Source organism: Thermothelomyces heterothallicus (assembly GCF_042370625.1).
Source record: "Thermothelomyces heterothallicus CBS 202.75 unplaced genomic scaffold P884_scaffold_39, whole genome shotgun sequence".
Lineage (NCBI taxonomy): Eukaryota > Fungi > Ascomycota > Sordariomycetes > Sordariales > Chaetomiaceae > Thermothelomyces > Thermothelomyces heterothallicus.
In genome coordinates this window covers 129,521-200,860 of record NW_027192600.1, presented here as the reverse complement: position 1 = coordinate 200,860, position 71,340 = coordinate 129,521, and the positions used below count along the sequence as shown (strand labels likewise).

The 71,340-nt window shown below is 42.9% G+C and overlaps 7 protein-coding genes across 7 annotated transcripts in view; 4 read left to right on the top strand and 3 right to left on the bottom strand.

Moving 5' to 3' along the window:
* The first annotated feature begins 49,059 nt into the window (after positions 1–49,059).
* On the top strand, positions 49,060–50,215 carry P884DRAFT_252017 (uncharacterized protein). Its single transcript, XM_069440714.1, has 3 exons — positions 49,060–49,119; positions 49,204–49,560; positions 49,648–50,215. Exons 1-3 carry the CDS (start codon positions 49,081–49,083, stop codon positions 50,140–50,142), a joined length of 891 nt encoding a protein of 296 aa, XP_069293624.1. The 5' UTR covers positions 49,060–49,080; the 3' UTR covers positions 50,143–50,215.
* Positions 50,216–52,748: 2,533 nt separating this feature from the next.
* Positions 52,749–55,519, top strand: P884DRAFT_295167 (uncharacterized protein; the record flags this gene model as incomplete). Its single annotated transcript, XM_069444316.1, has 5 exons — positions 52,749–53,452; positions 53,511–53,894; positions 54,036–55,084; positions 55,150–55,203; positions 55,435–55,519. Exons 1-5 carry the CDS (start codon positions 52,931–52,933, stop codon positions 55,517–55,519), a joined length of 2,094 nt encoding a protein of 697 aa, XP_069293623.1. The 5' UTR covers positions 52,749–52,930.
* A 739-nt stretch (positions 55,520–56,258) lies between these two features.
* Positions 56,259–58,406, bottom strand: P884DRAFT_273279 (uncharacterized protein; the record flags this gene model as incomplete). Its single annotated transcript, XM_069442578.1, has 2 exons — positions 56,259–58,287; positions 58,372–58,406. 2 exons carry the CDS (start codon positions 58,404–58,406, stop codon positions 56,259–56,261), a joined length of 2,064 nt encoding a protein of 687 aa, XP_069293622.1.
* Positions 58,407–59,924: 1,518 nt separating this feature from the next.
* On the top strand, positions 59,925–64,767 carry P884DRAFT_303502 (peptidase C13 family-domain-containing protein; the record flags this gene model as incomplete). Its single annotated transcript, XM_069445036.1, has 6 exons — positions 59,925–60,466; positions 60,522–61,107; positions 61,984–63,018; positions 63,079–63,327; positions 63,386–63,566; positions 63,659–64,767. 6 exons carry the CDS (start codon positions 59,925–59,927, stop codon positions 64,765–64,767), a joined length of 3,702 nt encoding a protein of 1,233 aa, XP_069293621.1.
* A 539-nt stretch (positions 64,768–65,306) lies between these two features.
* P884DRAFT_211994 (mitochondrial carrier domain-containing protein) lies at positions 65,307–66,663 on the bottom strand (the record flags this gene model as incomplete). The annotated part of the gene is made up of 2 exons (XM_069439124.1): positions 65,307–65,977; positions 66,276–66,663. 2 exons carry the CDS (start codon positions 66,661–66,663, stop codon positions 65,307–65,309), a joined length of 1,059 nt encoding a protein of 352 aa, XP_069293620.1.
* Positions 66,664–68,383: 1,720 nt separating this feature from the next.
* P884DRAFT_92318 (cation efflux family-domain-containing protein) lies at positions 68,384–70,309 on the bottom strand. Its single transcript, XM_069446177.1, has 2 exons — positions 69,673–70,309; positions 68,384–69,603 (listed from the first exon to the last, which is right to left on the bottom strand). The coding sequence occupies exons 1-2, from the start codon at positions 70,212–70,214 to the stop codon at positions 68,511–68,513; spliced, it is 1,635 nt and encodes a 544-aa protein (XP_069293619.1). The 5' UTR covers positions 70,215–70,309; the 3' UTR covers positions 68,384–68,510.
* Positions 70,310–71,024: 715 nt separating this feature from the next.
* P884DRAFT_251998 (glycosyltransferase family 33 protein) overlaps positions 71,025–71,340 on the top strand; it is a gene marked incomplete at its 3' end in the record, with an annotated part of 1,594 nt that continues 1,278 nt past the window's right edge. The window contains exon 1 of the mRNA XM_069440713.1: positions 71,025–71,340. This exon is cut by the window's right edge and continues 25 nt beyond it. Coding sequence (XP_069293618.1) covers positions 71,131–71,340 — 210 coding nt within the window. The 5' untranslated portion in view covers positions 71,025–71,130.

Sequence of the window (71,340 nt, the reverse complement as noted above, 5' to 3'; positions counted from 1 at the left end):
ATAATACTAAGGATTTCTTATCTATCTCTTATTGATATACTTACTAAAATTTTAACGTTTCGTCTTACTAGATAGGATATCTCGATATAAGTATATTAGACAGTAGAGACTAAAATCGAGGACGCTAGCTATCTAGCTAGATAGAGAGGGCTTAGGAAACTTGTATCGGAAGTTAGAAGAGGCTTATAAGAAGTATAGACATTTACTATACAAAAATCCGTAGCTAGGAAAGTTTATCCTATAGATACGGCTATTAGCGATAGCTCTATATTTAATAGTAACCCTAATTAGAGGGAGCGATGTCTAGAAGAGGCTACCAGGAAAATAAAATTTAAATTGGAGTAGGATAGCCTTGTTATACTATGGTTTTCGGACCTAAAGCCTAGAACTAGGCTAATAGACGAGCGTCTTAAGAAAATTCTCACGGCTATAGATAGTCTTCTATCTAACCAGGAGAAGAAACTCTTTATATATATCCTATAGAACTAGGAAGTAGCTCTAGTATAGGATTTCACTAAATATAGACAGATTTACCCTAATATTATTCTTCTATAGGTTATCTAGACTATTCCCTATATAGTATAGTAATCAAAGAGTATTCGTATCCCGAAGCTATTAATACCAAAGGTTATTAACCTCCTAAAGTAGAGAATTTAGTATAGGATTATTAAGCCTAGCTATAGGAGCTACTAAAATAACTAGTTTCTAGTACTTAAGAAGGATAGTAGTCTTAGGCTAATTAATAACGCCTAGAAGGCTAACGCTATAACTATATAGGACGTATTTATACTATTAGCTATAGAGGAATTTAATAAGGACTTTAAGGGTTATAAGATTATCTCCCTCTTAGACCTCTTCTCTAGATATGACTAGGTTAGCCTAGACAAGCAAAGTAGGGACCTTACTACCTTCTAGACGCCTATTAGCTTCTTTAGGATATATACTCTCCCTATAGGCGGAACGAACTTAGTAGCCTAATTTTAAAGAGCGATGACTAGGATCTTCTAGAACCTAATTCTAGATATTTATCGTGTTTACCTTGATAATATCTATATAAAAGGCCTATAGTTAGATTATAGAAGGGAAGAAGTTACCCCTAGGTTATAGAAGTTTATAGTTAAGTACCTTTAGAATATAGATATAGTTCTCCTAAATACTAAACTTACTAGAGTTACTATTATAGCTAGAAAGTCCTAGTAGTACTAATCGTAAGCGGTTTTACTTAGCTACCTCTATATACCTAAAGGGTACCTTCCTAATAATACTAAAATTGTAAAAATCCTAGAGTAGACTTCCTATTTAGATTTAAAGGATATCTATACCTTCCTAGGGATCATTAACTATTACTAGATCTAGGTAGAGCAATTTACTACTATTATATAGCCACTTTATAACCTAATAAAGAAGAATGCCTATTAGGAATAGGGTATCACGGGCCTAGGCTCTACCTAGGCTAATCGATAACAGGCTATACCCGGTTTCGGACCAGACCTATATACGTTCGTAGGGCATTCGTAAGGCATACACTTAGGACCTAGTTAGGCTCCAACCTAACACCTAACTAGGCCCTAACCAGAGCATATATACACCCCTTATATTAGGAAACAGAACTCCTTTTAGTACCTATACTTACTTTCTCCTCTTTCTTCCCTTAAGGTAGTTAAATAAAACATTATACGCTTATCTATAGTTACTATAAGGCTAGTATATTATATTTTAACTACCTTTAGTTAATAGTAACCCTCCTAAGTAAACGACCGACGATTTAGTTATAGTAGAATCTAGAGTATATATACCTTTAAGCTTAGTAGAGTTATAGGAACTCGTCTACTCCCTCTAAGTGGCAGTAATATAGTAGAACGCTATAATCGACTCCCTTTAGGCGTCTTAGACTTAACCTATACTAACCCCTGACTTAGTTAGGATGTCCCTAGAGAGATAATAGCCTTAAAGGAAGCGTCTCCTAACTAGAGAACCTTTCGATAGTAAGAAGGAACTTTTTATAGCCTAGAAGAGTATAATAGAATATATCCTTATAGTAGATAGAGACTTCATTAGTTTTAACTATAACTAATAGGTTTTTATCTAGGGAAATTTAATATAATAGGTCTAGACTCGGGTTATAGTATACTATGAATCTATAGGCCTAAAGACTAGATATAACCTAGCCTAGTTCCTCTAATACCTTAAGAGTGTCTTTTCTAACCCCTATAAGAAGATAGTCACCCTATCGGAGCTTGAGTTCCTATAATAGAGAGATAATAAGCCATTCTCTACCTTTATTATTCGGTTCAAGGCAAAACTCTTAAAGATAGGCGGTCTTCTCTAGAACGATAAGATATACCTAATTAAACTATAGTAATATCTCTCTCTAAGACTTAAGTATATAGCTATTAGATAAGGAATTCCCTAAGATAACTATATAGTAGTAGTAGAGAGATACTATAAAATCGCGATAGACCTTAAGGCTCTCTACCTAGGCGATAGATATTAGTAGATATAAAGATAATAGGTAACCTCTAAGCTATAGAGAGAGAAGGATATCAATAGGGATATACTAATAATAGGTATTAACTTAGTACAAACTAACCTATAGAAGAAGGGTCCTAATAAGGACTAACTAAGGGGATATAGAGGAGACATCCTATAGTTAAAATAGGTTAGCTAGGAGGTATATATAGTATAATAGGTAGCTAGAGCGTATATCTAGTATAGATAGAGGGGCTACTTTATTACTAAGTATAAATATACCCTTATTAGAAGACTAGTATAATAGGACTAGCTAAGGGCCGATATTTATTCCCTAGAGGCTAAGGAAGAAAGAGAGGATAATAACTAGTCTGATAAGGAAGATAGGGAGTAGGGAAAAGAATAGCCCCTAAGTAAAGTCTTATAAGGGGGCTAGAAGACTATAACCATTATAAAAGCAAGTTTATAGAGATTAGTAAGAGAATAGATAGACCCCCTTTTCTTATTCTAGTCTTCCTTAACTCTACTAGCTTTATAAATGTTTAGGTAGATAGTAGATATTCTAGCTATAGTATTATTAGCGAAAGGGTATATTAGAAGCTTAGACTTAAGTGAATTAATCTATTAACCCCCTATACCTTTAGTATTATAATAGGGGTATATTTTAACTAGAAGATTACTCGAATAGTCTACATTATAATAGATATCAATAGATAGGAGAGTTAGGCTATATTCTATATAGTCTCTAGACTAGTATAGGATATTATATTAGGTCTTCTATAGATATAATATTAGGAGGTTAAACTAGATATAAGTACTAGTATCCTAGAGATTAGGGTATAACTAGGACTATTTATCTAGGAAGTCTCTTTATAGATTAGAAAGATAGGAATCTCCTAAATTATAGGTATAGTTTTTATAGGCTTAGTCTAGAGAGTATAGAAAAGGAAGACCTCTAATACCTTCCTAGTTATAAGTATCCGGGAAATAATAACTATCTTAGAATCAAGGTATAAACTCGATAGGGGTATAATAGAAAGAGGGAATAACCGCTTAGAACTAGAGGCAACCCTATTAGAGGAGCTTTATAACTTTACTAACCTCTTTAATAAGGAGAAGGCTAGCAGATTACCCCTATATTATAGCGCTACCGACCACTATATCAAGTTAAAAGAGGGTCCTAATAGGAAGATTCCTAAACTCTCCTAGGGACCCCTTTATAATATACTATAAGATTATCTATTAGAGGTCTAGAAATAGGTCATTAATCTGCTAGATAAGGGATAGATTCGAGTAAGTTCCTCTTCGGCCGCTGCTCCTATCCTCTTAGTAAAGAAGGCAGATAGGGGATAGAGATTCTATATAGACTACTAAGCCCTAAATAAGATTATAAAGTAGGATTAATACCTACTTCTACTGATCAAGGAGACTCTTTGCTTCTTAACTAAGGCTTAGTAGTTTATAAAGCTAGATATTAGGGTAGCCTTTTACTATATCTAGATTATAGAGGGAGATAAGCATTTGATAGTATTTTAAACCTGGTTTAGACTCTTCGAGTAGCTAGTCTACCCTTTTAGATTAGTAGGTATACCTATAACTTTCTAGTAATATATTAACAACGCTCTTAGCCTAATGCTCGGAGACTTTGTAACGGTATACCTTAATAATATCTTAGTATATATAGTAGGTAGTAGAAAGGACTATATAAAACGAGTTAAAGAAGTCCTCTAGAGGCTATAGGTAATAGGGTTAGCTCTTAACCTTAAGAAGTATATATTTGCTATAAAAGAAGTTAAATACCTTGGCTATATTATTAAGGCTAGTGCCTAAGTCTGTCCTAACCTCGAGAAGCTCGTTACTATCCGCGATTAGGAGGTACTATAGAAAGTTTAGAAAGTATAGAGCTTCTTAGGATTTGCTAACTTCTATTATAACTTTATCTCTAACTTCTCTAAGATAACTACGCCCTTAATATGGTTAACCTATAAGAATACCCCGTTTCGGTAAGGAAGGGAGGAGTAGGAGGCCTTTAAAGCCCTTAAGACAGCCTTTATATCGGAGCCTATCCTAGTATAATAGGACCCCAAGAGGGAGATAGTTCTTAAGGTAGACTATTCTAGGATAGCCCTTAGTAGATACCTTTCTTAATAGGGAGAAGATAGGGTTCTATATCTTATAGCCTATTATTCTATAAAGTTAACCCTAGCTAAAAGGAATTATACGATCTATAATAAGGAATTACTTATAATTATCTCCTACTTAAAGGCTTAATTAGTAGAACTTTATAGTATTTCGACCCCTTTCTAAATCCTAACCGACTATAAGAATCTCGAATACTTTACCTAGCCCTACCTAATTAGTAAATGATAAGCCTAATAGGCTAAGATACTCTTTTACTTTAACTTTAAGCTCTACTATCGCCCTAGATTATAGGCGTCCTATCTAGATACCCTCTCCTATTATAAGTAAGATTTCCCTAAAGATATATAACGTATTATATAACTCTTTCCTACTATCTAACTAGATATCTTATGACGAACCCAACTCAGACTTCTTCTAAAAGGGTTCAGACGAAGGTAAGTAACACGGGACAAGTATACAGGTCGTCTAAGGGATTCGGTAAAGCCAAAGGGTTCACAACAACAGAGTTATCTCTTATAGTAGTACGATGCTATTAGGAGTACTGTGATTGTAAGTTACTATCACTAGTAAACTCTAGAGTCCACCGTAACGAGTGACTATCTATATATATATATAACCCTGGTGATCATTCCTAATCACGGTAATCGTAAGTGATCGTATGGTGGTAATCACCCTAATCACTGGTAAGCGTAGTAATTATAGCGCTTCTCATGTTATAATTAGTCCTTCCGTTCCTTCGGCTTGATTAGTCTATCTATGCCGGTGGCCTAGGCGGCATCTATATATATATTTCCGTGATACAATGCCCCTCCTTCAAGGCTTTCGACCCGAAAGCCCTCTTTAGGCCGTTTTAAATAGCGCTAACATCCCTCGCGATCCTTATACGTGTTTTTCTCCTTAGCTCCTTATTATCCTTTGTACTATCAATCATACCGTCTAACGTATATAGGTCCTAAGCGTCTATTCGTCGTAAGCGTCTAGCTTAGTTTAGTTCCGATCATAGGTTCGTAATAATAGTATATTCCTATTATATAGAGTATAACCAAGTATATAAAATGATTGAAAAATCTCGTCGCTATAAGGCTTATATATATCAGGGTTGTGCTTATAATAGTTCTAGTATTCTAGTTTCTTCTTATAGGTTCTCGTTCCCTTATAAAGGTATATTACTAATCGTAGTATAATAGATCATATCATACGTAAGCAACGTCATTTAAAGGCTAAAGAGAAAGAGGCCAAAGCCTTACTACGAGAATACTAATATAAAGCTTCTAAGGCGTTAGCCTGTTTAACTTAGGTTTATAAGTAACGAGAGTTTTTGGTAGAGAAGGGGGCAGATATAGTTATATAGGGTTTATTAAATCTAGACAAATTAGAGGTAGTAGAGTAGTAGGAATCGGAGGCCATTCTAGACATACAGCTTAATGGTAATATCAACGTTATTAACTAGGGCGCTATCTTCGATTCTATCCTAGGTTTACCTTTAGCCGATCCGGGTTCTACCGATAGAACTATTCGAGTTTCTTAGGGTAGTTCAAGTTCTTAACTAGTTCCTATAAGTTATCTTCTAGTCCAAAATCAAGCCATTTGACTAGATACTATAGTTCCCTATTGATGATACGTAAATCTAGGATTTCTTCGACGTCCTATTCTTCCTCTTTGTCCTCTACTTCGATGTTTATAGCGATCTTGGCGTTTTTCGGTGCTAGTTCGAGAAGTGAAATATAAAAAACATCCGTCTATAGTCGTATAGATAACGGTAACGATAATCAGTAGTTAGATATCGAAATTTGTTCTTTGATAACGAAGGGTCCGACCTTCTTAAAGTCTAGCTTCGTGTTTGGTCGTTTGGTTCGCAGGTTTCGTATAATTAGATAGACTTTATCTCCTCTCTTTAGGTAAGGTCCCTTGAGCCTGTGTTTATTATAGTAGTTCTTTATTCTAGTTCTAATAAACTCGAGTTCCTTTTTAAGCTTCTTATATAGTACGTATATCTATTCTACTTTAACTACTGCTCTTGGCATTATAACCTCTAATCCTTGCCTAAGGTCTACTTTATATCTATAGTTCGCGAAGAACGGTATAACTTTAGTCATTTCTATTAGTATTATATTATAAGCGAGTTATACTATTGGTAATAGTATAACCTAATCGTTTTACTAGTAATTAATATAAGAGTAGAGGTATTACTTGATAACTTGGTTTAGTTATTCCGTTTGTCTGTTAGTCTATAGGTAATATACTATTAATAGTTTGCTATTAATGCCTAATCGTTATATTAACGCTTACTAGAACTTCGATACGAACTTAGTATCTCTATCGGTAATCCATTCTTATAGCCAAGCATATATTAATATAACTTACCGATAGATTACGTCTGCTAGCTATTTAGCTATCTAGGACTCCTTATAGGAAAAGAAGTATACCTATTTAGTCAGGCGATCTATTATAATAAGAATACTATTATAGATTATTCCTATAGCCGTGTCCTTAGATTCTAGTAGTTTTATAATAAAGTCTATTGTAACTAAACTCTATAGTTTATCAGCTATTAGCAGTAGCTAAAGTAGCCTATATAGCTTATATTATACTATCTTGCTTCGATTACAGATATCGTAGCTCTATATAACTTCCTTAACTTATACCATTAACTATAGAAAGTCGTAGTATTTCTTAACTTATACGATAATCTTCGTAACCCCTTTATATCCTCTAAGTTTCGACTTGTAAAGTTCTTAAATCATTCGTAGCTACTAATCCTTATCATAGATATATACTTTACCTCGGTACCAGAGTTTTCCATCTTTTTCTTCTACTCCGCTAGGTACCACTAGTCTAGGTACTACTTAATACTATACCTCGTTAATCCTTTCTTCTCGAAAGATTATATAACATTCTAGGAATAAGTCGAGTAGATCATTGTCTATAGGTATCTACATTTCATGGTATAGCGTTCTATCTATTTATTCCTTAAATAATGGTGGCGTTATTTCCGTTTATCCTTTCGTGTGATCTGTTCGTCGACTTAAGGTATCCGCTTGTATATTCTCTTTACCCTTCTTATAGTAGATCTCAAAGTTAAATTCCGTAAGGAATTCTACCTATCGTATTTGTCGTCTGTTAAGCTCTTTTGTTATTGTAAAGTACCGTAAATTCTTGTGATCTATATATATTTATACTAGTTCGATCGTACTACTAAGGTATAGTCGCTACTCCTTAAAAGCTTCGACAATCGCAAGTAGTTCCTTATTATAGATTAGATAATTAAGACGTGGTCTATCGAGCTTCTTTGAAAAGAAGGCTATAGGATATAGCTTCCCTTATTCGTCTCGTTATCCTAACTGTCCTCTAATAGCGTAGTCTAAAGCATCCGTTTCTACCTCAAATGGCTTCTTAGGGTCTAGTAGTACTAGTATTAGATCCTTAGTAATGGCGTCACGAATCTATATAAATGCTTGCTTATGTCGCTCTTCCCATTAGAACTTAGCGTTCTTCTTAGTAAGTTTGTACAATAGTCGTACGATCGCTCTAAAGTTTCTAATAAACATCCGGTAGAAGTTTACAAACCCGATGAAACTTCGTACTTCTGTAACTAACGTCGGTCGTAGCTAGTTCTTAAGGGCTTTAACCTTTAAAGGTTCTATCCGGATTTGTCCTAGGGATATCTCGTATCCCAAAAACACCGTCTTCTTAACGTAGAATTCGCTCTTTTCCTTATTAACTAATAGCTTATATACATATAATATGTCTAGTACTACTCTTATATACTTCTAGTATTCGTTTATCATCTTAGAGAAGATAAGTATATCGTCGAGATAATATACCGTAAATTTGTCAAGAAAGGGATAGATAGCTTAATCAATTAGGGCTTAGAACGTTACTAGTACATTTATAAGTCTAAATAATATAACAAGGTACTTATAATAGCTATAGGGTATCCTAAAGGCCGTTTTCTACTTATCGCCTTCTTTAATCTATATATAGTTATAGGCTGATAGTAAGTCAAGACGCGTAAAATATTAGGCTCCTATTAACTAATCTTAGAGCTATAAGATTAGTAGTAATAGGTATCAATTTTTCATAGTTTATTCGTTAAGTTACTAATAATTAACATATAACCATAGCTTTCTGTCTTTCTTAGGTATAAATAGGATTAGGTAGCCTACTAGTAATATCGATAGGTAGATATATCCTCTTCAAAGGTTCTCCTCTAGATACCGCTTAAGTTCTTCGTTCTACGTCTAGCTTATATAGTAGATCTTAAAGAACTTTAGTTATACTCCTTCCTTAAGCTTGATCTTGTAATCCTATAGGCCATGTTCTAGTAATCCTTTTAGATATTTTAGTTCGAATGCTAGGTATCCTTCGTATTCCTTCGGTACTTCCCTAGTCTTATCTCGTTTCTTGGTTTTCTAATAGTATACAAATTTGGTTCCGTCTATAGCAATACTAGCAATTTCTCCTATCTCGATCTACTATTCTAGTTATAGTGTTCCGCATACGTCAACGGAGAGAACAGCTATTAGTGGTTCGGCTTGTTCCTCCTATCGTAGTATCGATATCGTTATACCGCTTCTTCTAGAGTCCATAGTAGTCTACCTGCCACTACCCGTCTCTTGCGGTAGATCTATAGGACATGTCTTTCCCTAGACATCGTCCTTTCGCGATCTTTACGCGCTCCCTATTACGCTAGTCGAATACGACTCCGTCTAGGGTCGTAGGTAGCTACCATTCTTCTAGCTAATGTCCGGGTTATAATCTTTATACTATAGTAATCCTAATATTATATCTTTGTTATTACCTATGTCTATAATATTAAATATAATTACTATAGTCTTTCCTACTATAGTAATATCGATTAGTTTAGTCTCTCTATATACCTATTACATTAGAAATGGCCCTTTAACTATACTATACTTCCGCTTTATTCTCTAGGGTATCTATAACTAATTTATAAGCATCGGCGAAATCAGGTTTATCTCTGCTCTACTATCTACTAATACAAGCATTTCGTACTATTTCTATTACGCCGTTATCTATAGTCGCTTATCTTACTATCATTATCTAGAGATTATAGCGATTTCCTATATTTCTGCCAAGAGGTCTCGATATAATAGTCTCTTATACCAGTTCCTCCTATACTACACTACTACTCGCCGCTATATAGGCGTTAATAGTTTTCGGGCCCCTCAAAAGGCCCTAACCCGTTTCCCAGATTAGTATTAATCTCTTCGATTGTTCGGCTAATAGCGGCTTCGTCAACTATACTCATTTCTATAAGCCATTAAGTGCTTATAGCTTCCTACTATTAGGTCTATTCTACTTTCTATCGTACGCGCTATAGCTTTATCTAAAGTTCCCAAATTCGCGATTTCTTTTTGTCTACGTGATAAAGACAATCGTTACTTTAGTATAAGTCCTACGTGTCTCGTCCTATTCCGTAGTGCCTAGGCCAGGCTCGTCTTAGAACTACCGTAATGCCTTCTAGGCTTCGGGCTTCGATCTTCTAGAGTAATTCGGCCGCTCTATTTCCTATATCATAGACCTATTCTATAGGGTATAAACTTCCGTCCCTATTTTCCTATCAGGTCGGCTAGTAATTATTTTCAAATTTATTATAGAAGTGGTATCGGCATTTATATACTATATACTAGAACTAGGGCACTTATATATATACCTTGTATCGAGGGTATAGTTATATAGCGTCGCCTAGAAGATATTAGAATTCTTTTCCGAATCCTTCCTACTATATATAGACCGTAGGTACTCTAATACTAAGATAGAAATGTTTCTTCTAATAGCTTTCTTACGTACGTTCGTCTTTTCTACGGTTTACGTATATAAACTAGTGCTTAGGGTTCTGTATATTATAGCTAAGTTATTAATTGTCAAAGTGCTTAGTATAACTATTAGGTCTATCGTACATTATAGGCTATTCCCCTTTGATAGTCTCTATAATACGTCGGAGTTCCCTTATCTTATTCCTAAGCTCTTTGCTCTACTAAGTAAATCAAGTTAGGCATTTATCTTGTTTATATAACTCTGTATTAAGCCGGAAAACTTCGTTACAGTACCATTCGATCTGTTCCTAAAGGAATAGGATGTTCGGTCTAGGTCGGTCGACTCCTTAGGTATTGGTTATCTACGATCTATCCTACCTCTACATAACTATAAAACCCTACTACCTTAAGGCTAGGAGAATCGAAATTGGTAGTATATACTCTCCTACTATATCCTATTTGGTAATACCTATTTCTAGGTCTATAGTGACCAGTTTGGAGTATAGCATCTATTCGTCTTTACTATTATTATTATATTCGAAACTATCTATATCACTATCCCTATCTTCGTAGCTTATAGCTACTACTTCGGTAATATCCTTAGTAGTTTTGTCGATAACTATAATTTCCTTTCTAGGGACTAGTTTCTAGTCTTTTTTCAGGCTTTAATATTCTTACTTATAATGTCCTTTCTTTCCGTAGTTATAGTAGGTAGTATTAGACTTATCTTTAGATATCTTCTTCTTATCCTACTTCTATACTATATCTATATCTATAGCTCTAAGATACGTCCTATACAAGGTACTAGTATATACTCGCTTTTTCTTATTATTAGCCCTAACTATAGTTTTATTTATTCGACCTCGTTTCTACTATTCCCATATATAGAGCCGATCGTCAATTCTAATAACCTATATAATATATTCGTCTAGAGTTTTAGGCCGGTCGTACTTATATAACTTGTCTTTGACCTTTTCCTTTAAGCTATTATAGAATAGTTATATTAACACCTTGTTATTAAGCTAAGACTTAAGTATATCCTATCTAAACTATATAGTATAGGAGGTTACTAACTTAGTCTATTAGAGATTAGTAAGCCTTTCTTATATATAAATCTTCTCGTCTTTATCGCTAAAAACCTTCCAAAGCTCTTCTTTAAAACGGTCATAGGATCAAAAGACTACCTATATAAATACGTCTTAGTCGTCCTTGTCTTCCTTAGTAAGATAATCGTTCTATATAGGTTCGAACTATCTAAGTACCTTACCCTCTAATCTCGTAGCTATATAGAAGACTTTAGCTTTATTATCCGGAAACTTGTCGTTATTAAGCTAGAAGTAGGATCGGAGGTTTATTAGGAACCCTACGAGATCCTCCTTAGTTCCTCCATATTTGCCAGGTAGTTCGATCTTAATATGGCTCGCTTTAGTAGTCTCGAGCGCCTTGATTTTAGCGTAGGCCTTGTTAACTAGTTTCTATAAGTACTTTTCGCCGTTCTTAAGTTCCTTGATTCGAGCTTAAGCAGCCTTATCTCTCTAGTCTAACTCCTGGATTTGCTACTAGAGTTAACCAAGCTAGGCAAGTAGCTGTTCGGCCGTAACGCTAGTAACCATATCGATGTCGAGGTCGAAGTCACCTCCATTCTGAACCATAACAGAACAAAGGGAGTGATAGCAACGTATGACAAACCTAACTTAGACTTCTTCTAAAAGGGTTTAGACGAAGGTAAGTGATGTAGGACAAGTATATAGGTCGTCTAAGGGATTTGGTAAAGCTAAAGGGTTTATAATAATAGAGTTGTCTCTTATAGTAGTATGATACTATTAGGAGTACTATGATTATAAGTTACTATTACTAGTAAACTCTAGAGTCTATTGTAACGAGTGACTATCTATATATATATATAACCTTGGTGATTATTCCTGATTACGGTGATTGTAAGTGATTGTATGGTGGTGATCACCCTGATCACTGGTGAGCGTAGTGATTATAGCGCTTCTTATATTGTGATTGGTCCTTCCGTTCCTTTGGCTTGATTAGTCTATCTGTGCTAGTAGCCTAGGCGGTATCTATATATATATTTCTGTGATATATCTCTACTACCTTAGAGTTATTAAAAGTGTCTAACCTACCTAAGGGGAGTAGTATTTTTATAGATAGTTTGCTTATATCCCTCTAGGACAAGGGGGTTCTTAAGGATAAATACTATATATATTGACTCTAGGCTATCTAAGATAGGGCCTAGAAGTTCCCTAAAGAGGCAAATATAATATAAACCTAGATTATAGACTACTCCCTAAGCGTATAAGGTACTCTTTAGTTTTAGGGGAGACTCTAGCTCCCTATATACGAACTACTTACTACTATTATCTTCTAACGAGTTTATAACTCTCCTATATTAGGTTACCTAGGGAGGAATAGGTTATTTAAGATACTTTAATAAGATTATTATTAGGATTTTATATCCTCCGATATAAAGCGGTTTATAAGGAACTATTATATATACTAAAGGGCTAAGGTATTATAGTAATTATAATAAGGACTCCTCTAACCCTTACCTATTACTAACCACTTCTAGAAACAGATTTCTATCGACTTTATAATTAACCTCCTAGCGTAAGAGAAGAACTTACCCTATTACCTTATAGTGATTACCGATCGGCTATCGAAATATGTCTAGCTCGAGGCTATATCTTCGATAGGGGCTAAAGCGTATATACTTTGGTTCCGGGATATATAGTAATGGTTCTATAGGTTTCTAATATAGATTATTACCGACTACGGCTTAGACTAGCTTAGCTAATTCTAGACTTCTCTCTATAAGATTGTTAGGATCAAATAGTTACTATTAATAGCCTATTACCCCTAGATAGATAGAGGTATAGAACGTATAAACCAGGAGGTATAGACTATCCTATAGACTATTATTTCCTTTGCCTAATATAACTAGCCCGAATATCTTCTAATATATTAGTTTATAATTAATAACCGTAACTTAACAGTAACCAGAACAAGTATAAGTTACCTCCTCTATAGCTATAATATAAGTCTTATCTAGTTCGCTAACCTCCTAGATGCTCCTGCTTTAACCCTATAGGGGAGGGCTATTAACTTCCTATACTACCTAAAAGAAGGCAGAGAGTAGACCTAGGCTACTATTGTATATATATAGTAACGCTAGTAAGAAAACGCTAATCGATCTTAATATCCGGCTAAAAGGTTTAAGGTAGGGGATAAAGTATAGTTATCCCTATATAACATTAAAACTAACCGCCTAAGTTAGAAACTCGATTAGGTTAACACTAAATATAGAGTAATAGTAGTACCCACACCGCTAACTATTACTTTAGATATCCCCTAGGGCCTATACCCTACCTTCTATGTTAATCTAGTTAAGTATACTATATCTAACCTACTCCCCTTATAATATATATTAGATACTTACCCTGGCCTAGTATTAGAACTTTCATAGGATAGATTACTATAAGAAGAATACAAAGTAGAAGCAATTCTTATAGCTAGTAATATAAGGGGGAGGGGAAACCGCTATGATATATTAGTAAAGTAGAAGGGATATAACACCCTAACTTAGGAACTACTAGAAAACTTAGAGAATACTAAAGCGCTCGACACTTTCGAATAGGTATAGGGGGATATATACCTAAATAATAGGCCAGTTATAACAAGAAAATGTAGAGGAATATATAAACGAATAATCTAAAATTTCCATATATATAGGCAAACCTAGAGCAGATAGGCGGTAGCCGTATTATAGATACGCCGACCGAGCTAATTATAAAACAAATATATAATAATAATATACTATATACTTACTCCTTATCCTCCTCTAAATACTTATCCTCCTCCTCCTCCTCTATAGGGTCCTTAGGAGCAAGGTAAGTAGGCTCCTCGCGATTACGGACTAGGCATGACGCGTGCTCGGTCAGGGAACTAGAGTGGTATATATAGGTATAGTTAAAGTTAATAGGGATAGGGGCGGGACACGTGGTAGTAATTTAATAGGCCCGGGATATATGTAAAGGCATACCTAAGATATAGGTAACGAGGGTAGCGTTAATATTAACTAGAGTTAATATGTTTTCATTTATATACTATATCTAGTATAGTATAGTATTATTTTATACGATAGTATATTATATAAGCTACCTAGTAGCTTATAGGGTAGGGGTAGGGTTAGAGGCGACTAGGATATTATTACTACGGTAGGTAGGAGTATAGGGGAGGGCGATTATAATATGATCATTACTATAGCAATAGAAGGTAATAGCCTAGGTAGGGGAAAAGGCGAGCTAGGCAGGGGAGTAGTTAGCCTATATAGCCTTTATAATTATAGTAAAAGAACGTATTAGGGCAGAGAATATAGGTATAAGGACTACCTTATATATATTATAGGTTATAGTCTTTAGCTAGGGGGGGGTCTCTAGGGCTATACCCTTGTTATAATAGTATATAATCTTATAAATACTTATATATAAATATAGGTTATTTATCTATAACTATAGGTCCTAAATATAAGGATTATAGGTAGAATAGTATATTATATAAGATATACTATAGCTAGGAAGACATATAATGTTATTACTACTTAGAATATAATAAATATAATTTAAACAATATTATAACTTTTTAAGCTAGAGTTTAAACTCCTTATTAGAGGAGTTACCCTTAATGGTAAACCTACCAAGGGAAATATTCTAGTTCTTATACTAAAAGTAGGCGGTTAGTAGGGACCTAGGACATATATATTATAACTATAGTTAGGAAAATAGAGGGTAAACTTATATTACGATCTTTATTCTTATCGCCACTAGGATAGTAGCTACCACTACTACCACCAAGTAAGCCGACGGTAGTTAATATTCTAAATAAAAAAAAAAATTTTTAGGGGTATAATACAGGTATAGGCAGCAGAATAGTATATAGGTAGGCAGAGGCAGGGAGGAGTATATAGGTTATAAGAAGGAAGAGGTAGGAGGAGGAGGGAGAGAGAGAAGGAATTTATAGGCATTTAGAGGGTAGGTCTAGGAGGGAGTATATAGGACCCGAACAAAGACTAGGCCTTACTTTAGACTCGAACAATGACTAGGACCTATATAATACCAAAACAAAGACTAGGACCTATATAGGACCTAAACAAAGCTAGACTATATATATAGACCGCCGGCATATATAGGACCCGTTACTACGGTAACACTAGGCAGACCTACCTAAGTATCTAATTAGAAAAAGAGGGGGGGTATATCACAGGCCTAGGCTCTACCTAAGCTAATCGATAATAGGCTATACCCGGTTTTAGACCGGACCTATATACGTTTATAGGGCGTTTGTAGGGCACGCGCTTAGGACCTGGTTAGGCTCTAACCTGATACCTAACTAGGCCCTAACCGGAGTATATATATACCTCCTATATTAGGAAATGGAACTCCTTTCGGTACCTGTACTTACTTTCTCCTCTTTCTTCCCTTAAGGTAGTTAAATGAAACATTATATGCTTATCTGTAGTTGCTATAAGGCTAGTATATTATATAGGGGCCTATTTAATAGGAAGTTATAAAAGAACTTTAGAAGTAGATAATTACTACCCTAGTCCTTGTACTACTTGTTTTTAAAAACCCTAGATATAGTTAGATATACCTAATGACTAATGCTAGTTTGTTTAGTTAGGGAGGGGTTATTAAATAAGTTAGGCCTAATAAGAAGAGGTACTTATACTATTTTGAAAGTAGGATTTAGTCTAAAGCTAAGAAATGGTATAATCCGATTAAATAGGAGCTTTAGGGACTACTTTTCCTATTAAAACGCCTTAAGTATTATCTCTTTGGCGTTTACTTTATTATAGAAATAGATACTCTTATCCTAGTTTATTAATTAAATAATATAGCTAATAATGTCCTAGGAGCCTTAATAATATAATAGATTATATAGATTCGGCTATTTAACTTTAAGGTTAAATATATCCTAGGTTCTAAGAATATAGTAACTAATAGCCTTTTATAGAAGCCTCCTAGTCCCTTTAACCAGAGGGAGAAAGCAAATAAGGAAGACATTGATAATTAGGTTAATACGTAAATCTATACTAATTATATTAATAATCCTCCTAAGCCTATAGACCTAAATCTTAAAGATAGGTATTCTAACCACTCTAAAGCGATCGTATAGTATTTAGCCACTTTAGAAGAACCTATAGCTATCCGACCGTACTAGTGGTAGCATCTATTCAAGAAAGAAGCGCTTAAATACTTTATAGATAAGGGATATCTATTCCTATACCCTATAAATGATAGCCAGAACCCTCGCTATATAATAGATACCTTAGAGGAAAGAAGAAGAATCTTCTAGTTCTACTATAATAAGATAGGCTATAAAGGTAGAGAGGTAACTTATTAAAGAGTTACTAACCATTATTACTAGAAGGGAATATACGCTAACATAGTAGAGTAGATTTATATTTACCTAGAATATTAGGCATAGAATGCCCGAAGATTTAAAGAGGTATATTTATATTTACAACCTTCTCTAATTCCTTTCGTAAAATGGTACTTAGATATCTAGTTTATGCCCTCTGACTAGAGGGGGAAGCCTTGTTTCCTTCTTAAGGTATATAACGATCTCTTAGGATTTATAGAAGTAGAAATCCTACCTAACAAGTCGGCTAAAGCGGTTAAGAACTTTATTAACCGAAATATTCTCCTCTGCTAGGGACTCCTAGTAGTTATAGTTATTAATAGGGAATCTAAATTTAAAGGGGAAGTAAAGGCTATTCTAGAAGAGTTAGGAGTAAAATAGGTAGTTATCTCTCCCTATAACTCTAGAGCTAACGGTATTAGTAAAGCAGGGTATATACCTATTATAGCTACCTTAGTAAAGATAACTATAGGGACTAGGAAGAACTAGTAGCAGCTTCTCCCCTATGTCTTATATACTAACCAAACTATTATTTGAAATAGCTATAGCTATTTACCCTTTAACCTTATCTATAACTATAACCCTATTAGCTTAATTAAAAACGATATCCTAATATAGCGAATTCTTTACTAGGACTCTATAGCTATCTAACTAGATAGGGAAGATTAATAGGAAGCCTATTTATAGCTACTAGAGCTCTATACCAAGGTACTATTAGATATAGAATTTGACCTAGAAATTACTATTAAAAAAGTTATTAAGGTAAGGTATTAAATGGTTAAACGTTGGAATGAAGCTTATAACTAGAAATTTAGAGCTAAAAATGCCTAAGTTAAGGTTAAGGATCTTATCCTAGTATATAATAATATCTAGTAGATTGATATAAGCTTGTTTCGAAAACTTTAGTACTAGTAGTATAGTCCTTACCGTATTTGAGAGGTTAGGAGCCGAAATACCTACCTCCTAGAGACTCTTGATAGTATAACTATAGGGATACTATATACCGCGAACCGTATTAAAAAGTTCTTTAAGCGGGATAGAGTTTAGCTTGAAGCTAACGGATCTAACGGTTTTCTAGCTAACCGAGGGCCTTAGACTTAAGAGACAAGATCTTTACTACCAAAAGCACTTAAGGAAGTGGTAGTAGAAGAGAAGGCGCCTAGGAGAGCTAGTTAGCTATAGCTGACCAAACAAATTACCAGATCGAAAGCCTAAGAGTAGTGATAATAACAATAGGAGCTTATAGTCGAACTAACTAGAGGGAGACTACCTAGATTCTAATATTTAGTTAACGAAAACGCGAAAAACAGGCCCTTAAACTTTATTTCTAGTTACTTATTATTACCTAAGCCCTAGAAATCCCCCCCCCCCCTAATTATATAAATGTCTACTACCCCTATTCTACCCCTTAAGTATCTACCTTTATCCTACGCCTACCCCGATTATATATAGCCTATTAATTCTTAATAGCCTCTTCTAAATCTATTGAAATCTATATACCCTTCTTCCATATAGTAAGCTAGACATTCTTTGGCTAACCATTTAGGTTAAATTTGGCCTGCCCTAGGAGCCAAGGGTTAGGATCTTAGGAGCCGTCATTAACTATATCTTCCTAAGAACACTTCTTATCGGTCTAGTAGTAGTTTCTATACCATCTATCTAGAAGGGGACCTATAGAAATATAGCTATAGAATAGCTATATAGCGTAAATCGTTATAGGTTTCTTACTACTAGGGGGAGTAACCTTAGTAGTTAACCTTTAGTATAATTACTTATAGGCCTAGTATAGCGCTAGATTCCTATTCCTTAGTTAGCTCTTTATATAACTAGAGGGAGAGACCTATTCTTATATATCTCTAAATACCTAGATGAATAAGCTAAGGACTCGAGCTTAGTAGGCGACTATAGTATAAATCTACCGGCTAAACAGACCACTATTATTGATTTCTATAAACACTAGGTAGATTCGCTTTACTAGGGCTCCCTTATAATAGTAAAAGAATTCTATATAGGAAAGAGCAAGCGTTAGGATTCTAAATAGCCTCTTTAGAGTATCTAGGTTAGGGTTTAGCTCCTAACAAATATAGCGAATTAGCTATATCTTTAGGTACTTAATAGTAAAGAATCTATAGTATAGGAGGAAAAGTTTATACTAGTACTATATTAAGGCTATTTCTAGACTATCTAAGGATATAGGAGGATCTTCTAGGTAAGCTGCTCTTACTACCTATATAAATTTAGGAGGTATAAGAAAACGGTTATCCTAGGTAGTCGTTAAATCTACTAGTTAGTTAGTTATTATAGGAAGAACTAGCTTAGTATCTTTATTAACTTCTATATCTTCCTAGATAGAGGTTTTATATCTCTAGCGCTTAACTCTCTCGGTTACTATAGTATTCGAACTTACTTATAGGAGCTTATAACAAGTTCGAAGGGGAAGTAATATAGGAGAAGGGTATTAGCCGTCTAGGTAGAGGAAGATTAATATAGATAAGGAGTAGGTTAGAGAATTTAAAAGCTAGAAAGACTTAGGGAGAGAAGAGGGCTATTTATCCTTTAATGCCTACCTACTTTAGAGTTTTAAAGCTATAGATTCCTATATAAAGAAGGTATACCTAGGCTAGAATAACCTACTATATAATAGGTTACGCCTCTTTATTACTACTAGATAAAAAGCAATTTAGGGTTATACCTTAGAGTTATAATAAAGAATGACCTAGTTATATAAGGGCTAACTAGGTAGCTACTTTAGATAGCCCCGGAAATAGTAAAACTAGGTTAGAATAACTAGATAAGGAAGGAATTAAGGAGGAACCTAGAGGTCTATAAATACCCCTAACTTAAACCCTCTCCCTCCTCTAACTTTTAACTAATAACTAACCACTTTGCAAATTAGCTACTTATAAAAACACTAAATAAAATATCTTCTATATCTAGTTAGAAGGCTAGAAGCCGATAGGTAAGTATCCTACTAAGCGATTCTTTTCCAAATGTTAGTAATCTAGGTTTTAAGCGACTCTATATAAGTCTTCTAACGTCAAATACCTTTGGCGATAATATTAGAGACTTAGAGCACCAAAGAAGAGAGGGATTAGTACCTCTCTATCTAACTAGAGGGCCGAACTAGCTAAATACCGGCCTGCCTTTATTACTCCTAGGGGAGGACCCCGAAACGTTAAGATAGTTCCTACGGTACCTCCTTATAACCTAGACTCCGGGACTAGAGGCCGGAAACTACCTTAGGCCTGGTGATTCTGATAGGCTTTTTAAGGAGCTATATAAGGGGCCTATTCCCTACCTAAGTAGGGTGCTATAATAGAGGCCTAACTAGATTATAAGCCCTAGTTTATTAGCAAATGACCGGATTATTAGCTACCTTTTTCCCTTATATATAGGACTATATAGCTAGGGAGGGATATACTTTAGTACGCCTTAGTATAATATTATAGTAAGCCTCTATAATGTTAAAGGGCTTATATTAAAAAGGGAGTACTTAAATAGCTTTGACCTCCTAAACCTCTTCTATTATATATTAATAGCCTATAAGCTATATATATATATATTTTCCTAGATACTATGATTAACTAGAGGCCTAAGTAGGTAGCTCTACCTATAAGGAAGTAAAAGGAGGCTATAGGCAAACGCTTTTAGGTCCTTATCTACTATTTATAGGAGCTATACTAGGTAGTGGCTATATATAACTAGATAGAGTACTATATTTATTATATAGATTTATACCTCTCCGATAAGCAGGCTTGTAAAGACCTATATAAGGACTTATAGGACAAGGTTATCTACCTAAGCTCCCTTTTCCCTCTGCCTAAGGATACCTAAGTCTAGGCTATGGTATAGGCGATATTAAGACAATAGGGATAGTAGGAATACGGGATCTAGGTCGCTAAATTCTGTCGGTTTTATTTCTAGGAGATATAATAGAAGGATAAAGCCTGTCTTAAGCTCCCTTAATAGAAGGGCTATCTATATATAAGGCTAAAGATAACGGTTACTAAGAATAAGATGCTAATACTCTAGCTTAGAACGATCTAGATAGCTCTAGGCTATCGGCCTAATAATCCTTTATATATAGAAAAGCTAAAGACCTTATAGGGTAACATTAATCCTTACTAATTACCTAGATAGCTAGTAAATAATAGATAATAGAAGCTACCTATCTAGTAGCTATAGCTAGCCCTTAGATATATAAAATCGGTTATCTCTGTCCGGATAGAGGAAGAGGACAATCCCCTGCCGACGTAAGAGTAGCTCAAGGTTAAAAAGGATACTTAAGTTCCTTTAGATATAGCTATCTAGCGGTTCCTTAGCAAGGCGCCTAAAGGACTTAGGCTAGCTTAGCTCTTATAATAGGCGCTTAAGTACCCTTATAAGCTAAAGATAGACGTTTACTAGTAAGTAGTAGTATAGGTAGAGGAACAGATTATAGCCGCTAAGGTATAAGGATAAGCCTTAGGCTCCTAGTAGTAATAGAAGTAGCACTAGGTTAAGTAGAAGCCTTTGATAGTATAACGGCCGTCTAGTCAGACTAAGATAAATATATTAGTATAGATATAATCGCCCTAGACTATTAAGAAAGGCTAGGCGTATTAGCATCGCCCTAAGGATAATCCTACTAAGTAGACACAGCCCCCTCTCTTTAAGTAGTCTAGGCCTAAAGATCTAGAGCTAGCTCCTAAATACCTACCCTAGTTCATAGGCTAGGACGAGCTAGAGGCTGAGACTAAAGCCTAGTAGAGGCGTCGGTAGTCTAAGAAGCGACCGTTACCTAAGGGGGATAATAGGGCCAAGAGAGCAAGATAATAGGAGGCTAGAAAGGGGGGCGTTTAAGTGTCGAATTTGCTAGTAGGAGCCTTGGAGCAAATTCGAAGGGGAAGTATAGACTAGGGTAGGAACCTCTTGGTATAACTAGAGGGGTATAGGTTATAGATTCGTTTTTCCGGTTCTAAACAAGTTATATATATATTAGATATAAATAGGGGGTGCCTATTTAGAAGGGTACTAGGGAGAATAAGGATAATAGATAGTTTTTATAGAATAGATTAATAATAATAGCAATAGAATGCTGTTATAGCATTATTTATATAATGATATGGTTCTTCTTTCGCTTGTAAGTTTAGCTATCTTTTTCTATATAGGTAGACTTATTTATATCTACCTAGAGGGGCATCGTTATCGCTATCCTTATATCTATTGTAACTACTATCTAGGAAAGCTAGACTTGTCTGTTATAACTACGAGTGCCTAGATACACTGGACACTTTGAGCTAATACTCCTCCCTATCTGACTAGACGGAGGTTTGGTTTTAGGAGGTGTATAACTGCTGCTAGGAGAGGCTGGCACTAGTTTAGTATACCTACTCCTTCTGTAAAGTCCCGTTCTACCTAGAGAAGGTCCTCCTTTAGTAGTTTAGGTAGGTATAGTTTCTTTCTATAATCCTAATATAGATAGTAGTATAACGCTCCTTAGCTTGTAAAGGATTATTTATAGAGCCTATAGACATTGCTATCTTCCTAGATATAGTCTTCTTTAGTAGTACTAAGGAAGTACGCCTCTCTATCGCTACTATCTCTATTAGTCTCGGATTTATAGTTGCTAATTAGGAGATAGCTAGTAGTCTTAAGCTCCTTATATTCGGCTTCGGCTTTCTTATCTTTGCTAGATACTATTACTATATTATAGTAATAGTAAGTACTATCCTTGTTAATACGTTTCTAGCTATAGTAACGAAACCATCGGAAGTAAGGGTTCTATTTACTATATCTACCCTTCTTATAGGGTTTAGTGCCCTAGGGACGGTTACCCCTGCCTTAATCGTTATAGTCTTTTAGGTAAGGCTCCTAGTTACGGCTTCGGTATTGCTCTCCTGATAGAAGATACCTATATTTCTATTCCTCTCTCTACCTATAGTAATTAGACTAGTATTATTAGCCTTAATTGCCCCTTCTTGGCTTAGTACATGACTAATTAGCTTGATCTTCGAGGCTACTATTGCTATTATTACTGCTTAGTCTATTAGAGGCGTCCTTAACATTAAATATAGCGGCTTTCTATAACCTTCTTTTAGCTTTAAGCTCCTTAGAGAGTGCCTCCTATTTTTTAATAATATAAAGGAGGTATTAGTTAAGTATATTCATTTCCTATAGCTTAGGATAGAGCTTATAGAGCGCTAGGGTTATAACAAACTAAAGTCTAGTTAAAAGCTAGTAGTTTATCTTATCTCCCTAGACTTAGGCATAGTAATAAACTAGTGCCAGCCTCTCTCCTAGCAATAGTCATATACCCCTAAGACTAAACCTCCGTCTGGTCAGATAGAGAGGAGCGTTAGCTTAATGTATCTAGTATATCTAGGCGTTTATAGTTATAACAGACAAATCTAGCTTTATAGATAGTATAGCGATAGGTATAAGGACAATAACGACAATGCCCCTCTAGGTAGATATAAAAGAGTCTACCTATATAGAAAAAGGATAGCCAAACTTACAAGTGAAAGAAGAACCTTATTATTATATAAATAACGCTATAATAGTAATCTATTACTATTATTATTAATCTATTCTATAAAACTATCTGTTATCCCTCTTTGTCCCCCCTTTTAGTACCTTCTAGATAGGTACCCCCTATTTATATCTAGTATATATATAACTTGTTTAGAACCGGAAAAACAAATCTATAACCTATACCTCTCTAGTTATATTAAGAGGTTCCTATCTTAGTCTATACTTCCCCTTTAAATTCGCTCTAAGGCTCCTACTAGCGAATTTAACACTTAAACGCCCCCCTTTCTAGCCTCCTATTATCTCGCTCTCTTAGCCCTACTATCCCCTTTAGGCGATAGTCGCTTCTTAGACTACCGACGCCTCTACTAGGCTTTAGTCTCGGCCTCTAGCTTATCCTAGCCTATAAACCAGGGCAAGTATTTAGGGGCTAGCTCTAGATCTTTAGGTCTAGACTGCTTAAAGAGAGGGGGCCGTATCTATTTAGCCGGGTTATCCTTAAGATAACGCTATTATGCCTAGCCTTTCTTAATAGCCTAGGGTGACCTAGCCTATATCAATATGCTTGTCTTGGTCTGACTAGACAGTTATTATACTATTAAAGGCTTCTACTTAGCCTATAGCTACTTCTACTATTATTATTAGGAACCTAAAGGTTATATCTAGCCTTATATATTAATAGCTATAATTTACTCCTCTACCTATACTACTACTTGCTAGTAGATATCCATCTTCGGCTTATAATGGTACTTAAGCGCCTATTATAAGAGCTAAGCCGGCCTAAGTCCTTTAGGCGCTTTGCTAAAGAACTACTAGATAGCTATATCTAAGGGGACTTAGGTATCCTTTTTAACCTTTAGCTACTCTTACATTAGTAGGGGATTATCTTCTTCCTCTATCTGGACAGAGATAACCAATTTCGCGCGTCTAGGGGCTAGCTATAGCTACTAGATAGGTAGCTTCTACTATCTATCGTTTGTCGGCTATCTAGGCAGCTAGTAGGGATTAATATTACCCTATAGAGTCTTTGGCTTTTCTATATGTAAAGGATCATTAGGCTGGTGGCCTAGAGCTATCTAGATCATTCCGAGCTAGAGTATTAGTATCTTATTCTTAGTAGCTATTATCTTTAGCCCTATATATAGATAGCCCTTCTACTAAGGGAGCTTAAGATAGGCCTTATCCTTCTATTATATCTCTTAGAAATAGAACCGTTAGAATTTAGCGACCTAGATCCTATATTCTTACTATCCCTACTATCTTGACGTCGCCTATACTATAGCCTAGACTTAGGTATCCTTAGGCAGAGGGAAAAGGGAGCTTAGGTAGATAACCTTATCTTATAAGTCCTTGTATAGGTCTTTATAAGCCTACTTATTAGAGGGATATAAATCTATATAATAAATATAGTACTTTATCTAGTTATATATAGCTATTACCTAGTATAACCCCCATAGGTAATAGATAAGGACCTAGAAGTACTTGCCTATAGCCTCCTTTAACTTCCTTAGAGGTAGAGCTACCTACTTAGGCCGCTAATTAACTATAATATCTAGGAAGATATATATATATAGTTTATAAGCTACTAAAGTATAGTAAAAGAGGTTTAGAAGGTTAAAGCTATTTAGGTACTCCCTTCTTAATATAAGCCCTTTAATATTATAGAGGCTTACTATAATATTATATTGGAGTATACTAAAGTATATCCCTCTCTAGCTATATAGTCCTATATATAAGGGAAAGAGGTAACTAATAATCTGCTTATTTACTAATAAATTAGGGCTTATAATCTAGTTAGGCCTCTATTATAGCACCCTACTTAGGTAGGGAATAGGCCCTTTATATAGCTCCTTAAAAAGCCTATTAGAATCGCTAGGTCTAGGGTAGTTTCTAGCCTCTAGTCCTAGAGTCTAGCTTATAAGGAGATACTATAGGAACTATCTTAATGTTTCGGGGTCCTCCCCTAGGAGTAGCGAAGGTAGGCTAGCGCTTGGCTAGTTCGGCCCTCTAGTCAGATAGAGAGGTACTAATCTCTCTCTTCTTTGGCGCTCTAAGTCTCTAATATTATTACCAAAAGTATTTAACGTTAGAAGACTTATATAGAGTTACTTAAAACCTAGACTATTAACATTCGGAAAAGAATCGCTTAATAGGATACTTGCCTATCGGCTTCTAGCCTTCTAACTAGACGTAGAAGATATTTTATTTAGTATTTTTATAAGTAGCCGATTTATAAGGTGGTTAGTTATTAGTTAAAAGTTAGAGGAAGGAGAGGGTCTAAGTTAGGGGTATTTATAGATCTCTAGGTTCCTCCCTAATTCCTTCCCTATCTAGTTATTCTAACCTAGTTTTACTATTTTTAGGGCTATCTAAAGTGGCTACCTAGTTAGCCTTTATATAACTAGGTTATTCTTTATTATAACTCTAGGGTATAACCCCGAATTACTTTTTATCTAGTAATAATAAAGAGGTATAACCTATTATATAATAGGTTATTCTAGCCTAGGTATACCTTCTTTATATAGGAATCTATAGCTTCTAGAGCTTTAAAGTAGGTAGGTATTAAAGGATAAGTAGCCTTCTTCTCTCCCTAACTTCTTCTAGCTCTTAAATCCTCTAACTGTTACGGAAATATGCATGCAGATGCCGCCTGGGCCACCGGCACGGATAGGCCAATCAAGCCGAAAGGACGGGAAGAACCAATCATAACGTAGGGAGCACTGTAAGCCCCACCGTATACTGGCTTACGATCACCAAGATCAGCGTAAAGTCACTGATCGCGATGAGCGGCTCACCAGGATCACTGACCAAGGACTGATCAAGGTGATCCGGGAAGGATATATATATATGTAGATAGTCACTCGTTCTGGTAGACTCTGGAGTCCACCAGTGATAGCAACTCTCCTTCACAATCACAGTACCCCTAACAGCATCGCACTACTGTAAAGAGACAACTCTGTTGTTGTGAACCCTTTAGCTTCACCGAATCCCTCAGACGACCTGTACGCTTGTCCCGCACCACTCACCTTCGTCTGAACCCTTTCAGAGGAAGTCTGAGTTGGGTTCGTCACATTAACCTACTCCTTATCTATATTGATCTTCCTCTGCCTAGACGGCTAATACCTTTTCCTTATATTACTTCCTCTTTAAACTTGCTATAAGCTCCTATAAGCAAGTTTAAATACTATAGTAACCAAGAGAGTTAAGTACTAGAGATATAAAACCTCTATCTAGGAAGATATAGAAGTTAATAAAGATACTAAGCTAGTCCTTCCTATAATAACTAACTGACTAGTAGATTTGATAACTACCTAGGATAACCGTTTTCTTACGCCTCTTAAATTTATATAGGTAGTAAGAGCGGCTTACTTAGAAGATCCTCCTATACCCTTAGATAGTCTAGAAGTAGCTTTAATATGGTATTAGTATAAGCTTTTCCTCCTATATTATAGATTCTTTACTATTAAGTACCCGAAGATATAGCTAGTTCCTTATATTCGTTAGGAGCTAAACCTTAACCTAGATGCTCTAGAGAGGCTATTTAGAATCCTAAAGCTTGTTCCTTCTTATATAGAATTCTTTTACTATTATAAGGGAGCCCTAATAAAGCAAATCTACCTAGTATTTATAGAAATTAATAACGGTAGTCCGTTTAGCCGGTAGATCTATACTATAGTTACCTACTAGGCTCGAGTCCTTAGCCTGTTCATCTAGGTATTTAGAGATATATAAGAATAGGTCTCTCCCTTTAGTTATATAAAGAGCTAACTAGGGAATAGGAATCTAGTGTTATACTGGGCCTACAAGTAGTTATACCGAAGGTTAACTACCAAGGTTACTCCCCTTAGTAGCAAGAAACCTATGACGATTTATACTATATAGCCGTTCTACGGCTATATTTCTGTAGGTCCCCTTTTAGACGGATAGTATAGAAACTACTACTAGACCGATAAGAAGTGTTCTTAGGAAGATATAGTTAATGATAGCTCCTAAGATCCTAACCCTTGGCTCCTAGGGCAGGCTAAATTTAACCTAAATAGTTAGCCGAAGAACGTCTAGCTTGCTATATAGAAGAAGGGCGTATAGATTTTAATAGATTTAGAAGAGGCTATTAAGAATTAATAGGCTATATATGATCGGGGTAGGCATAGGATAAAGGCAGATGCTTAAGGGGTAGAATAGGGGTAATAGATATCTATATAATAGGGGGAAAATTTCTAGGGCTTAGGTAGTAATAAGTAACTAGAAATAAAGTTTAAGGGCCTATTTTTTACGTTTTTATTAACTAAACGTTAGAATCCGGGTAGTCTCCCTCTAGTTAGTTTAACTATAAGCTCCTATTATTATTATCGTTACTCTTAGGCTTTCGATCTAGTAATTTGTTTAGTCAGCTATAGCTAACTAGCTTGCCTAGGCGCCTCCTCTTCTACTACTACTTCCTTAAGTACTTTTTGTAGTAAAGATCTTATCTCTTAAGTCTAAAGCCCTTAGTTAGCTAGAAAACCGTTAGATCTATTTGCTTTAAGCTAAACGCTATCCTGCTTAAAGAACTTTTTAATATAGTTTATAGTATATAGTGTCCTTATAGTTATACCATCAAGAGTCTCTAGGAGGTAAGTATTTTAGCTCCTAACCTCTTAAACGTAGTAAAGACTATACTACTAGTATTAAAGTTTTCGAAACAAGCTTATATTAATCTACTAGACATTGTTATATACTAGGATAAGATCCCTAACCTTAACTTAGGCGTTTTTAGCTCTAAATTTCCGGCTATAAGCTTCGTTCTAGCATTTAGCTATTTGGTGCCTTACCTTAGTAACTTTTTTAGTAGCAATTTCTAGGTCGAATTCTATATCTAGTAGTACCTTAGTATAGAGCTCTAGTAGCTATAAGCGGGCTTCTTATTAATCTTCCCTGTCTAGTTAGACGGTTATAGAGTCCTAGTAAAGAATTCGCTATATTAGGATATCGTTTTCGATCGGGCTAATAGGGTTATAATTATAGATAAGGTTAAAGGGTAAATAGCTTTAGCTATTTCGAACGGTAGTTTGGTTAATATATAGGATATAGGGGAGAAGCTACCACTAATTCTTCCTAGTCCTTATAATTATCTTTACTAGGGTAGCTATAATAGGTATATACCTTACTTTACTAATACTATTAGCTTTAGAGTTATAGGGAGAGATAATTACCTATTTTACTCCTAACTCTTCTAAAATAGCCTTTACTTCCCCTTTAAATTTAGATCCCCTATTAATAACTATAACTACTAGGAGTCCCTAGTAGAGGAGAATATTTCGGTTGATAAAGTTCTTAACCACTTTAGCCGACTTATTAGGTAGGATTTCTGCTTCTATAAATCCTAAGAGATCATTACGCGCCTTAAGAAGGAAATAAAGCTTCCCCCTCTAGTCAGAGGGTATAAACTAGATATCTAAGTGCCATTTTACGAAAGGAATTAGAGAAGGTTACAAATATAAATATACCTCCTTAAATCTTTAGGTATCCTATGCCTAATATTCTAGGTAGGTACAAATCTACTTTATTACGTTAGTATATATTCCCTTCTAATAATAATAGTTAATAACTCTTTAGTAAGTTGCCTCTTTGCCTTTATAGCCTATCTTATTGTAGTAGAACTAGAAGATTCTTCTTCTTTCCTCTAGAGTATCTACTATATAGCAAGGGTTCTAGCTATTATTTGTAAGGCATAGGAATAGATATCCCTTATCTATAAAGTATTTAAGCGCTTCTTTCTTAAATAGACGTTGCCGCTAGTATAGTTAGATAGCTATAGGTTCTTCTAGAGTGGCTAAATACTATACGATCGCTCTAAAGTAGTTAGAATATCTATCTTTAAGGTTTAGGTCTATAGGCTTAAGAGAATTATTAATATAATTAATATAGATTTATATATTAACCTAATTATTAATGTCTTCCTTATTTACTTTCTCCCTCTAGTTAGAGGGACTAGGAGGCTTCCGTAAAAGGCTATTAGCTATTACGTTCTTAGAACCTAGGATGTATTTAATTTTAAAGTTAAATAGCTAAATCTATATAATTGTCACAGGCCTAGGCTCCACCTAGGCTAATCGATAACAGGCTATACCTAGTTTCGAACCGGACCTACATACGTTCGTAGGGCATTCGTAGGGCACGTGCTTAGGACCCGGTTAGGCTCCAACCCGAAGCCTAACCGAACCCTAACCGGAGTATGTATACACCCCCTATATTAGGAAACAGATCCCCTTCTAGTACCTATACTTACTTTCCCCTCTTTCTTTCCTTAAGGTAGTTAAATAAAACATTATACGTTTATCTAGAGTTATTATAAGGCTAGTATATTACATTTTAACTACCTTCCTTTTTAATAGTAACCCTCCTAAGCAAACGACTAGCGACTTAGTTATAGCGGAATCTAGGATATATACGCCCTTAAGCCTAGCAGAGTTATAAGAACTCGTCCGTTCCCTCTAAGCAGTAGTAGTATAGTAGAACGCTATAATCGACTCCCTCTAGGCGTCCTAGACTTAACCTATACTAACCCCTGACTTAGTTAGGATATCCCCGGAGAGATAGTAGCCTTAAAGGAAACGCCTCCTAACCAGGGAACCTTTTGATAGTAAGAAGGAACTTTTTATAGTATAGAAAAGCACGATAGAATATATCCTTATAGTAGATAGAGACTTTATCGGCTCTAACCACGATTAGTAGGTTTTTATCTAGGGAAACCTAATACGATAGGTTTAGACCTAGGTCATAGTATACTATAAATCTATAGGCCTAAAGATTAGATATAACCTAGCTTAGTTTCTCTAATACCTTGAGAGCATCTTTTCTAACCTTTATAAGAAGATAGTAGCCCTATTAGAGCTCGAGTTCTTATAATAGAGAGATAATAAGCCATTCTCTACCTTTATTATCCGGTTTAAGGTAAAACTCTTAAAGGTAGGTAGTCTCCTTTGGAACGATAAGATATACCTAATTAAACTATAATAATACCTCTCTCTAAGACTTAAGTATATAGCTATTAGATAGGGAATTCCCTAGGATAACTATATAATAGTAGTAGAGAAATACTATAAAATTACAATAGACCTTAAGGCTCTCTACCTAGGTAATAGATACTAATAGATATAAAGACAATAGGTAACCTCCAAACTATAGAGAGAAAAGGATATTAATAGGGATATACTAATAATAGGTATTAACTTGGTATAAACTAACCTATAGAAGAAAGGTCCTAGTAAGGACTAGCTAAGGGGACGTAGAGGAGATACCCTAAGGGTAAAATAGGTTAGTTAGGAGGTATATATAGTACAATAGGCAATTAGAGCATATATCCGGTATAGATAGAAGGGTTACTTTATTACTAAGTATAAATATACTCCTATTAGAAGACTAGTATAGTAGAACTAGCTAAGCGCCGACATTTATACCCTAGAGGCTAAGGAAGAGAGAGAGGATAGTAACTAGTCTAACGAGAAAGATAGAGAATAGGGAAAAGAATAGCCCCTAAGCAAAGTCTTATAAGGGGGCTAGAAGACTATAACTACTAGGAAAGCAAGTTTGTAAAGATTAGTAGGAGAATAGATAGACCCCCTTTTCTTATTCTAGTCTTCCTTAATTCTACTAGCTTTATAAATACTTAAGTAGATAGTAGATATTCTAGCTATAGTGTTATTAATAAAAGGATATACTAGAAGCTTAGACTCGAGTAAATTAGTTTACTAACCCCTTATACCCTTAGTACTATAATAGGGGTATATCCTAACTAGAAGATTACTTAAATAGTCTATATTACAATAAATATCGATAGATAGGAGAGTTAGGCTACGTTCTATATAATCCCTAGACTAGTATAGGACGTTATATTAGGCCTTCTATAGATAGAATATTAGAAGGTTAAACTAGATATAAGTACTAGTATCCTAGAGATTAGGGCATAGCTAGGACTATTTATCTAGGAAGTCTCCTTATAGACTAAAAAGATAGGAATTTCCTAAATTATAGGTACGGTTTTCATAGGCTTAGTTCGGAGAATATAGAAAAGGAAGACTTCCGATACCTTTCTAGTTATAAGTATCTAGGAAATGACAACTATCTTAGAATCGAGGTATAAACTCGACAGGGGTATAAGAGAAAAGGGGAGTAGCTACTTAGAACTAGAGGCAACTCTACTAGAGGAGCTTTGTAACTTTGCTAACCTCTTTAATAAGGAGAAGGCTAGCGGTTTACCTCCTTACTATAGCGTTACTAACCACTATATTAAGTTAAAAGAGGGTCCCGATAGGAAGATTCCTAAACTCCCTTAGGGACCCCTCTATAATATACTATAAGATTACCTATTAGAGGTCTAGAAATAGGTTATTAATCTATTAGATAAGGGATAGATTTAGGTAAGTTCCTCTTCGGCTACTACTCCTATCCTTTTAATAAAGAAAGCAGATAGGGGATAGAGATTCTATATAGACTACTAGGCCCTAAATAAGATTACAAAGCAGGACCGATACCTACTTCTACTAATCAAGGAGACTCTCTACTCCTTAGCTAGGGCTTAGTAGTTTACAAAGCTTGATATTAGGGTAGCCTTCTACCGTATCTAGATTATAGAGGGAGATAAGTATTTAATAGTATTTTAAACCTAGTTTAGACTCTTCGAGTAGCTAGTCTACCCCTTTAGATTAGTAGGTATACCTATAACTTTCTAGTAATATATTAATAATACCCTTAGCCCGATACTTGGAGACTTTATAATAGTATACCTTAATAATATCTTAGTATATATAATAGGTAATAGAAAGGACTATATAAAACGAGTTAGGGAAGTTCTCTAAAGACTATAAGTAATAGGGTTAGCTCTTAACCTTAAGAAGTATACATTTACTATAAAAGAAGTTAAATACCTTAGCTATATTATTAAGGCTAATACCTAAGTCTGTCCTAACCCTAAGAAGCTTGCTACTATCTGCGATTAGAAGGCGCCATAGAAAGTTTAAGGAGTATAGAGTTTCTTAGGGTTTGCTAACTTCTACTACGACTTTATCTCTAACTTCTCCGAGATAACCATGCCCCTAATATAGTTAACCCGTAAGAATACCCCATTTTAGTAGGGAAAGGAGGAGTAAGAGGCCTTCGAAGCCTTTAAAACGGCCTTTATCTTAGAGCTAATCCTAGTATAATAGGACCTTAAGAGGGAGACAGTTCTTAAGGCAGACTATTCTAGGACGGCCCTTAGTAAATGCCTTTCTTAACAGGGAGAAGACAGGGTTTTATATCCTATAGCCTATTATTCTATAAAGTTAACCCTAGTTAAAAGGAATTATATAATCTATAATAAGGAATTACTTATAATTATCTCCTACTTAAAGGCTTAGTTAGTAGAGCTTTGTAGTATCGTAGCCCCTTTCTAAATCCTAACTAACTATAAGAACCTTGAATATTTTACCTAGCCTTATCCGATTAGCAAATGATAAGCTTAATGGGCTAAGATACTCTCTTACTTTAACTTTAAGCTCTAATACTATCCTAGATTATAGGCGTCTTGTCTTAATGCCTTATCTTATTATAAATAAGACTTCTCTAAAGATATATAGTATATTATATATTAGTAGCTACTATAGTTAAGCCTCTCCTGCATCTTCGCAAATACCCTACCAAAACGCATGAAACTACCGTCACTGGAAAGCTCTCGAAAAACGCTATCCAACGGCACCACTTTCAACCACACGCGAGCCGTTACAGGTGTACAATAGGCATCGTAGGTATAGGAACCAGACCCGACCGTAATCCGACCGTACCTCGCACGACTGTCAAAATTTTCACCGTACAGACCACCTAGCGCCCCTGAACGTGACGTCAATTTAAAGCCTACTACCAAGCCACTAAGTAGGGAGGCCTATAGCTTCGAGCTAATCAAAGGGGGGCCTACTATAGGCCTGCCCTACCCCGGATATCAAGGAGCTAAGGGGTCTTATTACGTAACTAGTCGACCTTATACTAAGCCCTAAACGGGGTAAGGTACTAGACCTTGCCGACAGGCTCTTATAGGGCCTTATGACTACTATTATAGGCCTGGCTCCGAACCTATAGGAACTCGTAGATAAGGAAGTCAAAAAGGGGCTTAAAGAAGCCCTTAAGGCTACCCCTTGCCCTACCTAGGCGTAGGTAGCTATAGGGCTATAATAGGGGGTAATAGGCCCCTAAGGAGGCCTACTATCAGCTAAGGCAGTGCTACTATAGGCCTCGTAGGAGGTTACGATACGGAACGCGAGCCTACGGGAGGACCTTAAAGCCCGAACCCCGGCCGAGATAGTCTAAGTAGTCAATAAAGCCTCTAGCTGTTAGGGAGCCGTCGTAGCTAGGAAGCTCCTAAGTAAGGATATAGTAGTAGTCTTCAAAGATAAGGCTACTAAGGATTGGTATTTGGCTAATAAGCGATAGGTAGCTATAGCCTTTGGAGAGGAAGCTAGAGAGGTCGGTAGGGCCTATATAGTCCTAGCCAAAGGAGCCCGGAAGGAGGAGCTATAGGGGGTTAGCGAACAAGACTTTAAGGAGGCCGTAGGCCTATACTCGATCGAAACGGTCAAGTTCTAGCTACTAAAGAGCCTGTAAAGGAAGTGGGCCATGGTATTCCTAGGCTTATAGGACCTCGAAGAGGCCCGGAAGGCCTATAACGAGGGCGTAGTCTAGGATGCCTAGGTGCTAGACTACAAACCCTACTAGGATGCCCTAGAGCTAAGGTAGTATTATAGGTATTAGAGCTTTGGCTATACCTAATGGTACTACTAGTAGCTAGCCTATTATAGCCGTTACGGTATAAAGGCCTATAGCAAGGGAGGGAAGACTAGGGAGGCCTAGTGCCTTACCTACTCTAACTAACTCCCTTATAGGTATATAGCCTATAGGGGCCCCTATATAGCCTGGTATAGGGGCTGCCCGAAGAAAGTCGAGGCCTAGGAGAGGGCTAGGGAGGCCTACTAGTATAGACCTCGAACCTTCTAGCTACTAGAGTAACCACACTAGAAGGTAGCCTTCGAGTTTAGTAGCTAGCTAGAGGACGATAACCACTACTAAACTAGGGCTAAACGCCCCTATAGGAGGCCTACCCTAGCCTAACAGGCGGCTAGGAGTGCCTTGTTCGATGCCTAACAGACCTATATCTCCTTTCTATAGCCTAGAGCCCCCTCCCTCTTATAACCAGCTAAGGGGACAATAGCTATAGAGCCTACTACTACTATACCTTTGTCCTCTACTCCGGCTACCTCGAATATAAATTAAGGTCCTTTAGTAGAATACCTAAGGTAACAAATAGGCCCTTGAGGTCCTACTAGAGGAGGCTAAATACGACCTATTAGCTATCTAGGAACCGTAGATTAATTGGTCTATAGGGTTAATATACTACCCCTAGGCCTCGAAATACTACCTAGTCTATAAGCTAAAAGGCAAGGCGGCTATTCTAGTGGCTAAACAGTTCCCGGTCGGCTAGTAGGACTATTTAGCAGAGGAGAACTAGTATAAGGTAACCTTTCTAACCCTAGGAGAGAGGGGGTTTGAGCTTTGGTTAGTCTATAATAACAAGGGCGAATGGGCCTTCTTATAGGACCTACTAGCCCTACTATAGCTAACCTACCCCCTAGTTCTTATAGGCAACTTTAACCTCTACTACCTAGTCTAGGACCTATTTGATAGGCTTAGCCTAGGGGCTAGGGACCTCCTTAGCCTTATAGACTAGTAGGACCTTAACCTACAAATACTATATGGCCAGGTTACTAGGGCCCCCCAAGGGGACTAACGTAGCTAGCCTTCTACGATAGACTTATTCTAGGCCTTAGCCAGGCTAGAAACAACCTATAGGGATATCGTAGAACGTAGGAGATCTAACTACTACCTATAGGCCCTAAATGTCTCCCTCTAGGGGACTAATGGGCCTATATCGGCTAGTAAAGGGTAGGATTAGAAGAGCCTAGACGAGGAGGTTACGTAGGCCGAGGCAGCCTACCTCCTGCTCTAGCTCGGCAGGTAGGCATCGGCCTCGGCCCTAGCTAGGCCCGTCTTCTAAGGCCTAGAGGAGCTTCTATAGGCCTTCGATAGGCTTATAGAGGCCCTCAAGGAGATAGCTATGGTCTCGGCTCTAGTAAAGAAGGCTAGTATAGGTAGCAAACGAGCTCGATAGTAGACGAAGGAGGTTCGGGAGGCCCAGAAGAAGGCTAAGGAGGTAGAGAGGGCCTATAGGGATACCCTAAACCCCTATATATAGGAGGTACTTTGGCAGGCCCTATAGGGCCAGGCTAAGACTATTATAGCCATAAAGACCAAGAGCTAGAGAGCTATATTATAGGAGGTAACTAACCGGCTGGACCTATTATAGAGACTAGAGCGGTAGGTAAGGCTATAAAGCTACCTACTAATCGACCCTCTAAAGCTCCTAGCCTTCGAAGGAGGGCTTACAACCTACCAATAGAAGGCTAGGGCCCTAGCCGATAAATTCTTTCCGAACCTAGAAGCGGACCTATTAGATATTAACGACCCGGATCTAAACGACCACTAGGAGCCGAAGTTCGAAATAAGCTAGGAGGTTACGGTAGGCGATATTAGGGTAGTACTAGCTAGAGCGGCCCCGTAGAAGGCCCTAGGGGAGGACCTCCTCCCTATGGGCCTACTAAAGGCCTATAGGTAGCCGCTCTACCGGATACTAGCTATACTAGCCTCGGAGAGCTTATAGCTCGGCTGTTTCCTGGCCTAGTTTAAAAGGGCCAAGATAGTAGTCCTCCGTAAGCCCGGCAAACCCCTATAGGCCTACTTTACCCCGGGTAGCTATAGGCCTATAGCGCTCCTACTAATAGTAGGCAAGGTGCTAGAGGCTATAGTTACCTAGAAGGTAACGGCCGTCATAGAGGCCTATAGGCTTCTCTTAGCCGAGTAGATAGGTAACTAGGAATACAGGTCTACTAAACTAGCTATTCGGCTTATTATAGCCTAGGTTTAGGAGGCTTAGAGATATAAGGCAGCTACCTCCCTCCTATAGCTCGATATCTTAGGGGCTTTCGATACTATTAACTATACCTAGCTACTAATCACTTTATAGAGCTAGGGCTTCCCGAAGTGGTTAGTGGTCTAGGTCAGGGAGTAGCTACGTGATAGGGTAGCTATCCTTTACTTCGATAGCTAGGAAACGGAGGATATAGTAGTAAGGGTAGGGGTCCCCTAGGGGTTGCCCCTCTCCCCTATACTATTTATCCTCTATATAGCCTCCCTCTACTAGGCCATTTACCAGACTAGCCCTATGGTTAGTTTAGTAGGCTTTGCTGATGATACTAACCTTCTAGCCTTTAGGAGGGCCGAGGAGGCCTATAACGATTAGCTATAGAGGGCTTAGAAGGCCTGCCTATAGTAGGTAAGGACCTAGGGTATAGCCTTTACCCCGGAAAAGTACGAACTTATCTACTTTAACAGGGGCCGGAAACAGTGGTCGTGACTGCTAGAGCTCCTATGGCCTGGAGGGGTACTACTACTATAGCCCCTTTGAAGTTAGCTAGATTCCTAGGGGTCTAGCTAGACTAGAGGCTATAGTAGGGCCCCTATTATATAAAGGTAGCTAAGAAGCTAGAAACCTAAGAGTTTGCCCTAACTAGGCTTACTACAAAGACCTAGGGCCCTAGCCTACTATAGGCCTATAAGGTCTATACTAAGTATATCTATAGCACCCTAGCTTATAGGGCCTTAAACTTCTATAAGCCTACCAAGCCAGGGGGCAAGCCGGAAGGCCCTACTAGGGAACTATCGAAGGCCTAATATAGGGCCGTCTAAGTAGTTACTAGGGCCTATAAGGCTACCCCTATCCAGTGCCTTGAGACAGAAGCCTAGGTACTACCCCTTGACCTCTATCTTAATAAGAGGCTAGCTAACTTCGAAGCCAAACTCGACTAGCTGCTCCTATAGGCCGGAGTAGGCCTAGGGGCCTCCTAGGTCCCTATAAGGGCTCTTATCTAACAGGCCTATAATAGGCTTAGCTAGAGGTTCTAGAAGAGAAGGACTAGGGCAAGGGGCTAGGAGCTAAAGCTTATAGCCCTAGAGGTAGTAAGGTCGATAGTCTAGTAGTAGGTTTAGGAAGGCTATAGAGGGGGTTAACCCCCCCTATAGACCCTATAAAGAAGGCTATAGGCTATAGAACTAGCTATAGTAACTAGCTAGAGCAACCGTTAGAGGGCCGACCAAGCCGGTAGGAGGATATAGTACGTATCGGACAAGGACCCCCCGTACCTAGTTTTTATAGGGGAAGGCCTATAAAGGCACTAGGGCCTAACGAAGGCCTAGAGCTCCCTACTAGTATAGGCCTATACAGGGGCTATTAGCCTCCGCGACTTCCTTTTTAGGGTTCAAGTCCTAGGGGTTAGTACCCCCTACTATGCCTATAGCCAAGGGAGGGAGACTGTAGAGCACCTGGTTATCTGGTGCCCGAACCTACTAAGAAGCCGAACGTAGGAATCCTAGGAAATACGGTCGCAAAGGGACCTAGACCTCGTTTTACGGGGCATAGGGGCCTGTAACCATCGTTTGGTAAGGAGGGTTCTATAGTGGCTAATAGACCTAGGGAGGCTCCCGGAATACTGCCTTGTAAGGAGGCTAGACTGGGAGGCAAGGCCTCTTTAGGGCTATACTAGCTACTTCTCCTTTTCTTTGTAGTGTATTAGTATTCTAGATTAGGCGTTAAAGGAGGGATAGAGGTTTTTATCCGGCCTATTAGGTACGGTTTCCTTTATATATAACTAGAGAGGCTCTGGTATGCTTATTAGTATAGCGGTGTAGGATTAATAATAATAATAATAATATAGTTATAACTAAAGCTAGAGTTAATCTACTGTCTTTAACCCTTCTAAATATACCTAGTAAAGCTATTCCTAACCCTTCTAATAAGGAATACTCTATAATACCTTAGTCCTTATAGCTAGAGATCCTAAGATAATAAGATAGATCTATACTAGCCTGCTAAAGAGTAGCGATATATAGGTAGAAATGGTCTTACTAGCAAGGGCTAATACTAAGGTAACTAAGGTCAAGATAGCTATAAGACTCTCCTCTAGTATCCTTATAACTCTAGGACCCTGTTCCTTAACTCTAAGTAGCTCTAAGCGTGTTAACTAGTCTTTTAAAATCTCTATCCCTCTAGATAGATAGCGAACTTACTAGTTCTTAATATCTTATCGCTTCTCCTACCTCTACTAACGGTATTGTTATATTAGGGCAAGAGTAGCCTCCTAACCTACCGTCAGATATACCGATCTCTTAATACCTATATTTGTCCTTCTTAGTTTCCTAATAGCTTTACCGTATACGCCTCTACGTATATATCCTTACTCCTCTATTATAAACGTTACTATCTACTACTCTTAAGGTCTGGTAGTCTAGTTTAGACCTAGAGCTAAGCTTCTCCCTGATTAAGCCCTTAAAATATAAACTAGTGCTAGCCTCTTTCCTAGTAGTAGTTATATACCCCTAAGACTAAATCTCTATCTAGTTAGATAGAGAGGAGCGTTAGCTTAACGTATCTAGTATATCTAGGCATTTATAGTTATAGTAGACAAATCTAGCTTTATAGATGGTATAGCAATAGGTACGAGGATAACGATAACAATACCCCTCTAGGTAGATATAAAAGAGTCTACCTATATAGAAAAAGGATAGCTAAACTTACAAGTAAAAGAAGAACCTTATTATTATATAAATAATACTATAATAGTAGTCTATTACTATTATTATTAATCTATTCTATAAAACTATCTATTGTCCCTCTTTATCCCCCCTTTTAATACCTTCTAAATAAGTACCCCCTATTTATATCTAATATATATATAACTTTATAATATACTAGCCTTATAGCAACTATAGATAAGCATATAATGTTTTATTTAACTACCTTAAGGAAAGAAAGAAGAGAAAGTAAATATAGGTACCAGAAGGGGTTCTATTTCCTAATATAAGGAGTATATACATACTCTAGTTAGAGTCTAGTTAGATATCAGGTTAGAGCCTGACTAGGTCTTAAGCGTATGCCCTACGAATGCCCTACAAACATATATAGGTCTGGTCTAAAACCAGGTATAGCCCGTTATCAATTAGCCTAGGTAGAGCCTAGGCCTATAATATACCCCCCCTCTTTTTCTAGTCAGATGCTTAGGTAGGTCTGTCTGGTGTTACTATAGTAACGGGCCCTATATATACCGGTAGTCTATATGTATAGTCTGGCTTTATTTAGGTCCCGTATAGGTCCTAGTCTTTGTTTTGGTATTATATAGGTCCTAGCCTTTATTTGCGTTTGAAGTAGGGCCTAGTCTTTATTTAGGCCCTATATATACTCCCCTAGCCCTATTCTCCGAACGTATATAAATTCTTCCTCTTTTTCCCTCTAACTCCGACTTCTTCTCTTTTTATAACCTACTAATTCCCTTCCTACCTCTACCTACCTATATACTATCTTACTACCTATACCTGTATTATGCCCCTAAGATTTTTTTTTTTTATTTAGAATATCTGCTATAGTTAGCTTACTTAGTAGTAGTAGTAGTAGCCGCTATCCTAGTAGCGATAAGAATAAAGATTATAGTATAAGTTTTCCCTCTATTTTCCTAACTACGGTCGCTATATATATGTCCTAGGTCCTTATTAACTGCCTAAATTTTAGTATAAGAACTAGAACATTTCCCTTAGTAGGTTTACCATTAAGGGTAACTCCTCTAATAAGGAGTTTAAACTCCTACCTAAGAAGTTATAGTACTATCTTAATTATATTTACTATATTCTAAGTAGTAATAACGTTATATATACCCCTAGTTATAGTATATCCTATATAATATACTATTTTGCCTATAACTCTTATATATAAGACCTATAATTATAGGTAAATAATCTATATTTATATATAGATATCTATAAGATTATATACTATTATAATAAGGGTATAGCCCTAGAGACCCTCCCCTAGCTAAAGACTACTAAGTATAGTATATGTAAGGTAGTCCTTATACCTACGTTTACTACCTTAGTACGTTCGTTTACTATAATTATAGAGGCTATATAGGCTAACCATTCCCTGGCCTAGCTTGTCTTCTCCTCTGCCTAGGCCGCCCCCTCCTATTACTATAGTGATGATCGTACCCTAGTCATGCTCCCCCGTACCTCTACCTGCTATAGTAATGCCCTCCCTGCTACCTCTAACCCTGCCCCTGCCCTATAAGCTATAGGGCAACTTATACGCTACGCTATCATGTAAAATGATAATATATTACGCTAGATATAATATATAAATAGGAATATGTCGACTTTAATCGATATTAACGCTACCCTTATTGCCTATATCTTAGGTATACCTTTACCTACGTCCTAGGCCTACTATACTACTACTATATACCCTATACCTGTCCCTATCGACTTTAACTATACCTATACCTATTGCTTTAGCTCCCTAGCTAAGCGCGTATTATACCTAGTCCGTGACCGTAAGGAGCCTACCCTCTAGGCTCCTAAAGACTTTATAGAGGAGGAGAAGGAGATTAAGTACTCGGAGGAGGATAAGGAGTAAGTATAGGACGCGTTAGCTATATTTGTTATTTTTTTTATTTATATAATTAGTCTATTAGTATATTTATAACGTGTTCGTCGCTTACCTATCCTAGGTTTGCCTACTTAAGCGATATAATCAAATTGCCTACTTTCGTATTCCCTATCGCCTCCTCTTTATAATTGGCCTATTGTTTAAGTATATATCCCTCTATTCCTATTTAAAGGCATTAAGCGCTCTAGTATTCTCTAAGTTTTCTAGTAGTTCCTAAGTTAGGGTATTATACCCCTTCTATTTTACTAGTATATTATAGTATTTCCCTCTCCCCCTCGCGTTCCTAGTTATAAGGATCGCTTCTACCTTATATTCTTCTTATAGTAATCTATCCTATAAGAGTTCTAATACTAGGCTAGGGTAGGTATCTAATATTTATTATAAAGGGAGTAGATTAGAAGTAATACGCTTAATTAAATTAATATAAAAGGTAAGGTATAGGCCTTAGAGAACGTCTAAGGTAACTATTAATAGTATTAGTATTACTATTACCTTATACTTAGTATTAACCTAATTAAGTTTCTAACTTAGGGAGTTAGTTTTAATATTATATAGGGATAGCTATACTTTATCCCTTACTTTAAACCTTTTAATTAGGTATCGAGATCGATTAGCATTTTCTTACTAGCGCTATTATATATATGTAATAGTAGCTTAGGTCTACTCTATGCCCTCTCTTAGATAGCGTAAGAAGTTAGTAACTTTCCCTTATAGAGTCGAAGTAGGAGCATCTAGAAGATCGGAAAACTAGATAGGACTTATATTATAGCTATAGAGGAGATAACTTATACTTGTTCTAGTTATCGTTAAGTCGTAGTTATTAATTACAAGCTAGTATACTAGAAGGTATTTAGGCTAATTATACTAGGCAAAGGAAATAATAGTCTATAAGATAGTCTATACCTCCTAGTTAACATACTCTATACCTCTATCTATCTAGGGGTAGTAAGCTATCGAAAGTAACTATTCGATCCTAATAATCTTATAGAGAGAAGTCTAGAATTGACTAAGCTAGTCCGATCTACGGTCGGTAATAATCTATATTAGAAACCTATAGAACTACTATTATATATCCTAGAACCGGAGTATATACGCTTTAGCCTCTGTTAAGGATATAGCCTTAAGCTAGACGTATTTCGATAGTCTATCGGTAATTACTATAAGGTAATAGGGTAAATTCTCGTCTTGTACTAGGAGATCGACTATAAAGTTAATAGAAATCTGCTTCTAGAAGTAGTCTATAATAGGTAGGGGTTAGAGGAGTCCTTATCGTAGTTATTATAATACCTTAGCCCTTCGATATATATTATAGTTCCTTATAAACCGCTTTATATTAGAGGATATAAGATCCTAATAATAGTCCTATTAGAGTATCTTAAATAATCTATTCCTTCCTAGGTAACCTAATATAGGAGAGTTATAAATACGTTAGAGAATAGTAATAATAAGTAATTCCTATATAGGGAGCTAAAGTCTCCCCTAAAACTAAAGAGCGCCTTATATACTTAGGGAATAGTCTATAATTTAGATTTATACTATATTTACCTCCTTAGGGAACTTCTAGGCCCCCTCTTAGACTACCTAGAGCTAGTATATATAATGTTTATCCTTAAGAACTCCTTTATCCTAGAGGGTTATAAGCAAGCTATCTATAAAGATACTACTCCCCTTAGGTAGGTAAGACGCTTCTAGTAACTCTAAGGTAGTAAAGGTATCTAATTAGATAGTAGAAAGAAGTTATACGATATACTATATATCTTTAGGGAAGTCCTATTTATAATAGGATAGAGCGTTAGGATAAGATACTTATAATCTAGGATAATAGCAAAGTTCGAAGTTAAAGTAAGAGAGTATCTTAGGCTATTAGGCTTGTTATTTACTAATCAGATAGGGCCAGGTAAAATACTTAAGGTTCTTATAGTTAGTTAGGATTTAGAAAGGGGCTATAATATTATAAAGCTCTACCGACTAAGCCTTTAAATAGGAGATAATTATAAGTAATTCCTTATCGTAGATTATATAATTCCTTTCGGCTAGGTTTAACTTTATAGAATAGTAGGCTATAGGATATAGAACCCTATCTTCTCCCTTTTAGGATAGGTATCTACCAAGGGCCGTCCTAGAACAATCTACCTTAAGAACTATCTCCCTCTTAGGATCTTATTATACTAGGATTAGCTCCGAGATAAAGGCCATCTTAAGGGCTTCGAAGGCCTTCTACTCCTCCCTTCCCTACCGAAATAGGGTATTCTTACGGGTTAGCCGTATTAGGGGCGTGGTCATCTTAGAGAAGTTAAGGATAAAGTTATAGTAGAAGTTAGCAAATCCTAAGAAACTCTATACCCCTTAAACTTTTTATAGCGCCTCCTATTCGCGAATAGTAGTAAGCTTCTCGGGGTTAGGACAAACTTAGGTACTAGCTTTAATAATATAGCTAAGGTATTTAACTTCTTTTATAGTAAATATATACTTCTTAAGATTAAGAGCTAACCTTACTACCTATAGCCTCTAGAGAACTTCCTTAACTCGCTTTATATAGTCCTTCCTACTACCTATTAAATATACTAAGATATTATTAAGGTATACCGTTATAAAGTCTCTGAGTATTAAGCTAAGAGTATTATTAATATATTACTAAAAGGTTATAGGTATACCTACTAATCTAAAGGGACAAACTAACTACTTAAAGAGTCTAAACCAAGTTTAGAATACTATTAAATACTTATCTCCCTCTATAATCCGGATATAGTAGAAGGCCGCCCTAATATCTAGCTTTGTAAACTACTAAGCCTTAGCTAAGGAGCGGAGGGTCTCCTTGATTAATAGAAGTAGGTACTAATCTTACTTTATAATCTTATTTAAGGCCCGGTAGTCTATATAAAATCTCTATCCCCTATTTACCTTCTTTACTAAAAGGATAGGAGTAGTAGCTAAAGAGGAACTTGCTTAGATCTATCCCTTATCTAATAGGTTAACGACCTATTTCTAGACCTCTAATAGGTAATCTTATAATATATTATAAAGGGGTCCCTAAGGGAGTTTAGGAATCTTCCTATTAGGACCCTCTTTTAACTTAATATAGTAGTTAGTAGCGCCGTAGTATAGGGGTAATCTACTAGCCTTCTCCTTGTTAAAGAGGTTAGTAAAGTTACAAAGCTCCTCTAGTAAGGATGCCTTAGATTCTAAATAGCTACTCCCTCTTTTTATATTACCCCTATCGAGTTTATACCTTGATTTTAAGATGGTTATTATTTCCTAAATACTTATAACTAAGAAGGTATTAGAAGTCTTCCCTTTCTATACTCTCCGAACTAAGCCTATAAATACTATACCTATAATTTAGGAGACTCCTATCTTTCTAGGCTATAAAGAGACTTCCTAGATAAATAGTCCTAACTATACCCTAATCTCTAGGATACTAGTACTTATATCTAGTTTAACCTCCTAATATTCTATCTATAGAAGGCCTAATATAATATCTTATACTAGTCTAGAGACTATATAAAATATAGCCTAACTCTATTACTTATTAATATCTATTATAATATAGACTATTTAAGTAATCTTCTAGTTAGGATATACCCCTATTATAATACTAAGGGTATAAGGGGTTAGTAAACTAATTTACTCGATTCTAAGCTTCTAATATATCCTTTTACTAATAACACTATAACTAGAATATCTACTATCTACTTAGGTATTTATAAAGCTAGTAAAGTTAAGGAAGATTAAAATAAGGAAAGGGGGTCTATCTATTCTCTTACTAATCTCTATAAACTCGTTCTCCTAGTAGTTATAGTCTTCTAACCCCCTTATAAGACTTTACTTAGGGGCTATTCTTTTCCCTATTCCCTATCTTCCTTGTTAGACTAATTACTATCCTCCCTTTCTTCCTTAGCCTCTAGGGTATAAATATTAGCCCTTAGCTAGTTCTACTATACTAGTCTTCTAGGAGGGGTATATTTATATTTAGTAATAAAGTGTCCCTTCTATCCATACTAAATATACGCTCTAGCTGCCTATTATACTATATATACCCCCTAGCTAACCTATTTCGCTTTTAGGGCGTCTCCTTTATATCCCCTTAGTTAGTCCTTACTAGGACCCTTCTTCTATAGGTTAGTTTATACCAAGTTAACGCTAGTTATTAGTATATCCCTATCTTTATCTTTCTCTCTCTATAGCTTAGATATTACCTATTACTATTATAATTACTAATGTCTATTACCTAGGTAGAGAGCCTTAAGGTCTATCGTAATCTTATAATATCTCTCTATTACTATTATATAGTTATTCTAAGGAATTCCTTATCTAATAGCTATATATTTTAGTCTTAGAAAGAGATATTATTATAGTTTAATTAGGTATATCTTATTATTCTAAAGGAGACTACCTACCTTTAAGAGTTTTACCTTAAACTAAATAATGAAGGTAGAGAATAACTTATTATCTCTCTATTATAAAAACTTAAGCTCTGATAAGGTAATTATCTTCTTATAAGGGTCGGAAAAGACGCTCTTAAGGTATTAGAGAAACTAGGCTAGGTTATATCTAATCTTTAGGCCTATTAATTTGTAGTAGGCTATAACCTAAGTCTAGACCTATTATATTAGGTTTCCCTAGATAAAAACCTATTAGTTATAGTTAGAACTAATAAAGTCTCTATCTACTATAAGGATATATTTTATTATACTCTTCTAGGCTATAAAAAGTTCCTTCTTACTATCAAAAGGCTCCCTAGTTAGGAGGCGCTTTCTTTAGGGCCGCTATCTCTCTAGAGACATCCTAACCAAGTTAGAGATTAGTATAGGTTAAGTCTAAGATACCTAGAGGGAGTTAATTATAGTATTCTACTATATTATTACTATTTAGAGGGAGTAGATAAGTTCCTATAACTTTACTAAGCTCGAAGGTATATAAATCTAAGGCTTTACTATAACTATATTATTAATCATTTACTTAAGAGGATTACTATTAAAAGAAGGTAGTTAAAATATAATATACTAGCCTTATGGTAATTATAGATAAGCATATAATGTTTTATTTAACTACCTTAAGGAAAGAAAGAGGAGAAAGTAAGTATAGGTGCCAGAAGGGGTTCTGTTTCCTAATATCGGGAGTACGTATATACTCTAGTTAGGGTCTAGTTAGGTGTCAGGTTAGAGCCTGACCAGGTCCTAAGCGTATGCCCTACGAACGCCCTACGAACGTATATAGGTCCGGTCTGAAACCAGGTATAGCCTGTTATCGATTAGCCTAGGTAGAGCCTGGGCCTATAATAGACTTGTTTGGAACCAGAAAAACAAATCTATAACCTATGCCCCTTTGGTTATATCGAGAGGTTCCTACCCTAGTCTAGTAAAAGAGGTCTATTATGAATTTATAGATTAATTTACCTATAATAAGGTTATCCTTAGTATAGCTATTTTAAACTAGCTATTAGCCTACCTAATTAAACTAGATATTAAACCATTCTTTAATCCTTTAGAGCTATATCTCTATACTTAAGTAAAGAGTCTCCTTCTTAGTAGGTAATAGTTATTACTTATACTATTATAGAGTTAACCTATAGAATAATACTTATAGGTTATTCTGTAGAAGGAGTTCCTTAGAGACGTTTCCTCTAACTATATTATAGATATACTTAATCTAGAGGTTAGCATCTATATAATAATAGATCTTCTTATAATAGAAGATTAGCTAGCTATTAGTAATCTTTCGGTTAGCATCTAGCTAGAGTAAACCAATATTAGTAATCTTCTATACCTAGTTAGTAGCTAGATATAGTAATATATATACTAGCGATAGCTAAGGGGAACTAATATCTGTTAGTTTAGTTATAGCGTTCTATAGGAGTCTAACTATAGCCTATTAGAGCAGTCTTATAATTATCTCCTTAGTTAAATCTAATAGTAAAAGGGGTATATACCCCCTTATTAGGGTATCTCCTACTAGTATCGGCATTACTATTAGCAATCCTTCTATTAGATAGGCCGTTAGCTAAAGGGTTTAAAAAGACCCCTATTAAGGTTCTTCCCTTTCTAGAAGCTCCCTTAGTATATTAGTTATAATTACGGTTTAGGCAATTCTAATAGGTCTACTTAATACCTAATTATTCTATTAACTTAAACCTACTAGGTTTAGTTTAAGCCTTAATATCTCTAGTAGATCTAGTAGGCTAATAGGTAGAATTGTCCTTTATAAGGCTATTTCTAATAATATAATAAATTATTAAATTAGGCTATTAGGACTTAGTATTTTTAGGGTCTCTAAGGGTCCTCCAAGTTAAGATTCTTCTTAGATTTATACTTCTAATATAGTTTTTATTTCTAATAATAATAGTAAGATAAGTGCCTGATCTAAAAGCTAAGGAAGGCACTTAATAAAGCAGTTTATAAGTCCTCTAGATATATACTTATTAAGATTCTATAACTCTAGATAATCTTTATTAATTAGGTAGTTATTAAAGTCTTATATATAAGCTAAATACTAATTAGCCTCCTTAAGGGATACTACTAACTTAAAGAGCTAAAGTTTCGTTAGAGAGAGTCTCTAAACCTAACGCTAGTAGGCGTTTCTAATAACAAAGCGGTAGGTCTAACGCGCTTATCGCAGTTTAGGCTCGTTTATTAGATCTTGACAGAGTTACTATTATCGTCGTATCTAACCATTTAGGTGTCTACTTAAGCAGAGGGATATAGTTACTTGCCTAGGTAAATAGTCTCCTATAGCGTTGGAACGCTTACAATTGGCAATAAGATCGTAGATTCGAACTAGTAGTAGGTACTACTTGCTATAGCTTAGTAGCTATAATCTATATAGCTTAGAAAGCCTATAAATAGGTATAATACTACAGTAGTATTTACGCTATAGGTAGTATTCCTAGACTAACTATTACGGTCTATAGAAGTAGGTAGTAAAAGCGTTAATTATTCTAAGTGCTAGAGGTACTTAGAGAAGCTATCTAAATATATGTTAACCTTAGCTTGTTATCCCTATTAGTAGGTTAGTCAGATCTGACCTACTAGTAGTCATATACTATAACACTTTATATTTGTTTTATTCGTTTCTGCTAACTATAACTGCTATAGATTGCTTTTGATAGCTACTTACCTATCTATTATTATTTAGTTTTTTTTTTTCCTTTGTATTCTTGTCTTCTATCGTGAAATGCCAGTGTGGAACCAGCACTTTGCTCTTCACTTCCGGATCACAGTGGGAGCGTGGAATACCTACCGACTTCTCTCGAAAAAACGGAATCTGAATGGAGCACCAATCATGGGATCGAACACAGCCGCCAAACACCCGCCTGGGAATCAACAACGATCTCCCTTGGACAGGGGTTGGTGTCAGCGCTACCTCACGGGATTAAGGATGGCGACCGCGACTAAGGAAAACGGTGTCCCGGAAATAAAACCAATAATTATTCTCCCGCCCTGTGGCGCCATGTCATTCAAAGAAGTGAAGTGTTGCGATTCAGCACTCCATTCCCGGAACTCGCTCCCATGTACGGATCAACGCCCGAGATAAGTCCGGCCTCGCTTGATTAAGGTATATGTAGGGACCTACACGTGGACGCTACGGACTAGGTCCGGAGCTAACAACAAGGCGGCTTAGATCCGCCCTCTTAGCGAGAGCCCGCGTATCCGGGAATCGTCGCCGGGGACGGGAACGATGGGGCTAAGTGGGGCCTCTCAACTACACGTTGTACAGTACATACCGGAGTGTGCATACCTCAGCTTACTGAGCTTACCTTATCAGGGCGCAACCTATCGCCGTACCTTCGACTCATATCACATTACGAAATGGAGCATGATCGGCCTACCAAGCTGACCTTTACTATTGAAAGCTCTTTCTATTTGTTTGCAGTCTGTTTGATAATGGGCTGACGTTTGAAAACTTTTGCTTCCCAGCTGCCGCAAACCGGGGTCGGCGCGGATTCCTTTATTAGCTGTGGCCCACAAAAGGCCGCTCAGGCCTTCATACCCAACTATCTCCTGATGTGGCGTGTCGATAGAGCTCTACTGATGTCAACTGTCCGAGCGATATAAATTTCCCGGCGGGACTGACCACCTGTGCTTTTGTTCACCTCCGTTGTGTTCAGCTGGATCCACATACCTTCTTCACTCGTCTCTCATCACCATGAAGTCACACTCAATACTCGACGTCGTCCCGAACGAGGTCTGTCTGTCGTCCTAACCCGTCCTCTCTTTCCTCTTGATAATATAAGAGGGTTATGAAGCTCACTGACACCCCAACTCACAGATCCTCGACGGCATCCTCTGCCACCTGCCCACCACCGCCCTCCTCCCTCTGGCGGGGGTCAGCCGCCGGCTCCGCGCGGTGACGCTGCACATCCTCAAGCAGCGCCTGGCCCGCGCCGTCTCCGAGCCGGACCACCGCGTCATGCTCGAGTGTTACCACCCGGCCGAGAAGCTCTACACGCCCTACCTGTACTGCGACTACCTCCGCGCTGACCCCTTCACCAAGAGCGGCGGCAACGGCAACGGCAGCGATGCCGGGTGCCTGGGGGCAGCGTATGCGCATTTTCGTCCGGTGGAGAGCGACGAGACAAGGTCGTGGGCGCAGCGGAGATCCGCGCTGTGGGGCAGGTATTGGGACGTTGATGACGGCGACGGCGGCGGCGGCGGCGGCGGTGGTGGAGGAGGAGGAGGTGGTGGTGATGATGGTGTTACTAATGGCCGAAAGGAATCAAGGCCCTCGGTCGACCTGTACCTCGACGATGACGAGTCGTTTTCCCAGCTGTGCACCATCACGAACATTGTTCGGCTGGGGCCCAAGCCGGGCCTTTTTCGCAGCCACGTCAATATCAACGATGGCGTGGTGCGCGTGTGGCGTGACTGGTTAGGAGCAAGGGCACGGGCTGCGGCTGCCGGGGGAGGCGGTGAGGGAGGAGCACCAGGAGGAGGAGAAATGATTGGTGGCAGTGGAGAGGACCAGGAGGTCGTGCTCTGGGCCGACCCGTACCGCAACGTCGGCGTGCGGTTCCGCGTGACGGAGAAGGACGTTCGCGGGCAGCAGCACCCCGTGCTTGTCGCCAACGACGAGCAGCTGCCCGTGGCGTACCGTCTCGAGTTCGAAGAGCTGCTGGTGAGGAGCACAACGTTGCTGGTCATGGTGGAAAAGTCGGAGGTGCAAGAGAGCTCTGACGAGAGTAAAGCTATTGTGTTTGTGTTGTTCTGAGAGCCCCGCTTTAACCCCCCCCTCCGCGAGGAGTGAAGGGAGGAGATGAAACGCTGCCGAATGCGAGAGCCGCAATTTTTTTTTTTTTTTTTTGGCGGTTTCCTTGCGCTGAGGGGTTAACAGGCGCGGTGTCGTCGTCCGTTTCCTTGAAGGCATAGGAACGACGTTTTGGCGCCATTTTGCCTTTGCCCGTGCCCATCAACCACCCACTCACTCACTGATCTCCTTTCCACATGGCATGGCACGGCTCGAAGCAAGAAGAATAGGGTTAAAGCGAGGATCCATGGTTTGGTGGTTGTTTCTCAAGCCAACCTGCATATACCTACCTACTCATAACACCCGAGTAGCTAAAAGCCTGCATTCACTTTGTCTGGGGGTTGATAGGCCTTTCTTTCGAGCTCCGTGGTTATAGCTTACCCCTGAAAACTCCCCACGGATGCTTTTGCCATAATTCTTAACCAGCCCGCCGTCAGCCATCGGCGTAGTTGGAAATGCTTGGCCTTCGCGTAGGTATTGTATGGATGTATGTATGTACTGTATGTACATACATGCATACGTTCAGGTATGGATTCTGCCAGCTCTTCCTGGAGCAATAACTCTTGGCGTTCATACAGAACAGCGGCTCTTCGAGCTTTGGTAGGCTCGGAGCTTCCACAGCACATGTCGACCGTCAAAGCGAACACTGTCGGGAACTGGCGGGCATCGATTGCGCACGGAGTGTTTCGAGACGCTTGAGTCGACATGCCCGAAGAAGCATACACATGGCAAAGTAGTTTATGTGGCGTGTCTGCGCTCAGTCATGCTGATCGAAAGGTGATTCAAAGACTCGAGCATTGTCTCTGAACCCGGGTTCGAGGCTCAATTTAATGCGGCGAAGGGCGTTGCCGGCGGTAGCATTGCTTGATCGTCCTGGGATCCGGACTCGGACCCTCTAGTCACGCTTATGCGTTTCTATTAGTTGGCGCCCCCACAACCTGGTTGACGAGTTGAAAGGTCGGAGGTACCGGCAAAGGTTTCCGGGTCCGGGCCAAAGGAAAAAGGCGGAGAACCGAAACACTGGGATTCGCAGATGCGCAAGAAGTCAACCGTCATCGTGCCGCACCGAGACAACGGAACAGATCCTTTTCCACCTTGAGTTAGCCGAGCTCTATCTAAGCCACAACCGGGCTTGTTTTTCTTGCATGGAAGACATCCGTGATAGGTACATACACTAGTGTACTCCGTACACCAGGCCCGGAATGCAACATCTGACAATGGAGCGGTTGATCCTGCCAAGACCATCTGTTGCGCCTTGTTGCAACCCCTTGGCGGGCATCAAAAGCAACCCAGTTTCGGCCTCCTGTAACCAACGGCTGACGCACGGGGAAGACTTTCTTCAGAACTACCTAGCAGCCCCATTACCTGTTTCTGCACTTTCATCCCAACCCGCAACATAAGATGTACTACTACACCTAGTGTAGAGCCAAGGCAACTGCAACCCACAGCAGTGTCCTGCAAGCACTTTACAAGTAGCCCCGCTACGCTGTGCATGTCTTGCACATATCCGGAATTTGACTGTAATCCGTACAGTACAGTAGGTACCCTACTACACTAAGTGAGCAGGGAAGGTACGCAGTGGCTACCAAAAGAAAGCAAAGACAATGGGTTCAAGAAAATAGCAATACGCCATTATGAAGGTATCTTTGCCAGAGCGCGGCTCAAGTCGTCCTGTCTTTATTCGCCTTTGAGCGCTTGCCAACAACAGCCGATGCTCTTTCGATGCAGCGGCAGGGACTCCCACCGCACACCCCACTTTCGAGCCGTTCAATCATTGCGATTTCCTGGAAAAGGAAGTGGGTCCCTCTTTCTTCAACTTCAGCCCTACAACGACGAGACCAGTCAGGTAGGAGGGCAAGAGCTGCCAGGTTTTCGCACAGATACCTCCAGTCTGGGAAGGTGTACATACAACAATTTGATCCAAATTTCAGATCAGTCTCGTCAATTTCTCTCTCAGATATCGTCGAAGTTTTGAAATTCTACACATCTGGAAATTCGATACCACTTGCATGTTGCATTCCCAGGATGCAAGCATACCCCCTGAGCATCACCTCGAGTTTCAGCCTCGTGCTGTAACCCCCCCACGCCCGCTTCGGCAAGCGAACGAAGCACACTAGCGACAGTGAACCTGGAATGCTCCGTACAGCGACCCGGATCAGAGCGGGCATGATCACCGAACCGTGCAACCGGAACCCAGCCAGTAGCGGATTGCGGATGCGATTCCTGGTACAGATCGATTCTGTTCGCTTGCTTCATGCCCAGAAACGTGCTGGTCAACGATCACGTTCTTGGGGGCGGCGCAGCCATGGCTCACAGGCGCCACGGCAAAAGAAACCTACGGTGTACTTGGTAAGTACAGCACATTGTGCATTGACCTTCGTCAGCGCTCTTCCCAGTGACATACACTAGCAAAATATTTCCTCCTCGTGTGGCTCGGACGAGTGGTTGACCGTGCAAGGGGTTTCCACAGTAGTGCGCTCCTGTCACGCGGCATCCCCCATCGCAGAGCACCCCCGAGCATGCCGGCTGTATGCTTGTCTGACTTCCCCTCAGTCTCCGGCCCCTAGCAGCAGTGGTACAATTGTTCTTTTAATGTCGGGTTGAGAATCGTGCTCCTACACCTTTCAATCTCATCCCTTGCCCACGGCCCCCGACCATTCCTTCGTCTCGTCTGCAGGACAGCCACGACAAATGCCATTCGTTTTCGGGGTCGCAATCTCCTCTTCGAGTTGAGATCTCATCGATCGTTATCATGAACCCCCTTGGCACGGGAGCGGATACAGACAAGCAGTCAAGAATCGAGAAGCCCTCGCTAGACCAAAACAAAGACACGAGAGAGCTCGATATGAGAGAAGGGTCACAGACGACGGTTCCTCCAACGCCCTTGGCAAAGGACTTGCCTCCGATGCCACCTCCAACGAAGCTCGAATCCTTGGGAGCTACCACAGGAGTTCCCACTAGCCCCTATGAGCCACCCAACAGGCCACTTCCACCGAAACCTGTGAAGCTGTCACCAACTCCAACAACTCCCCAGCCATCGAGGCCTCCGCCATCAAGGCCACAAGTTCCCTTGGGGATGAACCCGCCAACAAGGCCAGGGACTGCGAATAGCTGGAGATCTGGGTCAACAGCCTCCTCTCTCGGGTTCCCCATCTCGACAACACCAACCTCCTGGACATCGGGCGTTTCAAAGAGGCCCCTCAAGTATGCCCAAGGGAGGTACGGACGTGTTGAGCTGGTCCCGCAGCCGAGTGACGATCCGGGCGACCCTTTGGTATGTCCATAGCAGAGGAGTCTGTGAACCAACCAACACTGAAACTGACGACCTACAGAACTGGCCGTCTTGGAGGAAAGAACTCCACTTTTACTCGCTCCTGATGGGTGTTGCTATGACCGGCGTGACCAAGACCATGTTTATGACCGTCAATGCCCAAATTGCCGACATATACAAAGTTTCCTATACCGCTGCTGTCGCCTTGACTGGCATCCCGCTCATTCTTTCCGCCCTGGCCGGCTTAGCTTGCCTTGTGACCTCGAGGATTTGCGGAAAGCGACCGCTCTATCTCGTCTCGCTGCTATGTTTGTTCATCGGCACGGTCTGGAGCACCAGTGTCACCACCAGCTATGCCCAGTGTATGGCTGCTCGAGTCTTCCAGGGCCTAGGTTGGGGTGCTTTCGATACCCTCGTTTTGGGGTCGATTCAGGACACCTACTTCGTAAGTCACTGTCCCTTCCTTGACTGAGTCCGGGTGCTGACCGCTCAGGATCATGAACGTGGGCTTCGCGTCGCCATTCACTCCATCGTGGCCACCGCGACAATTTGGGGACCCCCGTTGATTGGCGGTGTAGCTTCGCAGGGACCATCCGGTTTCAGCTTACAACCCACGATCCTGAGCGCCTTCTTCGTGGTTACGGTGCCCGCCATCGCCCTCGGAGTACCAGAGACAGCCTATGATCGAACCCCCCCATACCTCCAGACGCCCTCAACAGCCAACAGCGAGTTCAAGGCTTCCACCCCGCTGACGCCACGACGCGTCCCTCTCCTCGAGGCAATCGCGGATTACGTGGTCAAATTGAAACCCATGGCCTACAGCAGCAAAGCTGACCTTCGCACCCTGCTTCAAGCCCCGCGCGCCTTCATGACCCCGACAACGACTCTGCTCGCGCTCGTCTCTCTGCTTCCCTACGGGTCCCTCTGGGGCTTAACCGCCTCCCTCTCCCTTCTCTTTTATCCCCTCCCCTTCATGTTATCTCCGGCAGTCATTGGGGTCATCTTTCTCAGCCCCTTCCTCCTCTCTAGCGCCGCTACCGCCGCTACCGCCTTCCTCCCCGCGTGGCAAAACCGCTTCGCCCCAAGGATGCACATGGTCGCCATCGCGGCGGCATCTGCCATTGCCCTGACCGGCCTCCTCACTTTCGGTCTCCACCTCAATAAAGCCATGACACCTCCGCCGGAAGCCTCTCCCTCCGCCTCGGGCAACATCCCAACCCCAGAGGAACAGGGCAGCCACACCGCTATCAGGACCTCGGTTTTCGCCTTGTCGTACTTGGGTCCGCCCGCTAACCTCCCTGCCTGCTCGTTCGCTCTCGGCCTTCTCGCTGCCGCCGCCGCCCTCTTCCACGCCACCGCGGCGCCCCTCATCCGCGCCAGTACCTCCTTCACCGCCGCCAACCTCGCCGTCGCCACCCGCATCACGGTCGACATGACCGGCGGCCTCGCCTGCTGGCAGGCCCTGGGCACGGGCATCTTTGTCATGGGCACACCCAACGCCGTTTGGTGGTGGGACGGCCTCAAGGCGTTCTGCGTGGGAGTCGGCGCAGCGCAAGCTGCGGTGGCCGCCGCCGTGGGCGTCGTGTGGTGGTTCTGTGGGGACGCGATCAGGAGGTGGGACGGCAGGGTCATGGGGTTAGTTGATCTAGAAGGATTGAAGAGGACGGGAAGTTTCTTCGACATGGATTGACTTTAAACAGAAAGGTGAGGTCCTCAGACGAGGCGGAGCGTGACTCAAGTGGTAAAAAGCTAAGGTATGCTGGATGCTTTCTGAAAAAAATTTTTGTCCTTTCCGGTGGTAAGCAGGTGTAGGCGTTTGCTGGTTCTTCTTTGTCTTGGATATGGATGGATATGGGAATGGGCGAACAATGGGGGATCACGGCCGGTACTTGTCTTGAGGAGTGTAGTCTATATGATGCCAGTCATCAACAATGTCACTTTTTCCGCACGGCTTGTAGGAACCACCCTGCCCTGCTACTAGCTAGCCGCCTGGCAAATTATACGCCGAACTCACCCTGCATGTCCCTGGTCTTCCATGAGCCGCTCAACATTCGTGGCGTCCACATGTAATAGCCAACCTGGCTCGTCTGACCGGCTCAGTTCCCGCTGTTGGGAGAGCTCGGCGGATAAGAGAGCAAACGAGAGGCTTTCGAAACTTAATTATTCCCTCCTTGTCCCCTTTCATCTTTGGCGCGCCATGGTTACCAACCCCCACCCCACGCTGAGCCCTTAAAACGTGGAAAGTCTGCGGCAGACACTAGACCAAGTCAGAGTGAGAATTGGCGGACCATTCGAACGAGAGTGATGTGAGTGAACGCGTGAGGACACCCCGGGACCCCGGGCCCTTGTCCAACGTCGATACCTTCACTCTGGCCTGTGCCAAGAGGTCTCGGGGGCAACAACAAGAGCGCGTGATGGCGCGCAGGGGAGGTAGTGAGGAAGAGTAAGTGCAAAGAACCAGATTCATCGGTATTAATACACACTCGCTAAGAATGCTATTATCGACCTCTGCCCGCTATAGTTACCGCTGAAAAAAGAAGAAAAAAGGTTCATTCCATTGTACGCCGAGTATGTGAGGGGCGGGATTAGCCCATCTGTATTTTCCTCGTCCGTCCGGACGGTCGTTTTCCATCCAGATCATCTGCGCCCAAGCCAAGTTTGCCACATATGCGTTAGACCACCATAATTTTATTTTGAAAGTTGATAATAAAGGGGAAAAAAAAGGGAAGAAAAGAAAAAGAACAAAAAGAGGAAGAGAGCCACCTAGATCGACGAGAGGCACGGCCGATCTCACGACTTGGATGCCCTTTTAACTCCGCTCAGTAACCGTCCACCGCCGTTTGAAGCCGCTGAGGTCACGGAAGCGGTCGGCATCGTCAGGCGGCTGGGGTGAGCCCCAGAGCCCGCTCGTCCCACTGCCGAGCTGCTCGGGTTCCGGCTTCGGTGAGCCACCCGCTCCAGGCCCGCCAGGTTTTCCGTCCGTTGACGGTCCGGGATCCGCCCGTCCGTCGCTTGTTCTCACGGAGCTCAGCGCGGGCGCAGGGGCGGATGATGCCGAAGCGGTGGAGTCGGCTGCCGTCTTCCCGTAGGTGCCAAAGTTCAGGACCGGGATGTCGTCGTCTTCCTCGTCGTCCGCCACGGGAGACCAGAGGCCGTTGCGACTACCACTGCCGGTGCGCCCCAAGGTCGACGTCCGCGTCGGTGCAAAGGACGTCACGCCGCTGCCAACCGTGATACCGCCGGTGCTGACGGCAAAGTTGAGCCGCGGAACGCTCGAGTCGTTCGGGGAGCTCTTGCGAAATCCGCTCCAGGAGTTGTTCGTGGACGGGCTCCGGCTGGTGCTGCTGCTGCTGCCGCTGCTGCCGCTGCTGCTGCTGTTGCCGCCGCCGCCGTCATTCCACGAAAACCCGTTGACCGAGGTGGAAAATGACGAATGGCGTCCCCGGATGCCGTTCGTCGCGCCCGCCATTGCAGGAGACCGCACGCTCGTCGGGGTTCCGGCGGGTGATCGCAGATGGTCGGTATTCGCGAACAGCTGGAGGTCATAAAGCTGGTGGAGGGGCGGCGTGTTTTTGGTCTCCCCCGAGAAGCTTGTCGTCTCCGCGTTGGGTTTACGCACGGCCATCGTAAGGGACGCCATGCCGACGTCCATCAGTACGGGCTGATGGGTGATGGCTCCAATCAGGGCGTTGCACCCAGCCCCATGGGAGACGAGGATGACTATAGCTTCCGTTTCGACGTCTTCTTCGCTCTCTGGCGAGTTGTCGTCGGCGTGCGCGGACATTGCACTCCGGGTGACCGGCCGGGTGGGCTTCTCCGTTGTCGAGTACCAGTCGACCAGGCTCTGCAGACCAGCGCGGAATCGCTTGTGCATGGCGGCCCACTCCTCAGGGAAGGTCCCGCCGTCTCCCCAATCCAGGGCGCCTCGTGTGGAGTGCCATTGATAGTCAACGATGGCACACGCGTCCCGAGCATGGGAGACGTAGCCCATGGGGATCGTGTGGTTGTTGCTGATCGCGTAATGGGGGACGGGGGACACGTAACCAACCCTTCCTTGCTGCGCGTGTTCATTGCTCCGACCGTTGGTATTCGCACCGGGTGAAAGGGGGGATGCCGGGTCTGTGCCTGTGCCGGAGCCGAAGCCATTGGACTGGTCCCCGTCGGTCGAAGAGCCGAAACGGTCCCTAGATGCCGGGCTCCAGAGCTGGCCCTGGGAGCCGGAGTGGGTGTGCGATACAGAGTGTGAGTGTGTGAGGTGGTGGGTGTAGTCTTCGCGGCGAAGGAGGTCGGCCTTGGCGCTGGCCAACATCATGACCGACTCGGGCGGCGGGGTGATAAACTCGAAGTAGCTTGGCGAGAGCCATTCCCCGAGGAAGGCATCCAACCGGAGGACGGACTTGCGGATCTTGTTAGTGGCACCAGCGGGGCCAGGCGCATTCGTATCTCGGAAATCCGTCGTAACGGTTGGCCTGGACTCGCTTGCCGCCGAGGGGGCAGGATCGGAGGACGCAGCGTGGGCGTTCCGGGTCTCGAAGGGGCTCGAATCCTGGGCGAGGCCGGCGCTGATGGCGATTGAGGTCTGGATGCACCGGAGGAACGGCGAGCTGTGCAGGACGACTTCGTATCTTTTCCGTTTCCGCCTCCCAGTCCGATCAGATGCATCTGTGCTTTGGCTCGCGCCACGCTCTTCTTCCTGGATCCTTTCCCGTATGATGGAAGCTATTCGGGCACCCAAGCTCTTCGCCTGCTGCCAGCCGCTGTATGTAAGGGGAGGATCATATGGGGTCGGGGAGGTGAGATGCCATTGCTTGTCGGCAGCGTCGAGCCGGTAACCATGCCTGGATGACGGTCAGCACTCGATGTTGGATCAAGAGCAAGCTAAGGGAGAGAGTTATGTTCTTGTCAGTGCAGGAGTGGCTTACCTTACAACGAACAGGTACGCAGGGGGGCGCCCCATTGCAGTTTTTTTTATTATTATTTCCAGTCGCGCTCCTCGAAGTTAGACGATGGGAGGGAAGTCAAAGAGTCCTCTTTCCCCTTCTTTGTTCCTTGTTCCTGTGCGTGGAGTTGCGATTTTTCTCGAGAGCCGTTTCAAGTCATACAGGGGAGGCGGAGTGGGCTGACTGACGACGGCTGGCGTTTATCGATTGCGCTGCAGAGAGTAGGAATGTGATGAAATGATGGTCTGATGATCAGAAAGGGGACCCTAGAGACAAAAATCCTGAATGACGCACAGAGAAAGCCGGTATAACTTTCAACGTCTCTTGTTTAGTTATTATTCGCAAGCGTCGTCACGCGTAGTGATTTTGAACCTTGGCAGCGCTGTATGCTCCCATGTGCGCGGTCAGTTGGTGACAGACACGGCGTTGGAGACGGCGGGGACTGCTCCGCTGCATCAAGCTGATGCAGGGTACGCTACGCTAATCTAGCAAGGGTGTGGTCTGACGAAAGCTACCCCTACTGTACATAGTAGAGTGCGGATTACGGAATACTGTGTCGAGCCACTGTACGCTTTCCTTTGGTCGTGGAAAAGAGTTGCAGGTTGGCAGGGGTCGGCGAGGTGGGGTTACCCCAGACTCTCCTCGTCAGGGTTGATTTTGGCAGACTACCCGCGGGAGATTGGTCGCTCCCGTCTCCTCTCCCCTCGTTCTAGACCACTGCCTACATCGAGCTCCTGCTTTCTGTTTGCAATTTATTTTATTTTTTATCTGCGTTGCTTTTCTTTTTCTAGAAGAAAAGTATGGGCTGGGCTTGATCTCTCGGTGCCTAATCTCGTCCTGGGTCGTGTGGTTCAGGGCCTCGACCACATATATAGCACTAGTGCAGTGCCTCGATTTGTATGATGCGAGTTCTCCTGCAACTATTTGGAAGTGTGCACTAAACCTGTGCGCACTTCTGGACACCACTGTATGCGCAGAGTAGATAAGGCCTCCTGCGTGCAGAACTAAACTCTCGATATATAGGTGTTACGATCAGAGTGCATTTGCCTAGCCTTTTTGCTGTGCGGTTCCTTCCCTCCCCGAACCATGATTGCGTATTCCATACAGATTACATTACACAACTCCCAGGGACGGTTTGTTGGCCCGGGTAGGGCGGGGAGGGCAAACAGGCGCACCCTCGCCCAAGCTTGGACGGGTCACATGCTCGGCCCTACAAGTAGCTCTACGGATTACATTGCAACAAGACGTCAGTTTTGACGGAGTATCCGGGAAGAGGGTCCCTGTCAGTAAAAATAGCTGACCCGCATTTCTAAAAGACGACAGCTACAACTACACTACTGTAGCGGAGCTAAAGTCCGGGCGCCGCTTATGTAACAACCTTATCTCAGCAGTCGCTTAGTCTTGAAACCCCTTGCTCTGCGGAGAGCCGAGCGCCATCCGGTCACACCTCACATCGCGAACCAACGACCGAACCGGTGGATGGTATTGGGTAGAGGCGTCACTGTCTTGTCCTCTACCCTTTTACAAAATCCAGGATGAAGTTCCCTACTTACCTCGGCTTGCGGGTGCTGCTCGCAGCCACATTCCTGTGGCCCGCGATGTTCGTTCTCGCCGAACACACGAGCAACTGGGCAGTGCTGGTGTGCACGTCGCGCTTCTGGTTTAACTATCGGCATTTGGCAAATGTCTTGTCGATGTATCGCACCGTCAAGCGGCTTGGAATTCCCGACTCCCAGATCATCCTCATGCTTCCCGACGACATGGCCTGCAACCCGCGCAATGCTTTCCCCGGGACCGTGTACTCCAACGCCGACCGCGCCGTCGACTTATATGGCGACAACATCGAGGTGGACTATCGGGGTTATGAGGTGACCGTGGAGAACTTCATCCGCCTACTCACTGATCGCGTCGGGGAGGAGATGCCACGCAGCAAACGGCTGTTGACGGACGACCGAAGCAATATTCTGGTATACATGACGGGTCACGGAGGGAACGAATTCCTCAAGTTCCAGGACGCCGAGGAAATTGGCGCCTTTGATCTTGCCGACGCGTTCGAGCAGATGTGGGAGAAGAAGAGGTGGGTTTTCAAGAGTCCTTCGTCCTCAATCCATCAGCAACTAACCCCCGGGCAGATACAACGAGATTCTCTTCATGATCGATACGTGTCAGGCAAACACCATGTACAGCAAGCTCTACTCCCCCAACATCATCGCAACAGGCTCCTCCGAGCTCGACCAGTCGTCTTATTCGCACCACGCCGACAACGACATTGGCGTCGCCGTCATCGACCGCTACACATATTACAATCTGGAGTTCCTCGAAACCGAGGTGCGCGACACAAGCAGCAAGAAGACGCTGGGCGACCTTTTCGACAGCTACACTTTCGAGAAGATCCACTCGAATGCTGGCGTTCGCTACGACTTGTTCCCTGGCGGCGAGGAGGCAGCGCGGAAGCGACTCGTCACGGACTTCTTCGGAAACGTACAAAACGTCGAGATTGACAGCGCCAAGAACACAACTGCGTTAGAGGAAGAGCTTCTTTCCCTGAGCAGAACCATCGCGGCTTTGCACCGAAAAGCGGACGAGGAGGAGTCCGCCTTGAAGAAGAATGCCACAGGAGGGACTGAGAGGAGGCCAGTCCGGCAGAAGAAGGCACAGTTTGCGAAGCCACTGACCGAAGAGAACTGGTGGACCAAGAAGATATATGGGGCTGCCGCCGTGGCAGGGTGTACACTACTGTGGGGAATGAGCTCGTTCCTAGAAGGTCACGGGGGGCCTTGGTGACTTTGGTCGTCATTTTCGTCTTGTGTTTGCCCAATATACGGATTTTTACATCTTGTGATGCAGCTTGGCGCATCTCAGGCGCGCAACTGTTAGATTCAACGTTGTCCACACCACGCCTCTGACCCCGTCGACCGAATCGTCCCACTGAATCAGTAGCTGAGATAGGGCTGCATTGCCTCGAGTCTTCCCTGGACAAAAGAAAAATACCCCTCAATTAGTAGCGCACTGTGCCTCGAAATAGCTACGGACAAGAAGCCATGCACTCTCGCTTTATGTCAATCGACCTGCGAAGTTGTAAATTGGGGCAGAGCACTTAACGTTATCTGATGATCAGGAAAGGGTTAGGGTCAAAGATTGTTTGTAGCTGCCCTTCTTGGTTACTGTGGAACTCAAGTTTCCTCGCTCTTAAACGCCTTCTCATGCAATAGCCATGTCAACTTGAACGTTACTGCGGCAAAAATGTACAATATATCTCAAGCCGCCACTACGATAAAGATCCATCACGATGAGCACAGGTATATCAAAACCCAATAAACAGAAGGTGAGTGAACCATCGTCGTTTACTCCGTGCAGCCGAGACCACCATCTGAACGCGACTACTATTATCCTGCGGCAACCAGACCAAAAAGGGAAATGTCACGTTCTCTATCAATTGAGGTTCCGCCTTGCTTCAAACGTTTCTCTTTGTCCTGGCCTGACGAGTTTCACCCCAAGCCACTTTCCCATTATTGTCCTCGTTAGACTCCAGGACGTTTCACAAAACGCAGTTGCCACCTCTTCGTTGAGAACTTCACTAATGTTCGTCACCAGTTTCTCCCGCTTCGAGAAATTACGGTCAATTCGCGCCCTCTCGTCAAGCGGGCCATTCAGTTCTCATGTGATGGCGACTTGGCAGTGACTGCGGACGACTCGGTCCACGTTTTCATCCCAGAGTTTCCGGACTTCTCCCGGCGCCGGGAAAGGCTGAAGGCTCGGTTAACGGATCAGCAGTACGAGGTCGGCGCCAACAGGAACTGGCCGATCGACCACGAATCGTCAGAGGACGACGACGACGACGAGGATGACGGTGGCCCGAGAAGTTACAACCACCAGGCCACCCGCGCACAGTACTCCGAAGGCAGCAAGCACATGCCTGTCTCGTTTCCTCCCCTTGATCCCCGCGTCAACCGGGAACTATTCGCCGCCCAGAACATACCCTTTCCGTATGAGGGCGCCGTCGATGTGGAGGGCCAGGACGCCGAAAGCAACGACGACTCGGACGGCTCAGATGATGCCTACGATTCACAGGACGAAGAGGACCAGGGCACTGGCTTGGGGTCCAATCGACCCTACGGCGCAGGTCACGGGCCTATCACTGGCGTCGGCAGCAGCATGAACCACGTTGTGGGAGTCGGCTGGTCTCCGTCCGGGCTGGGGGTTAACCGCAGGCCTATCCTGGGGGTTCTGACGGGTTCCGGAACCCTCGCCATGTTCGGAGACGGCGGCGAGTCGGCTAATATATTACCCCGCGCCAACGAGGGCATGCTCCAGCGTCGCGAGCTCAACTCTTGGATCGTCCTCTGGGGCGTGGGCGAGCGATTGATTGTTCCGGGCCAGCAAACCGAGGTGAGCGAGTACATCCGCGGCTTTGCATGGGCTCGCGAAATCGCACCTGGTCAGGCTCTGCTGGCGACGATCAACGATCTCAACGAGGTGGCCATCATCAGCGTCCAGTGTGTCTTGGTGGCGGACGAGGACAAAGGCCAAGGCGACTCGGCATTCCGGGCAGGGCTGCGAGAAAACGTCGTGTGGTTGGTGCGCGAGGTGTCCCGGTTCAAGGCGGAAGGGCCTCACAAAGACACAAACGTAGGTTGTTCCCCCGCGGTATCAACTCTCTGGCTATCTAACACTCGCACGCATAAACAGCAATTAGACCCAGACTGGGTCCCCTTCGGAACTTCGTTTGGCCTCAGATGGGGCCCTTGGTTACACACTGGCAGCTCGCACACCTGCGTTTTGTCCTTTATGGACCGTGGTTATGTCGGCTTTCGGAAAGTCACGATCAAGAACCCGTGGGTCAGGGGTGAATCTCCTCGCCTGGAAGTTGGGAGCGAGGACACTCACGGAATTTGCGTGCATTTGTCAACTGACGCCTTCGTCGAATTTGAGGACGCTGTAGGCCGAGACCAGTCCCATCTGCTCGCTGCTGCTTGTTGTGCTGACAAACGTCCAGATCTGGACCTTGGATAATGCCAGCTCTTGTCGAGGGCTGATCGCCACCGGGTTCGACCTCAAGCAGTTTCATGTCACGCTCACCGGAGAATCGCAGCACCGTATTGACAAACATAGTGCTTGGGATTGCCGGACCGTTTATCGCGAAGACGCGGAACATGGTTCTCAGAATCCTATCGCGGGTAAGAACCCTCCCCCCCCCTTTTTTTTTTTTTTTTTTTTCCTTTTCTTCCTCATCACCGCCGGTGCTATGCGAGGCTTACACTCCCTCCAGACCTCGTCATCCACCCCCCTGATCCTGCCAATCCGACTCCCACTCCGCTTTACACACTCATCCGCATTTCGGCTACTGCCACCACTCACGACTGGTACCAGACCAATGTCCCTCCTCCCAGTGATCCCGCAGCAGACCCGCGGCCGCAATGGGTGCGCACCATCGCGCAGAAACTCGAGGTTCAGGTCCCCGTTGACATGCACCTAACGCGCAGCTACGACGACAGCGGGTCAGAGGGCTCTGAGTCGGGCTCGGAGGATGAAGACGGCGACCTGGACCTGGACGGCGATTTCGACTCCTTCGCGGAGGAGGCCGACGCGAACGGGAGCGCGGGGGCTACAGTGCTCGACATCCCCGAGATCCACCCGCATCGATACCGCCTCCACGGTCTGGCGCTGTCTCCGGGCGGCGGCGTCACCGCGGTCCTCGCGAGCACACATAGCACACAGCGCCCCGAGCGGGGCGGCTGGCACACGGTGAGGTCGAGCGTGCTGTTCGGCTACAAGCCGCGACGCAAGCGGCAGCCCCGGCGCGGACCTTACTCGGGCCAGCACGACACCGGCGCTCCTCCCATCGACCCGCAAGTCAAAGTCACGGACAGCCTGACCACGGCCACGCCGGCGGAGCGAACCGCTCAGTACGACCGCCTCACGACCGAGGCGAAGCTGTTCGAGTACCTCTACGGCGGCGGCCCCGAAGTGCCCGGCGTGCACTACCCTTCTCCCGCCGCCGCCGCCGCCGGCGGCGCCGGGGCGGCAAACAGCGACCCCGTGATGACGGGGGCCGAGCTGCGCGACGTCTTCGGGCCCGCGCTGGCCGCGCAGAAATGCGACCTCTGCGGCGCCGCCATGGACGTCCGCAAGGGCGCGCTCAGCGGGTGCCGGAACGGGCACTTCTTCGGCACCTGCGCCACCTCCGGGCTGGCCGTGCAGACGCCCGGGGCGACGCGCAGCTGCGGCGCGTGCGGGCTCCGGACGATGAGGGCCGAGGTGCTCCTGGCCAAGATACCGAAGCAAGAGGGCGGCGGCGGCGGCGACAGACGGGAGACGGTGAGGAGGCTCCTGGGGGAGGGAGTCTGTGGGGCGTGCGGGGGGAAGTTTCTGAGTTGAGTTGCCCGTCATTATTTCTTTCTTTCTTTTTTTTTTTTGTCTCTTAATAGGGTGGCATGGTGTGCGAATGAAAAGGGAGGGTTATTCCAGATGGTCTGCATGGTAGCTGCACCATCTTCCGGTGGTGCTTGCTTAACGTTCGGGGTAGAATTGGACAAAGTTTGGCGATGAGTTCTTTCCAGACCACATCCGATGAGCTGCTATCATGTCGGCAAAATTATGGGGTTATTTGGGGGGAGGGGAAGGGATTCGAGATGAACGCGTCACCCTGGACGGAGAGCTGAACGACAGCAGAAGTGAATCGATTGAAATCTAATGCTGAATGTGAACCCAAACTCCGCCCGCTTTTTCTTCTAAGGAAGGCATGCAAAGTTCGCAGAACGAGGTATCCATGACAGGAATAAGCTAACCCGCGACACCGGAAACAGCAAAGAAAAAGAAAAACACGTCAACCGACGGGAAAAAAAAGATGGCAAGTCTATCCGAGTCACAAGCACCTCCCCAACCTCCCACTCTTCACACACACGCTCTCCGTCTTGCTAGAAAATCTTGTTCATGGCCTGGTGCGCCAACTCGACGCCCAGGAACGTGGCCGCGTTGGCCGGCACCGCCCTGGCGAGGGCGGGGCCGAAGCCGGGGAAGAAGGCCTTGAGGCCACCCTGGGCGTAGAGGCCCCTCACGACGCTGCCGACGGTGACGTTACCCTCGGCGGTCTGCAGCCTGCTCTTGACGGTATCGACGGGGAAGACGGGGATCCACATGGCGACGCCGGCGGCGGCGCCGGCGCAGGTGATGGCGGTCAGGCTGAGCTTGCCGCTCGGCTGGCCGGTGGCGGGGTCGCGCGGGGTCAGCAGCCTCTTGATGTACTCGTAGGCGGCGAAGTAGGCGGCGGAGCCGGGTCCGTCGCGGGCGAGGGTGGCGGCGGAGCCGCGGAAGACGGAGCGGACGCCGCCCTCGCGGTACAGCTGGCGGACGACGTCGACGCCGCCCGAGTACTTGGGCTTCTCGCCCGGCGCGAGCTTCTTCTGGCCCTGCACCTGGAGGATCACCTTGACGCGCTCGAAGGGCGCCGTGATGGCGGTCATGGGGATGGCGGAGAAGAAGCCGGCGGCCGAGGTTTGCGCGATGGAGAGCGAGCCGTCGGGGGCGACGGTGCTCGTGGCGCGGACGATGGTCTTGCCGAGGTCGTAGCCCCAGAACGAGACGGCGACTGTAGCGGGGGGGGGGGGGGGGGGGTTGGTTTTTTTTTTTTTTTTTTTTTTTTTTTTTTTTTTTTTTTTTTTTTTTTTTTTTTTTTTTAGGATAAAAGGGGGGGGGGGGGGGGGGGACACCCGGGGGTTTTTTTTTTGGGGAAAATTTGGGGGGGTTTTTTTTTTAAATTTGGGGGGTTTTTTTTTTTTTTTTTTTTTTTTTTTTTTTTTTTTTTTTTTTTTTTTTTTTCTCCTGGTGATGGAAAAAGGGAAGGGGAAGGCTGAAAGAAAGAAAGAAAGAAGGGGGGGGAGACATACACATTGGTGTGACGCCGACCAGGGGCGCGGAGACGCCGGCGTACAAGCCCCGGCGCAGACCGTCCTTGGCCACGCTCTTGCGGACCACGTCCATGGCGCTCGAATAAACGCCCTTCTCGGCCGTCTGCAGGCGCACCTTGACCAGGTCGAAGGGGTGGCCGACGATGACGGCGCAGACGCCGCCGAAGCCACCGGCGATGAAGGACCGGAGCTGCGACAGGCCCGTCGACGCGGCGGCCCTGGCCTCGGCCTTGAGTTCGGCCTTGAGTTCCTCCTTGCTCTCCGCGACGTGAGGGAGCTTCTGGGCGACGGCGGCCGGGAGGTTGGAATGCAGCTTATCGTCGACCGCCGCGCCGGCGGTGCCGGATTGCGAGGACGTCGAGGACATTGCAGCAAAGCTGACTTTGGTCCCCCGTTTCCCGTTTCCCCTGGCGCGAACCTTCTCGAAGCCGCGCGTCGTGTTGCGGTAGATGATTCTCGATTGTATCGAGTTGCGTCTGCGCTTCTCTCTCTCCTGCTCCTTGCGGTCGAAAAAGCGAAATCTACAGCACGGAAACGCAAAATTTCGGAACGATTTAGCTCGACCCGGGCCTTTGATCGTCCGAAAGAAAGACTGCGGGTGTTCAGATTTTGGGGCGTTTTGGGAGGTTGTTGGTGGGGGGTTTTGGCATGGCGATCTCGGCTCCGTTCGACAATACTCCGTCCTATACGGATACTTTCAGCCACGGACGTCACCCCACGTCCGATGCTGGAACCTCGGCAAAAGGGAACCCCCAGCCCCGCCTTCGTCTGCGGGCCGACTTTACGAAGTACTGTAGTGTAGTATGCACAAGATCTGTGGAGCCTGCTGGTGGCTTCAACTGCCAAGAGATCATTTCACGGATGCGGCGGTTGGTTTTCCAACGTTAGCTAACTATTCGTCACATGCCTCGAATTGCACTTGCTGAACGCACGGTCCATGAGCCGTTTTTTTGGGGCCGCGGGTGTCCCCATGGGGCATGGGACCCGCTTGGATAAGTTAGCGGCTGATTACCCAACTTCCGTTCATCCATTCGCCATCCATCTCTCCGTGCCTCCAAAGTTAGATACAGTCAACCGTCAACTGCCTTGGTGCTCGGACAACAACCAGTGCATCGATCGAGATGAACATCGTCAACTGACAGAAAGTTACCAATGAAGCGACCGTCCATGGCTTACTGGCTTCTTCCCCCTCGGTTTGCCTTCAAGGATGCGACGCGCATTCTGGATTCACGATGATCTGCCACCCGAAGGACATATGTAGAGTTCCTTGCACCACCCCGTCAACACTTGGCGACAAATCTCTGTTCCCCATGGCAAAAGTTGCTCTTAACATCAGTCTCCAGCACGCAAATCGCGTCACTGGGCTGTTATACTCCGTACGTAAGACTGACTAGATAACTCCAACCCCACCCCGTCCCGTCCCGTCGACCCATGAGGGGTTCTTCCAAGCTTCTGCGTCGTGACAAGGTGTTTCTCGTCAATCACCGCGCCGCGTGCGAGGAGTATGTCAGGCTGCGGCGTCCCTCTTGTGTTTCCAGTCGATGTCACCCACTCCCGGCCATCCTCATATCTGCCTCGGGCAGATGGGTCACCAAAGGCCGCAGGAGCGTGTGCGACTATACTTGCATACTCTCGTAATATTTGCATACTCTCGTAATATTTTTCCCGTGTGTACTAGTATGGACACGTTCAGGGGTATATTTCTCCCCTCCCAAGCAATCCGTATAAAGACCAAAATCCCTGGGCCAATCAACGAGGGTCGGTGACCGCTTGTGCGGCATCAAGCCGCATGACGCCAAAAAGGAGGAACCCGTCCCATTGTGACTTTACAAACAGGGGCGGGTATTTGTCCGCATGTGACGCGCCATTTCAGAGGAAATGGAGAGGGCGGGGGCCTCAAAACTCGATGTGTTTTTTTAACAGATTTTTCTTCCGTCTTGCGCGAGATTTGGTAGGATAGATTGCGAGGTACGTCTTTTTTTTTTTTTTAAGCCACATTATATACTTGTAGCAACCGATTCGTTGCGGGTTGATTTGGTTATGTGTTGAAGAATATTAAGCCCAAGACATGAGTTCTCCAGAAATATCTTTCAAGGCTGTAAATCCAACCCGTATGTTGTACAATAAATGCTCCAAGACGAATATCTCCTGAGGAAGCAATATCTCAAACGCACTTCCGAAGAAATAAAACATCTGCAGGGTAGATGACCTCGCTCAGAAAATACTGGTACTATGCGTCGTCCGATGCGTCTGCGACAGCGGGCTGCGCCCGACACCACACCAACAGCTCGTGTCGCCTTCCCTCTCGACCTGCAGCGTGACATCAATGTTGTGCTCCAGCAGGTAGTTCCTCACGCGATCCCGCACATCTTCCATGTCGGCGCCGCGCGCCGCGACAACATGCATGACCCCCAAGAGCTTGTTCGGGGCGCCCCCGTCCTGGCCGGCATCCCGGTCGTCGAGCCAGAACTTGGGTGCCGCGTAGCCGACGACGCCCCGCAGGCCCGTGATGCCGGAGAGCGTGTCGCGCAAGTTGTACTCGATCTCGGGAGGGATCGTGAGGAGCAGCCGTCGCGCGGACGACTTCACCAGCGGCAGGGCCGAGAGCAGGATCAGAACCGCGATGAGGAAGGAGGCCAGCGGGTCCCAGCCGGGCCACTTCCAAAAGTGGGTGAGCACGGTTGAGACGATGACCGCTGCGCTTCCGAGCGTGTCGGCGAGCACATGGAGGTAGATGCCGTACATGTTCTCGTTGTCGTGGGAATGGGAATGGGAAGGGGAATGGGAATGGGAATGTGCCGGTCCACCGCGCGGGTGGCCGTGCTTCTCGTCGTGCCCGTTGCTGTGGAGGTGGTCGTGGTCGTGGCGGCTGTGGGAATGGCCGTTGCAAGCATGAGAATGACCATGCCCGTGGTGATGGGTATGGCCATGACCATGGCCATGGTGATGATGCCCAAATGCCATCATACCCACCAGATTGACCAGCAACCCGGCCGTGCTGACGACAAACAGCTCCCCGAGCCTCTTCGTCTCCCTGCCCTCGTATATCCGCTCGCACGCCTCCGTCATGATTTCCACACTGATTAAGATTAGGAAGACGCCATTGCCGAAACCGCTCAGCGTCTCGATCTTCCCAAAACCGTACGGGAATCTGTCACTCGGAGGCCACTTGCTGGCCACCGCGGCAAACAGCCCGACCGCCAGGGCCACGCAATCAAAAAACATGTGCACGCTGTCGCTCAGAAGACCGAGCGAGTCCGTCACGTATCCGTAAAACGCCTGCACCGCCATAAATGCAAAGTTTAAGCTACGGAGAGATCCCGGTCAGTCGGAGGATATCCTCGTCGCCTTTCGGAAAAAAAAGTCTCTCACGCACCTCATGAAATAGAATATCCTCCGGGAATCCTCGATCGACACGACCGCATGCAACAATGGCCACCTCGGGGTGTACCGGAGCAGAAGCGCCGTGAACTTGGACCGTGGACCCGAATGATCATGGGCGTGGTGGCTCGAATGGGAGTGCGACCTCGGCCGCGCCCCGACGGGAGGCTCGTACACGCCGGCGGCGTCGAAGCTGGCCGCTGACGGCGACACCAACGCCTTGCCCCCGGGAGTCGATTCGATTTTCCACTGACCGCCACTCGGCCCCGTTGGCGGAGGGATGCTGATGGGCATGGGCACGTTCGAGTTCGTTCGGAACTGGGAGGGGTTGTCGCCGCCGCCGCCATGATGGTGACTCCGGCCATGGGAATGGGTGCCGCTTGGTCGAGTCTCTCTACGGCTCCGCGAGGGGCTCAGCGAGGTCAGGGACGTAGTGTGGGAGTGGCCATTCGAGGAGTGTGAGTGTGAAAGGTTGTTGTCTGAACCATGATGATGTTGATGGAGCGCTGAGGCCGGCAGGGCATAGGACGATGCCATCGTGCCGGGTTGCGAGGCGATTATGCCGATTTGACGTGGCGGGCGAGATCAGATATCCTATCTAGCAACCAAGCGCAGGGCTAAGGAGCGTCGGCGCTCCTTGAGTCACCTATGATTTGGCATCGGGCGGCGTGTGGAAGGCGGGCAGAGGCGGCGGTGAAGCGAACTGGTCGCCCGACGTTCGATGCGGCTCACTTTGCGTTCCCGGTCGGCTGGATATCCTGCATCAATAAGGCGCAGCTTGTCTGTCAGCAGCGACGGTTCGTTGGGCGCCACAGCAAACGCGGGGAGAAGACGCTTTAATAGTACTACTTACTGGGACAGCCGAGAGCCGAAGCAGCTCTTCCACTGTTTGGTATCGACCGCGATTTGGAGGAAGGAACGGCACAGTCGTTTCAGGTTGTCGGCTGCTGAAGTTAAGGCATCGAGATTGTGTAGTGCAGGGATGCCAACTTCGTCGCCGCGGGCCCACGGTCCTGATGTTTGTGTGGTCCCTCCTCTTTACACTATCCGTACGGATACTCTTGTCGGGTTAACCCTCCTTGTCGCGCTCCTCGTCCGCCGCCTTTCCGCTTCCTGGCCCCTGAAAGCCGAGAAACTGGAGGTAAATTCGGGCCCCTGATTGGCTGCATGCACGAGATCTGCCAAGACCTCATCACCCCGGAATCAGTGCCCACCAAGCATTTATTTGTATGCAACCCGATAATTAAGCCGCGTTAATATGGAGAAATTGTGAGGCAAGCTGGCATCTTTGAATCAAGCCTCGCGGCCGTACGACGAGATCGACGAGGCTCTGCAGGTGAAAGAAAGGATTTCGAGCAGAGGTTGAGGTCCGGCGACTGTTATTGAATTTGACAAAAAGTTAGGCATTCCTGGGGGCCCATTATATGCCTCCCGTGGCTGCCCATTGGCAAGCATGATCGCCCTGTTGCTGTACCTGCTGCTTATCTGCATCTCCAACTTAGCAATTCTTGCTGCGTACTACTTCCTCACCCTGACCAAGTACGACGGACCCCCGGCCGGCTCACCAAACGAACCTGTCTCGGTCCACGTTCTTGTCCTCGGTGATGTCGGGCGCAGTCCGCGCATGACCTACCATGCCTTGAGCATAGCAAAACATGGAGGA

Bases quoted from the DNA above. Each gene is read 5' to 3' on its own strand.
- P884DRAFT_252017 (XM_069440714.1), top strand. From the start codon at position 49,081: ATGAAGTCACACTCAATACTCGACGTCGTCCCGAACGAG. The intron at 49,120-49,203 runs GTCTGTCTGTCG...CCCAACTCACAG, and splicing joins TCGACGTCGTCCCGAACGAG to ATCCTCGACGGCATCCTCTG. The intron at 49,561-49,647 runs GTTGATGACGGC...AATGGCCGAAAG, and splicing joins TGTGGGGCAGGTATTGGGAC to GAATCAAGGCCCTCGGTCGA.
- P884DRAFT_92318 (XM_069446177.1), bottom strand. From the start codon at position 70,214: ATGGCATCGTCCTATGCCCTGCCGGCCTCAGCGCTCCATCAACATCAT. The intron at 69,604-69,672 runs GTGCGTGAGAGA...ATCTCTCCGTAG, and splicing joins AGGATATTCTATTTCATGAG to CTTAAACTTTGCATTTATGG.